At 35.3% G+C, this 62,982-nt stretch overlaps 6 protein-coding genes across 15 annotated transcripts in view; 1 reads left to right on the forward strand and 5 right to left on the reverse strand.

The window, feature by feature from the left end:
* LOC115448741 (Down syndrome cell adhesion molecule-like protein Dscam2) overlaps window positions 1-2,040 on the reverse strand; it is a 61,308-nt gene extending 59,268 nt beyond the window's left edge. The window contains exon 1 of the mRNA XM_037442338.1: window positions 1,861-2,040. The gene's annotated coding sequence lies outside the window, so the exon portion shown is untranslated. The remainder of the gene's footprint in view (window positions 1-1,860) is intronic.
* A 2,033-nt stretch (window positions 2,041-4,073) lies between these two features.
* LOC115448742 (glycogen phosphorylase) lies at window positions 4,074-15,640 on the reverse strand. Its single transcript, XM_030176289.2, has 9 exons — window positions 15,302-15,640; window positions 12,997-13,228; window positions 12,080-12,264; window positions 9,128-9,239; window positions 7,922-9,039; window positions 7,736-7,843; window positions 7,415-7,593; window positions 6,530-6,731; window positions 4,074-5,637 (listed from the first exon to the last, which is right to left on the reverse strand). Exons 1-9 carry the CDS (start codon window positions 15,539-15,541, stop codon window positions 5,491-5,493), a joined length of 2,523 nt encoding a protein of 840 aa, XP_030032149.1. The 5' UTR covers window positions 15,542-15,640; the 3' UTR covers window positions 4,074-5,490.
* A 3,583-nt stretch (window positions 15,641-19,223) lies between these two features.
* Window positions 19,224-29,985, reverse strand: LOC115448731 (galectin-8). 7 transcript variants are annotated; one of them, XM_030176276.2, is made up of 8 exons: window positions 29,565-29,985; window positions 24,152-24,261; window positions 23,577-23,723; window positions 22,915-22,975; window positions 21,880-22,099; window positions 21,315-21,433; window positions 20,555-20,759; window positions 20,078-20,349 (listed from the first exon to the last, which is right to left on the reverse strand). In XM_030176276.2, exons 3-8 carry the CDS (start codon window positions 23,695-23,697, stop codon window positions 20,164-20,166), a joined length of 912 nt encoding a protein of 303 aa, XP_030032136.1. In that variant the 5' UTR covers window positions 23,698-23,723; window positions 24,152-24,261; window positions 29,565-29,985; the 3' UTR covers window positions 20,078-20,163. The 7 variants fall into 7 exon arrangements, with proteins under 7 accessions (XP_030032131.1, XP_030032136.1, XP_037298295.1 ...); XM_037442398.1 differs by lacking the exon at window positions 29,565-29,985 and adding an exon at window positions 26,844-26,966; XM_030176272.2 differs by lacking the exon at window positions 29,565-29,985 and adding an exon at window positions 26,703-26,763 and having other exon boundaries at window positions 23,577-23,706.
* A 4,337-nt stretch (window positions 29,986-34,322) lies between these two features.
* On the reverse strand, window positions 34,323-46,567 carry LOC115448734 (PR domain zinc finger protein 10). Of its 4 annotated transcripts, none has more exons than XM_037442382.1 (16): window positions 46,194-46,567; window positions 45,997-46,072; window positions 45,474-45,581; window positions 45,085-45,213; window positions 44,661-44,786; window positions 44,197-44,397; window positions 43,082-43,176; window positions 42,409-42,482; window positions 41,512-41,562; window positions 40,903-41,203; window positions 38,991-39,076; window positions 38,106-38,211; window positions 37,342-37,401; window positions 35,833-35,992; window positions 35,345-35,511; window positions 34,323-34,431 (listed from the first exon to the last, which is right to left on the reverse strand). In XM_037442382.1, exons 1-16 carry the CDS (start codon window positions 46,257-46,259, stop codon window positions 34,333-34,335), a joined length of 1,905 nt encoding a protein of 634 aa, XP_037298279.1. In that variant the 5' UTR covers window positions 46,260-46,567; the 3' UTR covers window positions 34,323-34,332. The 4 variants fall into 4 exon arrangements, with proteins under 4 accessions (XP_037298279.1, XP_037298280.1, XP_037298281.1 ...); XM_037442383.1 differs by having other exon boundaries at window positions 35,323-35,511; window positions 46,194-46,565; XM_037442384.1 differs by having other exon boundaries at window positions 45,085-45,254; window positions 46,194-46,562.
* A 1,574-nt stretch (window positions 46,568-48,141) lies between these two features.
* Window positions 48,142-52,840, forward strand: LOC115448735 (trypsin, alkaline A-like). The gene is made up of 4 exons (XM_030176282.2): window positions 48,142-48,320; window positions 49,348-49,513; window positions 51,241-51,490; window positions 52,438-52,840. The coding sequence occupies exons 1-4, from the start codon at window positions 48,278-48,280 to the stop codon at window positions 52,756-52,758; spliced, it is 780 nt and encodes a 259-aa protein (XP_030032142.1). The 5' UTR covers window positions 48,142-48,277; the 3' UTR covers window positions 52,759-52,840.
* Window positions 52,841-55,881: 3,041 nt separating this feature from the next.
* On the reverse strand, window positions 55,882-60,246 carry LOC115448737 (trypsin, alkaline C-like). Its single transcript, XM_030176284.2, has 4 exons — window positions 60,095-60,246; window positions 59,109-59,277; window positions 57,215-57,470; window positions 55,882-56,301 (listed from the first exon to the last, which is right to left on the reverse strand). The coding sequence occupies exons 1-4, from the start codon at window positions 60,135-60,137 to the stop codon at window positions 55,978-55,980; spliced, it is 792 nt and encodes a 263-aa protein (XP_030032144.1). The 5' UTR covers window positions 60,138-60,246; the 3' UTR covers window positions 55,882-55,977.
* Between the last annotated feature and the right edge of the window lie 2,736 nt (window positions 60,247-62,982).

Consider the following 62,982-nt stretch of genomic DNA (forward strand, 5'->3'; position numbering starts at 1 on the left):
AACGCAACGATCGACTCGTTCCCAAGTCGTCTGGAGGCTGCAATACTAGCGCCGCTCCCCCTCAATACTTGCGCTTTAACGAAGTAGATGCGAAGATAGGAAATCCCGTCTTGAGGTCCCCCCATGCCGCGTCTGCGAGCCCACCCCCATCCCATAACCTACGCAAAAACTTTCTGATGCAAAGATGCACCGCTTTCATGTACTAACTTAGATTTTGTAGAGCTTTACTGAAGGAGATGGTACTTTTTATTAATACTATATCTACATTCAAAACTATAATGATTTTTTATCTCGTATGTAATTAGTATAGTATTTTTGAATTGCATTTTTTTATATTCGATAGGTATGAAATATGAATACGACGAATAACACTACCATTATTTTCATACATTCTCTTAGCATTTAAAGTTTTGCCAAATTTAGTTTTACTGGTCATTTTTGTCGCATTATCCCTTTCGTTTAAAAATAAAATGGTTAAAGAAATAAACACAGCAAGTCATTGATTAAATATGTTTATTGATAACGAAGTTAATGTTAGTAATGTATGATAAAAGTAGATTTATAAACAATATTTCTATGTACGACAATCAATAACAGTAACGAACCGTAGTCTCCAAAAATGTAACTTTGCATTATTTTTAATTGACTGCAACGTTATTCACAATAAAAAATTTACAAGTAGAGGCTCTCTACCTGATGTCTTTTGAAGCTTCTAACAAAAAATGGTTCCGCTCTTCGAAAGCCACACCTGTCGCATTACCGCCAGCTTACTGGAGATGTGAGGCAATGTATGATTTTCTGGCTTTTACGTCCAATTTTAGTAGAAAATTATATGTATATTTGAAATTCAGATGCGTTTATAAAATATAGATAGTATGAATCATTGCAATAATATTATTTATTTCCGGAAATTAATATACCTATATGTGTGGTTTTTTAATTGATAAACACACAAGAATCTGTATCTAAAATAATGGTAGTATTTAAATGATAAAAAAAATATTTATTAAGGCATTCGGATGTTCCCAAGTGGTATATGTTGAAGGACTTTGCCAAAAATGTAGAGTTATTTCAGCTTTCCGTTAATGGGACACACCACGTGCTCCGACTTACGATGAATAGATCGCAGTATTATGGACGCGATTACTCAGAACTAGACGAGGTACTTGGAAAATCTCACTTAATAACATATACAAACTTACCAAGTGATTACTTCATTCATGATTGATTAAAATTACATGTATACATGCATCTAAATTGATATCTGTTTATCTAATCATTTTTTTATATAACTACTTACCAATTGTACAGCTATAGGTATTCGAAAAAATAACTCTCAGCTGTTGTCATTGTTTATTTGAGTTGGAAACAAGTTTTTTTTAATGTTCACAATCAAAGTGGCGATTGCAAATATACAGAGACTGTTTCTCAATATCCGCTGCCCACATGAGTTTTAGAAGGTTAAAATTGATCTCAGAATAATATTACTAACTCCTTTAGTAATAAATTCAGTACTAAAGGCTGTGAACCCATATATTCGGCTTAATTAAAAAACTGCTCATGCCGCCCCGCCGTACGAAGCACGCCGCGCTAGGTACCTAAGTTCTTATATGGAGTAGCGTACTGGGCTAACATTAAATCAAAGTATACATTAAACAGCGGTTTAATTATCAAAACATATCCAAATGTAGCACCGGGAAGGGAAATATAACACGATACTATGATTGGATACCCACCCGGTCAAGACGTCGTTATCGATCGCGGTCGCACATTCGCCGGGCCGGCGATGTTTGCAAAATACTTTTTGTAACAGAAAAAAAAATCGAAGGGGTTTATAATGCATAATACGAGGCTGCTTACCTGCGGAGATGAAGAGGTGGTATGGCGCTGCACCACAACACTAGAACCACAACACACACGAGAGGACGAGCGGCGACGACCGACCCGTCCGAGAAACCAACGCGGTATGAGTAACTTTCGTAGCTATGATATAAATGGCCGATGACATCCAATGAAAGACAAGGATGGCTGTTAAATATATCCTATCTCTTTTATAGTTCAACGAATGAACAAGGACGATTTCGGCTGAATAGGAATGATTTTCGCCGAGGGTCACAGGACCCGTGTTCTGCGCACGCAGGAAATTCGTTATGATAGTGCCGTTGGTAAAAATAAGGGCGACACAAGGCAATTGATCAAACTCTCCACTGAAATGTGTAGTATTATCTGATTACTGATGTTTCTGCTTTATGCGCTTAGTGCATTTACTACTATGTTGATAAATGTTTACTTCTACACGTAAACAAAGCGATATCATGCGCCTATGTCGCGATTATAAAGTGTAACTACATACATTGTTACATAGCCCAATGCCAAAGCCGGATATAATATAAAATATTTTCTTTACTTTGCATAGTAAGACATAACAAAGTAGGAATGATTCATCGAGATACTGCCAGGTACTAATTAACAGTTCATTCCACTTTGTATGTAAGAAGCGTAAGAGACGAATGGAGTCGTTTATTTAAACATTTAAATCTACGATATAAAATAACAAAATTCGAGCAAATTAAACGTGAAAACGTTTAATTTTACAACTGTACAGTTAAGTTGCATTCTTACAACATAAATCGTATCATAGTCGAAGGCAGTAAGCATTATCCTGCATTTATTTTTTTATTAATTTTACTCTTGAGTCGTAATAGCAAAAGAGGTTTTATTGTTTAAAAGGTCTAGTCGTGTTTACATTAATTTTATCATTAAAAAAACAATTAAAGCAGCAAAACATCGCGTAATTCTCAAAAACATATATTTTATTGTATTTAAGAAAGAATATTATACTAACATGTGTGGAAATTTAAAGGACTATTTGAATAACTGAACAATTGGCCGTTGACCCAGATTCAGTAATTAATATGGATGGTATAACAATACGGCATAAATAGCTTACTCCTAGTTTCGTACACAGAAACATTTTTAATACAATGACGAGATGAGTAGGTTGTTTGCCTGTTTGTAAGCGTCCAACCGTAAACGGAAGCAACACTCCTCACAAATTTAAATTACAACGTACTACATGACACTCCTCTTAATACGTTAACCTGGGGAAAAGATGTTAAAACAATAATTGTCAGTAGGTAAGGTGGTCCTTCGAACCGGAACATTTTTAGTGGGGAGATGGACAAATGTGATTGTTTACCTTAGTTCATCCTTCAGATTTCATCTCAGATCCCTTAAATTAAGCTCTCTGTATCTCTAAAATAAATATTACCAAATATAAATTAACTTAGATATTTTTTTTTCTTAATCAGCATTAAGATACATACAAAATTTAATATTCTGTTAAGTCGAACTGGGTACGAAAAAAATGGCTATTGAAATGCTTTAATTAATTGAATAAAATTATAATACCAATAATTATTTATCCACTCTCTAAAAAAAAGCTTCCTTCAGGTATCCATTAGGGGCGTGGCAAAATTTAAGCCTTAGAAACGCTACCAGTCAATGTTCTCTTACACACGTGTTATTTTAAAAAAAATAAACGAGATTTGTTACAGTCAATAGATTTTTTTCTAAAAAAGTGATATATAAAATTATTGTAAAATTTGTAGGTCAAACGACTGGTTTAGTTTCTAAAAATACCAGAAAACGCGAATATAGGTCATCTCAAGATAGGTAATCTACCTACTGACCATGAATGACCTACAGAAAAATTATAGAATGTTTGATAACCTTTTATATTACGTTTTATTCCCATTACTTCTACCGAAGGTCACCATGCGACAGGATGAATATTTAGGAGCAAGATCCTATCTTGTCATAAGATCTTGAAATCGGCTGTAAAATTAATCAAAAAATTGTAAACACTTGAATATAATATTCATAAAAAACGTAGATTGCATGTATTCTAAACATATTTGTAACGTACGGTAAAACGAAGTAAAAATATATTTTAACTCTACGACTTTACAGTTTAAAATACAATGTAACGTCAGTTATTAATCCCATTTAGTCTATGAAAACAACATGTAATAGTGCTAGGGGCATTTATAAATGTCAATAAATAATAAATCTAAACTGATTACATAGTTTATTTAATATCTGTATTATAAAATAATAAAATATATAACAAACGAGTGGCAGTACTTAGCAGTATTATAGTAATAGGAACATATAAATTTTATATCTGTATTCCTTTAAAATAATCAGTGATGGCAACACATCGATCTTTGGCTTTTAATTTTCTATATAGAATTTAGACAGTAATACATCTCAACACGAAAAATAGTACAAAAATAATTTATGGCACATGAAAATAAATTCGAAAAATATCTTCCTGTTCTTACTACAGTAATAATAATCCACTACATACACTTCATAATAAATATCAAATCCGTTAAATTGCCTTGTTTGGCTCTAAAATAATCTCTAACATTCAACACGGCTACATGTTCCATGGACATTTAAATATTTCAATAAACTATATCTATACTATGTTAACATTTGCATTGAATTATTTAAACACTGATCAATTAATATAGACAATCAAGCTACCATTCAAAATGTTAATTATTAGCTCGTTAATATAACAATAAATATATTATTATGTTTTTATGAGGTTTGCATTATTTATATTATTAGGTATAGGAGGACATTTTCAAAGTTCGATTTCAAATATGGTCTATAGTCGGAAAAGTGTTAAAATTAGGGTAGTTAACTTAGTTTTATCATCTGGAAAAGGTATATTACTAAAATTGAACGAAGATAAATAGAGCTCGAGAAAAACTGGGCAAAGACTAATATGCGTGTGTCACCATTATAACGTAGCCAGATATGGACACACTTTTCTCTTCATATCTGGCTTATGAATCTTGGAGACAAAATACAAGGGGATTTGACGGGCTGCATATATCAGAAATTAGGGCCCAAAATGGTCACTCAGTAAGCAGCCGTGATGCCAAAAATTAACAAAGAATTTTCTTAAGATCATGTGACAATTTTGTTGTCATAAATAAAGTTTGGCCGGCAACGCTCTAAATAGAGATACATTACAGATAAGCGAAAGGATGAATTTTGGCAACATTAGTATATCAAAGGATATATTATTATAAGAAATACATTCCAAATATAAGAATAAAGTGTAGCACATAAAAATAATATGAGTCAGACTAGTGGTGAGTTTGTCATATCCAGTGCAATGCGACGCGAAAATTTTCAGAAAATGAATATTTATTTTTTATCCGCGCCCACTTACCACTATATTTATAACATTAATTATAATTGCTGTCTATTTTTTTGGGGCAATTTGCACTCACGTATATTTTTTGTTATTGTGAATATATGCAAAATCAAACATAAGAAACTACCCTATTTTCCGCAGTATTACCAGAGTTTATTGTACATTCTGACAAATGTTTGTTAAGGTGTATACATATGAATATTGGTTGTATGCAACGCGAGACGAGTACATATAACATTTTGAGACGTAGTTTAGGTCTCGTGGGGGGCGGGCAGCTTCTCCCAGGAGGGCTCGACGCCCCAGATCTCGCGCGCGTACTCCGCGATGGTGCGGTCGGATGAGAATTTGCCCGACGATGCGATATTCTCTATCACCATTTCAGCCCACTTCGCTTGGTCCTGAGACAAAAAATATTCATAAAACCCTTGCCAACTTAAACCACAAATTCTGAAAATAACACAATAACCTATACGTAAGGTAAATATTCAGGTTCAAATGATTCATTTTCAGGTTCCCATTAATAAAAAACAACGGACAAAACAATTGTTACTTTAGAATTCAAATTTTTAAACACTAAATCAAGATTAATGTTATCTGAAGGTTGAATGAAGGTGACATCGATGCCGAAATTACAGCCCGCATTAAAACTGTACAAAATTAACACACCTAGCTTTTAAAAAAAATCCACTGAAATTATTGTTATTTCTACAATTATTTCTTGCGGTCTAGTTTAATTCTCCTTATGCTATACAGCAATATGCCTGGCTATTGTATTTAAAACTTTAATTTTATCGATATTTCAAATCTAGCCATAACTATATATAATCAGTTTAACATTGTTTTTTTTAACTTCCTGTTCTCTTTTTTTACTCAGACTGTTAGTGTTTAATTTTTTTATTTAAAATTTTATGAATAGATAATAGATAGTAGATATCGTTTTTTTTTTATTTATGATTACTTTTATCTTTTAGTCTATTCAAAGTGCTGTAAGACAAATTATAATTATAATTATAGGTAATGCCGAATATACACTCAGCGAACGAGTCCGAACAAACTATAGTGAGTAGTTTTTGCAGATCAGACACGTACACTTAAATTCGATACATTGTTGTCACAGATGCGTTCGTGTTTAACCCGACATAATATCAACCGAACAGGTAGGCATAATTGTGTTGACTGGCAAGGAACAATCATCTCGAGTCGATGCTCCATGTGGACGTTTTTCTACACCACCAGATAGAATGGAGTCACTTTACCATGTCCGTACAAAAACTTATACGCGCAACTCACGTGGTAGACGTCGGAGACCTTCTGCTGCGCCTGTATGTACGCGTCGTAGTCGGCGAGGTGCAGGAAGCGGTCGTGGTTGAGCAGCACGTCGGCCACGTGCGCGAAGCGGCCCGGCTCGCCCGGCGAGAAGAACCCGCTGCGGATCTGCTCCACGCACTGCCGCAGCTCCGGGCTGCGCTCGTAGTACGAGTACGCGTTGTACCTGCGCCGCCGCCACACGGGCAATGGATACAAAAAATATTTTAATTATAACTGCAGATTACAGGTCTATTGCTCATCTGCGCATTCATAATATAGTGCTGAGTTTGTTTTTTTTTTGTTTGATCACACTAACCTCTAGATCTACTGATCCAATTTAGATAATTTATTAACTGATAAAGGGCGTGCCCATGACTACTTTTTGTAGCCATGTTGTTGCGCGTTTCCGTATCACTACAGCGCGCGTTGGTCGCGTTTGCAAAGCGCATTGAAAACTACACAAACGCGTAACTGCATTTTTACTAACGAGCGACATTTTTCTAACGAATCCATCTACCAACTGCATGTTCATGTTCATTCCTGTATCGAATTTGCGTGGAGACAGCTGCGCATTTGCATCGTGCTACTAAAACCCGACAATGGCATGGCAATGATACAGAACTGTCGAAGGACTATCAGGTTCAGCGTGGCGACTATATCGTAGCCGTTTTGCATTTGCATCACTACTGCATCGCTACAAAAAGTCGCCGCGGACCACCTCTCAAAGGAGGCCTAATTTAGTTCAAAATATAAGGTACTTTCCATATTGGAATCGCTCAAGTGCGTGATCAGAGCCGCGAGAAAAAGCTGGTGATGCATATGCATATGCAAAACATAAAAATTTATAGAAAACGTGACGAGTCCTACCCGCGCTTCTGTAACGCCTCCACATCGTCGACCCTCATGCCGAATATGAACATGTTGTTCTCGCCTGCCTCCTCCGCCATCTCCACGTTGGCGCCATCCATGGTGCCGATGGTCAGGGCACCGTTCAGCATGAACTTCATGTTGCCGGTACCGGAAGCCTCTGTACCCGCTGTTGAGATCTAATTATCATGGATGCAATTTTAACGTCCATACAAAAACGATATAAAATTGAAATTATATATCCATCAATATATATAATCTTTAATTGTCTTGTTACGTAACATAAAGTAAAGGTATATTACCACATAAAAAATCTCTCACCTGTTCGCTAAGGTCAGCGGCCGGCATAATGCGCTCGGCGAGGGTCACGCGGTAATTCTCAAGGAAGATCAATTTCAATTTATCACCGACGTCTGGGTCATTGTTTACCTACAATTGTAAACGAAATGTCATGAAAGGACATACTAAGTTAAATTCAAAGTAACTGATAGCTTCTAAGATACTTACAGTATTGCCTACAGCACAAGCCAGCGCAATAATCTGCTTAGCGATGTAATATCCGGGAGCCGCCTTGCCACCGATCATGACGGTGCGCGGAGTGATCTGCGCGGAGGGGTCGCGCTTGATGCGATTGTACAGCGTGATGACGTGCAGGATGTTCAGCAGCTGCCGCTTGTACTCGTGGATGCGCTTGACCTGCACGTCGAACATGGACGCCGGGTTGATCTTCACGCCGGTGTCGCGCTCGATCAGCGCCGCGAGCCTTAGCTTGTTCTCCTGCTTCACCTTCATCACGGCGCGCTGGAACGCAGGGTCCTTCGCCCATCGCTTCAGATCTTTCAACTTCTCCAAGTGCACGATCCAGTCTTCACCGATTTTATCGCAGATGAGGTCCGATAGACCAGGGTTGCAGAGCAGCAACCAACGGCGTGGGGTAATGCCGTTGGTCTTGTTCTGGAACTTCTCTGGCCACATTTCGTAGAAGTCACGGAATACTGTGGCTTTGAGGATCTCGGAGTGGATCGCCGCGACACCATTTACGGCGTGCGAGCCCACGACGCACAAGTTAGCCATGTTCACGCGTTTCTCTCCTTCTTCCTCGATGAGTGACATGCGTCGCATGCGGTCCATGTCGCCTGGCCAGCGCTTCTCAACCTCCTGCAGGTGCAAGAAGTTGATGTGGTAGATGAGCTGCATGTGCCTCGGCAACACGTTCTCGAGCATCGTACACGGCCAGCGTTCAAGAGCCTCGGGCAGCACCGTGTGGTTGGTGTACGCGCAGCATTTCACCACGAGATTCCAAGCCTCCTCGTATGGCACCTTCTCGATGTCGAGCAAAATCCTCAGCAATTCCGGAATAGCCAGAGCCGGGTGGGTATCGTTCAACTGTATGGCCACTTTCTCTGGAAGACTCTCAAATGTAGTTCTAACGGCCTCGCGGCTGCCGAACTTGGAAGCTTTGTACCGCCTTATGATATCTTGGAGGGTGGCGGCACACATGAAGTATTCTTGACGCAGACGAAGTTCCTTACCCTCGAAGAAGTTGTCATTCGGGTAGAGAACTCGAGAAATATTCTCGGCCACGTTACGGTCTAGCACAGCCTGGATATAGTCACCGGAATTGACTGCAATGAAATTTAATTATATATAAAATCTCTATTATTATTTTTTTATACAATCTAGTGAGTATCAGTGTAATAAATATATACTAACAGAATCGAAGGTTAAAGTCAATGGGACTCTTAGCAGACCAGAGCCTCAGTGTATTGACCACATTGTTGTTGTAGCCAGGAATCGGGTTATCGTAGGGCATGGCAAACACCACCTAGCGACAAAAAAACAAAACTGAATATCGTAATAATTGCTATTTATAATTAGTAATGAGCAAACCAATTCACATTACGCCACTAAAAATATTATGTACTTGAACTAATCATACGGATATTTATTTCTCCCCTACAAGAATATTTTGAGGATGAAAGGGTTATAATACTGTTTCGTTGAAATAGCTATTAAAAAATCTCTAAAATGTATAAAATAAAATTGTGTTTCTTCATTAAGTATAACTACATATCTAAAACTGCTAAAGAAGTATTTTCATCCCCTAGTCCAGGCTTTGGTTCCCCGATGCAACGTTTGGCTGAAAATATTACTAGGTACTGCTAAAATACTGAATGGACTAACTAACCCATTTCCCTCGGTGGTTACAATAAAAGGCATCGCACCTTACGCGCCCACGAAATAAACATGCTTTATTTTTCGCCGACAGCAGACTTTTTCGGAAATCGTCTTAACCGGAGGTGGGAGTGATATTATTTTCCTACAAAAAGTTTATTCCATTACCAAAGATACGTCATCCTTTATACATTAAATTTCGAAAATGAATGAGCGTCCTGTGTCCACGTTGGTAACAATTTAATCTTATAGAGAAACGTAAGTCTACATAAATAAAATAATTGCGTTGTTCTTCACAGGAATAGCCATCGACGATAGAAGACATAGAGCACCAGAAGTGCCCAAAAGAGCATTATAAATACATACGATCATAAATATAGATTATACGTAAACTAACGAATAACGATGTCGATGCCAACAGATCTTCAATAGTTGGACGCGCAATACTAATCAGAAATAGTTATTACGAACGCTGCAATCTGAAAATCTACAGTTGGCTCGCCATTACAACAGCCTTTTATGATATTTTGTTCCTGCATATGTGTTTGAACTCGCTAAACTCTGCGCTTGTGAAAGTCACGGAGAAATTACACGATTATTTAAAAAAAAAAAACATACAAAATTTTACTGTACATACTAAGTGAATGTGCGTACAATTCTAAGATGTCATTTTTAAAAACCAAGATATATACCGCTACGTAACATCACCCGACATTTATGTTAACAAGCTCTTTTGTTTCAGAATTTTTAATCAGTACTTTATTAAGTACGAATTACAAAATGAGATGAATTTCTTAAACTAAATGTACTTATGATCCTAAATTGAATTCTATACCTATCGAGTAGGTATATAACGGTAATTATACTTTATTTTTCTTAGTAATGGACAGAGGACGTATTTCGCGACCTGACTTACTAGGAGATAAGGCATATGAAAGTTCAAATACCAAATGAATAACAACTTATTATAGGGAATGTTTTGTGTGAAATAATTATTATCATCCGGCCATTTAGCGCCAGATAATATTAAACATAATAATAATTATCAGATACATAATAATTATCCCTTTTATATTATTATTTAATTATGTTGTTGCCTAGCATTAAACTAAATATTTACAGATATTACTACTAGGAAGTCGATAATTATTACATAAACTACTTCGAATATCAAACTGGTCTAATAAAATTATTGTTGATGCATATAATACATACGTCATAATTTAAGTGCAATCTATTTGCTATAAATAAACTTCTTCACAAGCTCGCAGGCTTGTTGGAGCATGAGCGTAGCCTGCGGCTGGACAGGGCGTAATGTCGGCATTTCATTTTCGGCATGAGTTGGGTACTGGTGCGCGATACCGGTTTCTGCGTGAAAAGCAGAGGTCATGGCCATCCGAGTAATGCGTGTCGTAACCTAATTCCCGTACACTTTTTATATGGTGAAAAAGTTGAAAGGAAAAGTTTTAGTAACTTGACAAGTATCCGTTTACACAGAGACAGTGATGGAAAACAATAAAGATTACTCAGATTGCGCAACTCGGAAATTTCGAGTGACATTATACGGAGGTTGATTCACGGACGACACTTTCGTATCGCAAAATCAAACTGAATGAGAAGCAATTATGTAAATTAAAGATGAAATGCAAAAATATAACTGAAGGTAAAGTCAGGAAATCAAATTTAACGTCGCAGAACGTCCACATACGTGGGCGATTTCAATAAAAGGAACAACTCTAATTCTAAAATTGTTCAATGCTTAATAGACTAGTCACTTGTAGATAAAAATACGATGTCATGATCTACTAGAACTTTCGATACTATATCTCGGGTTTTATATATCTTAACCAGTGGCTTCCTTAACCGACGCGAGGCTTTAGGCGACAGGGTAAAAAAGTCTCCCAAGACTCTCAAGACTTAAAAAAAAAAAAAAATTGGGTGATATTTATTAAGAATATTATTTATGCTGATTTTATTCGTTTAAAACTACATAATTGATATTTTTTCTACAAAACATAATATTACATTACAATACAATAACAATTAAGTATTTGTCTTAGTATCGCCGATGACACTCAATTATATTTTTCATAGAATATAACTGGCAACACGAGGGTAGTTGTAAGTTGATGTTACGAACGTTGGGTGAGGAACATCGTCAGTTATGAAGAAATTTTTGTTAAAGTATAAACTCTGATACAGTAAAATAAAATTGTATTTATAACATTTTAGTGGTTCATTTTCTAAGTCTGAACATATTGTAATAAAAAGGTCAGGCAAAGCACCGCGCGAGGCCCCGAGCGGTTATCTCGTACGTTAGGTGTTCCTCTTCTCATCAAAACTTATAAGCAGATTTACCCTTTTCGTGGATAGGCAGAGGTGTCGCCACACTCATATTCCGCCAACTGGCTACATTCCATGTTCTAGGGCGCGAATCGAAGCAGGTAGAGGTGGGGGTAAAGTTAGCGAATACACTAAATAATTTATTACCTGTGTGTCAATCCATTTTTTCCCTTGCGGTGTGTCGACGACGCGTCCGTAGAAGTTAACGGGCAGCATAAACTCAGGCCGTGCCTTCTCCCACGGGTTGCCGAAACGAAGCCAATCGTCAGGTTCCTCCTGTTGCTCGCCATTTTCAATTTTTTGCGCGAATATACCGTACTCATACCTTATACCTGTTAATTTATTTTACCATATTATATGAACGCCATAGTTAGTAAATTAAGTAGCTGATTTATATAATATTACGCAACGTTTGATTGTTGATTTTAACAGAAAAATATGAGTTCTAAGCTCCAAGAAAAGCTTAGCTAATTCTATATGTAAGTAAAATACAATATGTACAGATGTTTTGAATATTCCATTTAGTCGGTATGAATATAATTGGCGATGCGCCAGCATTGGCGTTGTCAACCGCTTTAAATTACTTTACACCGAGGTGAGCTGATATAAAATGTTCAATGTTTCTTATGACCCTCTGTGACCTCAATTGCTGTCTACAAATTTTATTTCAAACAATAAACACAAATGACTAAACAACTGTTTAATTAACTATCTAGTTACAATGATGTATTTATAATTGACATAATATACAATACATGATCAATAACTGAAAAACCCCACTGTCTATTTTTGACTGTAGCCATGAAACCAAGACCTCACGTTTTAACTGACATTGTGTTCAAACATCAATTATGTTTTTAACACATTTTAAATAACGGTAAATGTAAATGAAATATCCAGGAAAGGAATAATAAATGTTGACAAATATTCTTACAAAAAAATGTTGGTTGAGTTGGGTTGATCCTGACAATGTTACAATAGAGATATATATTAATATTTGAAAACAGTGTAAATCATAATTAAGATTATTTAGTTAACATAGGTTAAAATTTAAATATACGTACCATAGCCATATGCAGCTAACCCAAGAGTAGCCATGGAATCAAGGAAGCAGGCAGCCAGACGTCCAAGACCGCCATTACCAAGACCAGCATCTTCTTCCAATTCTTCTAGTTCTTCAATGTCCAAGCCAAGCTGGTATAAAGCCTCATCAACAGTACCTTGAATACCCAGGTTAATCATGGTATTCTGAAGGGAGCGGCCCATGTAGTACTCCAGAGAGAGATAGTAAACACGCTGTTTAACATAAAACATAGATTCATTAATAAACAGTCTCAAATTTCAAAAATAATATCCTCATTATTCTAAAGTGATTTTGGAAACAAGAACTTTAAATTATTTCTTTTAGAGTATTATAGAATGCAAGTAAATGCTGGTAGAACATTTGTATCCTCCGAATAGCGAACCCCACAGAACATCTAAAAACCTGTCACAGTGACCCACAGTGTCACAGTGTGTTGCGTTCTGGGTTCAGCATTTTTATATCAGGTTCCAAACAGGCTGGCATAATTGTACTGACTGATGAGGATTAATTTTTCGTCAGTCAATACTCTATGTCAACACTACACATATCTTTGTGTGCTGTAGGATAATTTTACCATATAAAACCGTCACTTCACCTTAAGATGATAGACTTTTTATATGGGTATCAACAAACATAATATTATACCAAAAACCAGTTTAATAGGAAATTGGGAGTGAATGGGATTTTTGTCTACTAGAAGTCTTGTTTTGCTGTTATTTGAAACAGTGGTGTTCCCCGGTCAAGTGAGTCCATTAATGTATGTATAGTATATATATATATATATGTATTAGAATGCAATGAATATTATATTCTGCTACACACCAAATGTCAAATTCTGCATTCTGTTTTGGCTGAATAACTAAATATTTATCTAAAATATTCAGGTAGATGGTGTCGGAAGAAAGTGATGATCAGAAGATCAACTCTTTCTTGTTTCTTTATGCAAATCAAGTAAACTTCTGCCTAAAAATAAAAAAAATGTCTTTCTGCATCATAATCTCCCACATAAAATTATGTTAATTCAAGCACATAGACTTTTGATTGGTAATTTCTATAATAGAGGAATTGAATAACAAAAGAACATAAGCTTTTTGCCAAGTAGTACCAGGATATTCTGTATTCAACCAAATAGGATAAAAGTACCCGAAAAGGCTGAATACATACTGAATTGTAGCTAAATATGTGTTGCAAGTCGAATATGCATATTTATATTGTCACTTTATCACATTTTTTTTTATTGTTGCTATAGACACTGAGCTGTGATAATTTTAGTGATTTTATATTTTTTCCATGATGGTATCTTTTGTTTAAACTCAATCATAACTAGCCACATTCATTTTTCTTAAAGGGTTACAATTAAGAACAATGTTTTAATAACATTTTGATGTTTCATTTATTCCCATTTTTATCTGGAGGAAGATTTAATAAAATATTCTAAAATAATATTTCTTAAGGCGATACCTCAAGGTCCATTTTCATACATTTTGTTTCGGCTTTAATCTGGGTAACTAAACAAGTATTGGCAAGTAAAGAATTTAAATTCACGTCTAGTTAGTGATTAGTTCTCGCAGTTGAAAGAAAAACGTAAAAATAATTAATAATCATGGATATTTCGGCCTTTAAAATTTAATATGACGAAATTTTAAAGGCCGAAATATCCATGATTATTAATTATTTTTACGTTTTTCTTTCAACTGCGAAAACTAATCACTAACTAGACGTGAATTTAAATTCTTTACTTGCCAATACTTGTTTAGTTACCCAGATTAAAGCCGAAACAAAATGTATGAAAATGGACCTTGAGGTATCGCCTTAATATGTATTTTATTAGAGTGAAACTAACTATAGCCATATGTAAGTACAAATCTTAATACTATATGGCCCTTTAAGCTAAAAATAGACAGTGAAACCATCAAGATTCTTTGTTTTGCAACAATACAAAAAAAAACCTAAACACCATTTTAAAATTTCAAAAAATTTTTACATACCAGTATTTTTTGTTTGCAGATAATATTAAATAGCATGGTAATCTTCAAAAGTAATTTTTGTTGTCAAGTTCGAGTACTAAAAACTCATTGTTTTGATTTATCAACAAAAGAATATTACTTAATTTAATTGTGCGAACTTGACTTAAAATTAAATTAAGAACGAAATAAGTAAGATTGAACTAATATAGTTTCTATTGCTGAGAAGGGAAACTTATCAAAAATATTGTCGGAAAGTGAGGGTCGAACTTTGCGTGTAAACTAAATGTAGGTAAACTTTAAAATTAAATCAATCTTTACCTTCGGATCCTTTTCATAATAATACTGTTGGGTACGAATCCACCTTGACACGAGATGATCCCTGACGGTATGCGCCAGAGCAAAGTAATAGTCCCTGGGTGTCGCAACATTCCTGTCCTTCACCAGGGTATAGTGGACATGACGATTAAAGGCTTTTTTCACTTCAGCTACATTTTCCACTGCAACTATTCCTCTGACAGAAATCTGCTTTCTTTTATCGGCGTCTGATTGTACGCTCATTTTGAATTATCTACTTTAGATTAGGAAAGGCAAGACCAGTGCGCACAACAGACCCTGTCAGCCCTGACTGATCTACCGCTGTTCGCAATATCGGTCACCTTGAGAAGGTCAAACTTATAAAGGTGCCACAGACTATATTGTGCGGCAGCCGGCAAAGCTACTCATATATAATAGATCTACGTTACGTGTTGGGAGTTGATCAATAATAGTAAATGAAACGTAAATGAGGGAGCAGAAATACTTTTATAGATTTAATGATGAAGCAATATTAGCATACGAAATAAAAGTTTACGAATTAAACTATGTCGTATTTGATCAAAAATTCATAATAATAGAACGTGAACGGTCAGTGACCTTTCTATCTGTCAATGGAGCATTTGTGGATTTTTAAGCTGTGGTATAATTGTTATTATTTTGTTTGTGACTGTCATTTCAAAAGTATGGTTAACAAAAAAAACATTTTTCATTATTTAATAATTTTTATATGCATATTATATATAATTATTGTATGCATATTATACAAAACCATTTTCTAAAAATCTCTATCGAAGTTTCGTTAAACTACATATTATGTACGTATTTATAATAATAATGTAGCTTGAAAGTGATATACTATGTGAGCACTTAGCTTTTGGCCGGACTAGTGACCAAATCTAAACATTTGTGAATATGTTGCGGGAAGGGGGATTGAATTTCTTATACCTAGCAGCAGTTGCCCTCGCTTGACTCCAAGTGCTCCCCTGGCGCGCGAGATACGCTAATGTCTTTTGTCTCAGTACTTGTTATGCGGAAATGAATGAAATTGAAGTTCTATAGACTCACATCACAACTTTTGTTTATTTTAGGCCTTCAATGTATTTGTTTTGCTTACACTACTTATAATTTCATTCTCTGTGACACAATGCTTCTTACTGTTGGCGGGAGATTTGAAATGTTATTGAATATTTGGTGTGTTTAACGAGATATTTTTTGTGAATATTTTGGTGATTAATCATATTGCGTTATTATAATTTTATTGTCGATTGATCTGCAAAGACATTAGACTGAAAGGGGTTAAATTCCCCGATCCCTGAGATAAGGTAAGTATACGTATAGAAAAATATTAAGTATTTTTAACACGCTTTTATTAGCTTGGGTTGTATCTATGTACGTATGTATGTATGTATGTATGTAAGTATGTAACGGAATCTTTGAGCTCAATTTTCACCAATTTCCAGAAATCTGATTAATTTGAAACTTTACACACGTATCAAGGACCGATGACAATGCAATAATTTGATAAGAGTTTCCCATTATCCTTATTAGGACCGCCAGGATTAATATATTATTTTACAGATCCGCTGTGAAAGAGTAAAAGAGATAGAGCTAGCGCGCGATCTCACTTTCTTCATTCCTTATACAAGCGTAGGTAGTGATGAGCCTAATACTCTCAAATTTATGTATCTAATATTCATATAATATATAATATGATAACCTCGACTTACCAAAGGGTTCTTAATCATAACAAAATAATCAGAACATAAATTTTAATTTATTTATTTTACGGAACAAAATTTGGTAAGCAGTAAAGCTTTGAAATTACCGTCGGTAAAGAAGTAATTTAATACGATCAAAAAATGTGTAATTAGCCTGGGGTGCTTGATATAGTATGTATTATAATCATTCTATTGGCTACTATCTATAAGAGGAGAATTATGAAAACGAAGTAAAATGCACCCCACGCTTTTTACTCTGAATTAAATTATTCTGTTAATAACTTCAAGTTTATTATAATTTTATTTTCAGGTACTTAACTATGATTGATTCTTCAACCTTCTACTACTGTAATATAAATTCTTCGTACTTAGAAATTATTTTCTCCTTTTTAGTTCGATTAGCAATAAAAGCTTGTTTTTTTAGTTTTTTTTAATTAAGGTCAGTCGGGGGAAGTGCGCCATAAAATTTTCATAGCTGGATTCAATGCAAAATAATTTCTATTTGTGTCGACTTAAGAATGTAATTTTATTAATTTAAGAATATTTGGTATTTTGTGATAACAACCTATAGCCATTCAAGGAAATCGGAACATAAATTAATAATATTTTGCTCGAAGTAAAAAAAAATGGTAGTAAGCGCACTTGCCTCCGGAAATGGGGTAAGTGCGCCTGTGTAAAAAAAAACGCCAAAAAGGATCATTATAAAGAAAACACTCATTTTAGTCCATAGAGAAATAGGTTTTACTTGCATTGCTCTTGGATAATTTTTAATCACTCAATATTATAACAAACTATGGCTGTCAAATCAAATTCGGGGTAAGTGCGCCATATATTTGTAAATCAGGGCTTTAAAACATTTTACAATTTCGTTTGCTATATTTAAGTATTATTATTAGAGTTTTATGTGCGGATATGTTGGAATAAAAAACTGGTAGCCCTAATACGAAATCCATTATATTTCTAAAAACTAAAAAAGACATACAAAAATGTAGGAATTAACGATTTTGAATGCGTTATAACTCAATTACTTAGAATTTGACCTTATGACATTTGGTATGGTTTAGCTTTATTATACCCAGATAACGTGCCTAGTCGAACAATTGCAACCTCTTCACGTAAATTTGCATTACATAAAGGTATTTCAGTTTTTCTTTTGTAAAAACGAACCATCTAAAACAACAAATATACGACAAATTAACTAATACGCCCTTTTATTTAAGTCGGCTCAAAACAAAATACCTTGAGTACAAAAAAATATGCTGTTAAGTATAACATTTTAATAATTCATATTAGTAAAACAGATTCTCAAAAAAGGTTGACTATATATGGATCAGGGGCAAGTGCGCCATACGACTATTATCTGTGGCGCACTTGCCCTACTCGACAAATTTAAGGTTCATTTTTTCGCATTGCTAAAAAGTCCTTTATTTTAGTATATATAAATAAAATTCAGGCAGGAAGTTAAAATAAAAGGTTTAAACTATGTATTCACCTTACTGGTTTACAGAAATATATTAAATATCGTGAAATTTTTGATGTTATCTTTCACGGGGTCATCTCTGTTTACAGGTCTAAATGACACTTAAAATAAAATGGCGAATAAATTGTATTAAAATGAACAGAGCCATTTATGTTTTTTAGTGGAACTGTATTGCAGTTAGTAGCATAGATATAAGATTGCGGTAAATGTATAACATCAATAGTTTTCGATTTTTTTAGGGCAGGTGCACTTACCCCGTCGGCGCACTTGCCCCACCTGACCTTATATTGGAAGATTAATAACCCCACTTTCCGAATAAGTACCGTGTTGTTGAAACTAATAGGCGCGAGGGAGCTAAGAAAAACTTTGTCGGTTACTTTATAAAGATGGTAGCCCTATTTAACGTTCGTAACGCATACCTAAACGGTTGTTCATTCATCGACCTTTAAAAGATGATAACCTTACTAGTTAGTGGTCGAAATTCAACTGAATAATTTAATATATTATTTGTAACACATAAGTACTTACATTTTTCTTTCTACAGTCCCCTATATGAATTTTGCCAAATTTCACGCTTCTCCGTGCGAGCAATGTCGTTAAAAAGGGATACAACATTTTTTGATCCCGTTTTAATATACATAATTGTATAAATTATATAAGGAAAGCCATTTTTGTTTTATATCTGGAAAAACTAAACGTCGGTGTAAATTAAAGAATGAAACAAATATTCATTTGTTATTCGTTTAATTACACATAGACCATATAAACTATATGCAAACTGCTATAAATATTTAGTATTCGATTTATATATAACACAGACAACGGATTGCAGTAAGTAACATTAGAATACTATATTTTGTACCTACATAAAGCTATCTTTTCAAGTGAAAATATTTTTAGTTAAATGCTCATAATTTATGTACATTTTGCCATAATACAAGAATAAAAGCTACTTTGTTAAAGGCACATAACTACTTACTTTTAAAACTTAACACTTATTGCAAACAACACTTATTATTGCAAATAACATTGCTATTGCATTGAATGCGTTTCAGCAAATTATTAGGTATCTACAGGGTTTAAAATAATATAAAGTCCTAAAAAAGGTCTCACACAGTCTTATTCAAAACAATATTATAATATTCGATATCATAGTCTTTAGTTACAAGTAACTCAATTCATTAAAAATGGCGTCAAATCAAATATATTAGGTGCTCACAAACATGAAGACATAAAACTAGAACGTAACAATAATTATGTCTTTTCGTGTCTATAAATTGACCGACGTAATATCAACTATTTATTTTTAAGAAATTTACATGCAGCAGACAAATTTGAGATTTCATTATATTGTTTGCATGTAAAACCTAAAGAGATCAAAGATATTTTTCACACGCTGCACGTATGTATATACGTTGTATAATAAATAAGAATATCATATTTTTAGAAATATCATAGTACCTCTATAAAACTATGTTAATAATAACATATACTAGTCAGACAAATAATAGGTCGCCAGCGCCATTCAACAACATTGAGGAGATATACCACATAATAATTAATAATTTAAGCAATAACACATTTTTCGAAACTCCATATCATAGATATTGTAAGTATTTGGCAGCAATTTAAGAATTCAGTTGGTAGTCATGAAAATTATTTGGTATTTAACTGTTTTCCCCAATAGGCGAGCTTGTTGACGGACAGATGAATATATCTTCGGGGAAAAGGTCACCCCTAAGTCGCACGGCTTTTACTCCATCGCCAGACGCTCGCGATTCCAACTCTCCTATAAGTACGTCATCAGCGAACACCAACCAGTCTGTTGGACCGCGTACTATTCGAAAAGTTGTCTGGAATTTAAAAAGAAATCATGTTAAGTTGTGGTAAATAAGGTACTAGTTTCTACCTTACTATGCGACGCAGTAGTTTAAGGGAAGCTCCACCAGTTGGGATAGAGATAGATAGTAAAAAACGCAAATGAGACTATGAAAGTACGTAGAGAAAAATCGAGCCAAGATTTTCTGTCTGAGCTCTATTCTCGCCAGTTAAACATACATAAGTCCCAGGTATGAGTCTCGCGGTCCGCTGCCGTCTTTCCAATCCCCACCCTCCGAACCAAGTGTTGAGCACGACTAGTTGTCGTTCCCTCTGCGACTCGACGTGCGCGCGCACGTTCGCGTGCACGTGGATGTTGGGTCGCGGCCACTCGCGGGGCTCGTCCATCAAGTCGATAGCAAATGAATGCAGCATTGGCCGGAGTCTGGAAGAAAAGGGATACTTGACTAATAAATATAGTAAGTTTAGCTAAGATTGGTAGCAATCGGATGGGATAAGTTTTATGAGCAATAGCTAGGCCTGTTTATTGCTCCAGTATTAGATGAAATTGTTGAAATAGTGGAGTGGTTCAATGACTCTTGAGAAGATACGAGGAAATACTTGTTTAAATGTACATTATAAAATAAATTATCATTATCATCATCATCAACCACATAAAGTCCATTGCTGAACATAGGCCTTCCCTAAAGATTTCCAGACGGACCTGTCGAAAGCAGCCTGCATCCAGCGTGTTCCTGCGACATTTTTTTAAGTCATTATTTTTTTAAGTCTACCTTGCACTAAATATTATACCTGAAACATAATTTACGAAGCGAAAACTACCCACTACCTGATTGACTATTCACAAAACATGAAAATATATGGTTTTGGTTTGACATTTCATTTCCCACGAGCACTATTAACGAAAATTGGCGAATTTGGTAATTGGCAAAATGTAAAATATTCTGTTCTTGTATAGTCATAATAATGCAGTACTTACTTTCCATAAATAACTACTTGGTACCCTTCAGGCAGTCCATTGGTCAACCTAGCTATTACGTTAGGCCGCCAATGGACCTTTTCACCCTCGGGGTTGTATATGCTTGCTCGTAAGGGTACCTGTAAATTATATTTAACTTTTAAAAATGGAATGTTGAATAAGATGTTAGGCTTGTAAACTTTCTTTTCGATTATGGCTTATGGTCATTTTAAATTTATTGCAACCGTTAAGTTCCTTTCTTGAATTACCATAAACAGTGCTAATTTGTAAAAATTATAATCTAAAATTCCTTGTTTATTTCATAACTAATAATTATGAATGCCGTAACTGTTGAATACATTTTAACCTATTAAGTGTGACGGACACACTTTAACGGCCATTAAGGTCGTACAATGATGGAGGGAAAAGCATACTGTGTACTGTTATAGATTTATTACCTGCTGATATTAAATAACTTATTTTTGTACGTAAGAACAGGAAAACACAGACTTTCGTTTTACAAATACATACATACGTGGCTACATTGGTAATGTTTTAAACTAAATAAATGATAAAAAATACTCACTTCCTGTATTGGCGGTGACAAAACTGGGTATATGGATGTCTTCTGAATGTTTAATGTTGCATTTTTAATGCCTGCAACTTGCACCCAAGCGGCTGATGTGGGACTGGGATTCCTATGAGTATAGTTGCAATAGTGTTCGCCATCTACTGCGAATAACGTCTCTTTTTCATCCACGAGCACTTCTATTGTAAAAGGACGGTCCAATTTGAATGGAAACAATCTGCAAATGTATATTATGAATAAGTATATTGGACGAATCATGTTCATCATCACATAAGTTGGTATTGTTGTTGGGTCGATTGGTTTACGTTTGTAAATGCCAAAAAACAATTGAAAATTGTTACAAAATAAATTAGGCAGTCTGTTTCGCAGATCCTTAGATAAATTGATGTCACGTATTTTTAATATACTTAGGTAAAAAAAATTAGCTGACAAATATGTGCCATTTTTATTACATCATGAAGCAAGGAATAACGAGGAAGATCTGTACTAATTTCTAAGCAATGGTTGATTGGAATGTGTAGGTACATAATAGTTTTTGTTATATTCAGGAAAGGAAAGAATGAAATCTAAGCTAAGAAATTCTTCTTTTAAATTTGTTTTGGGTCTGTCAATTTCGACAAATACTTGCAATAGGAAAAAAATACACGTCGAATTGATAACCTTTTTTTTTCAAATCGGGTAGTAAGTAATTGAAAAGTGGATAAATTATAATATTTTTATTTCCTCGTTCCTTGAATACGTTATACTTAGTATTAGTCGAATGGTTTCATCACCCGTATCGTGTTAATGAAAATTCGCTTCTCGTGGAACTTATGCTTTAAATTGAAAATAAACACTTTTTTTATCTAGTAAACATTTTATCGCTAAAATTAATATCATTAGATTAGTTTCCACAAAATGATCAATTTTACTTTGTATTTTAATATCTCGTAAAGTCAGAGGTTCTAGGAATGAGATCTAACGCGACATCCGTCTCTTCTGTGGGAGATAACCGATTCGTTTTTTAAAAAATCATAGACGGTTCTGCCTCACCCCTTAATTGTATTCCTCAGTACGCCCCTTTTATTCCACTGCCTGACACACCTCGTGGGACCTGGCGAGATATAACGGACAATTGATAATATTTCTATAATAATATATTAACATTTTGCAATTCGCCGTTCGATTTTTGAAATTATGCATCACCAAACGAGTCTGCCGAGGTCCCCCTTGACCCGTGTACTAGAAATTCGTTCCTCTTTATTCTTTGCTCCATGTTCGTATACAATCCAAGTTTCGCACTCAGCGAAGTAACAATATCAAGGCATAAGCAATTTTGTTTTAACCATGGCTTAAAAACCTCGGTGGTTTCAAAACTTTTTAAATTTATAACGAAAAGTGGTTTAAAACTGTTAAATACTTACTTAAAACAAGAGAAATATTTTACCTACTATAATTTTAATTATTTTGAAAATATAAAGAACTTAATTATAACCCAAATTACGATTTACTCGGATCAAATGCTTGATATTATTATTAGGTTGTTATTATTGATTTTATTTATGTTCGTATTGACTTTTGACTGAATTACCTACGAAAATATAAGAATCTGAACACAAACATTTGTATTTTCTTTGACATTTAATATTATATGTATTACGAAAAGCCTAAAAATTATATTTGAATATTGTTGAAATTATTTTTTGATATTTTACCTATAAGCCGTAGTTTCTTCAGATCCCCATTTTCCATGGCGTCGCGTGTTCCGCACAACGTAGCATTGAGGCATGCGCACGTTGAAATGCACAGCGATGTCGGCCCGGCCGGAATCCACATCGCCACTTCCTATATTTAAAGCAAACCTGAAATCAATGTGGACGGTAGATGTACTGGATATATAAGTATGACATTTTTGTTAAAAGATAAACATCCAAAAAGCACTATAGTTTATTTTGTTTATCATACAACGGAGATCTGTAACTCATACGAGTACATGCATTCTTTTATGCATAAATACGTCTAAATAAATTAAGTACCTATGTACCATGGGTACATTTGTAGAGACCACAGATTTATATGATCGACCAGTAATTTTCCTCATGAGTCGCGTGTGCTATGTTTTAATTAACATTTATCAATAACGTAACTGATCTTAATCGGTATTCAGTAGGAGTAAAGTGTGGCTCGCTCTTATTTAATTTATATTGTGATCCCATTTTGTCATAAAAAACTGAGCAAAATATTTTATAACTAACACGATTATGAAAAAACTTAATACAAGTACATTTACCATGGTAAATCTTCGCTCGGCGTTCCAGTGCAAATGATGTGCGCTCCTATGTTCAAGGGCTCGGACAAGGTCTGTGTAAACTTCACGTCCCGCGCCTCCGCCAGTTGGCACTGGAAACAGACCGATAGGCGATACATGTTTTGTGTACACAATGCCGGTTTCCTGTTGTAATTTGTTTCCTCACATTGTGTTTGATCTTTACCAATGTTTTTCTTTTCATATTCATACTGTGCCTATAGGTATTTTATACAAGCACGTAGTAACAACTTACAATTAAATTATGTTAGCTCACTATAAAGTGTCTATTGAATTAATATAGGAATAAATAATATCAGCTTTGTATTATATAAGTATATTATCCCATTGCTGAGCACGGGCCTCCTCTATCACTGAGAGGGATTAGGCTTTAGTCCACCACTCTGGCCTAGCGTGGAATGTGGATTAGTAGAAATCACGCATCCTCAAAATTCCTATAGAGAACTTCTCAATTATTCAGGTTTCCTTGCGATGTTTTCCTTCACCGTTAAATAAAGCGATAATTCACAAAGAATACACACAATTGTAGAAAGTCGGAGGTGTGTGCCCTTTGGATTTGAACCTGCGGAAATTCGTGTCGGCAGTCCGTTTTACTTCCAACTAGGCTATTGCCGCTTCCTATTGAATTACACTTATTGAATTGAATTTAAATCTATACTTAATATGTATACCTAATAATCGTAGTATTGTATCGTATTTAATTTAGCATAATTTCTAAGTAATAACTATTATCAACTGTTAGGTAGGTATACAGAAACACTACACCACAATAAAGTTAATAGTGTAGGTAGTGTATACAGTTAACAAGTTGTCGGCGTCTGCCTGTTGCCGTACAGATACATGTATGTAGGACAGAGTGATAAATATTTGATTAATTTTATATAAAAAAGAAACAAAACATTTGGTTTGGTCAAATGAGCCTGAAATGTCAAAACTCGAATGATACGGAAGCTACTCTATTCACGTTATTTCAAATGGCAGTGTTGAAAAATGCATGACTAATGTTTTCTTTAATAAGTTAATTAAAAATGGTCACATAGGCAGAATATCCTACAGCAGGTAAGTACCGACATTATTAACTAGCATCTCCTAATAAGAGCTAATAAAATTAATTAACAAAGGTATCACGAATTCTTTCACCATTTACGTTCCTTAAGTGAATCACTGTGTACAGCATGAGGTCATCAAGACACGCCGTGCTTTAATGAGTGTCAGGGTTGGGTTATAGCATTGACTTGTATTAAGTTCATCTTTATAAATTCTAGTTACTAAAATGGGTAGGATTTTTTTAGTGAGTGACCTCATGCGATTTCATAAAAACGTGGCGTGTGTAAAAGCTGTAACCTATATTCCAATGGCGTGGCAGCAATAGGGCCTACCTACAGTAGTTAATCAATAGAATCAAAGGTACTACCGCAGGCTTGCTGGGTTCTTCATGTTGTAAACAAATATCTTTACTGCATTGCTCTATCACTTACGGCAGTTTCGATTACCCATCTAACAAATAATCCTCGATCCGATGCCGATAGTAAATCAAAACACGTCATTAAATGACTATGTTAAAAAAAAAAATTCTGATCGGTCGATGTCGCGATAGATATGTGTATAGCGAGATTTAGATTAGCAAGACAACTTGCAGAAGTCGACTTCCGCAAGTATTTTTTGTCGTTTTAAACAATCACTACAAGCTGACTTCTGCCAATTTTGTAGTTTGCAGAACTTGTGACTAAATATTTACATAGCTAGGATATTCTTTAAAGGGACCGACTGGCACGAGGAAATAAAAAGCTTCTTAAATTGAACGAAAGGCCTGCATTATGCGGGGTCCATGCAATTGCAAGGTTTTTTCTAAGATGGGCAGACATTTCTTGGGTGGGCACTGCACACCTTTGTCCCCTTTAGCCACGTTAATGTCGTTAATATAAACGCAGATGTGGAAATACTTGAACAATAATAGATTGTCGCTAGAACGTGGTAGTTCAAACTTCAAACTTAGCATTATAGTTACTTAATAATATTCTTTAAACAGCCAGTTGGGTAGTTTATTGGCTTTATCTTGTCGAATGTAGTACGATATCCGGTTTATACCGAATACATGTTTATGAAATTCGATTAGAGTAAAAAAATGTGTAAGTACTAACTTTTGCCGGCAGCTTAGCCGGCGTGAGTTTTTCCGGAATAAATATTTTCCCGGGCAAAAAATGCAACGCTGGTTGTAACTTGCGTTTATCAAACTTTTTTCTGATAAGTAAATATCTAAGGTGTTTTTTATCGCCATACTAATCTTATACTGTGACTATAATTATGTTCTATAAATGTCTCTTACGTTAACCATTGTATACAAATTTATTGCAAAGTATGCGTCATTTTTACTTATGAATCATAGTCGCTTAAAAATATACGTATTAAATAAAGAAAATAAGTATTATAATATGGATGCAGTCAGCTTTAAAGAATATTTGAAACATTTTTATAATTCACGCGCGGTGTTCCATCTTTACCCACACCTACTTACCCGCCTTTTTTGGAACTACACTTAAGTTTAATGTAAGTACATACATACACAACTAACATACGTTACAAAATATACTATATTCCACAACACTGCACATACAGCAACCGTTTGCCTTATCTTTATACTTTACTCATAATTTACCATTGTAACTGGCACATTTTCGTTATCACTATCATCGGCTTCTGGCTTGGCCCGACAAAATATACGCTGGCAGAATGCACCGCAACCACATCTCCGTTGACAGACCATCACAAAACAATCTCACTGCACTAACAACGCGACACCAGCGAGGCCGTCGGTCGTGGGACCGCATTCACTCGAACTAAAATATCCGCTCGTCGCTGCCGTACACTTCGTCCTTCTACGATTAGCGTCTGGGTCACGCGTCTACCAACCACGAAAGCTAACTATTGTACACCTACATTTAAATTTGTTTAGCTGAAATGTGCATAGGTATTATGCATAATCATACCGCGTTAATCATTGCTACTGCTGCTCAGAAGTCAGAATACAGAAATCTGTAGGTAGGTATTTTGAAGCTTGTTTGTTTAACGTTTGTTATACCTATGACAATAATTTTCTAGTCTTATACCTACCTTATTTAGGTAATCTTATCTAGCAATGAAAGGGAATGGAGTATGAGTAGAAGGGTAGATATAGGTAACATTGATGTTATTGTAGATTGTAGCCACAAGGTCGCCGCATTTCATTTATGCTGCGGAAATAAGTTCGCCGAGCCGAAGTGCACTTGTTGTGTTTCACCCTATGTCTTAGGGAATATATGAGTAAGCTTAATAAAACCTATAGGTAGGTATTACTACATATTTAAAAGTACCATCTAAGTAATAGGTACCTACTTAGGTTATGGGTTATTGACTCACAAGTTACAACTTATGAGCAATAAACATATTATCTAGGTTTTTTTTATTGCTTTGAATGACTAGGTAAACGATACGACCACCCATAAACAGTAGAAACATCATCCAACACCTTGGATTACAAAGTACTGTTTGGTATTGAACTGCGCTTGCCATCCTGAGACACGAGATGATAAGTCTTATTATGTCTCGTAGTTACATTTGCTACAATATTCTTCAAAACGGAACAGAGCAGTGACTACACACTGCTGCTTGTCGGCCGAAATAGACATTGCGGTGGTAGGCAGGCGAACTCTCACATATGAGAGACCTACCACCAGTAGGTACATTTATATACAGTATCTACCTGTACATTTGATCTGTTTTTTCTAATGATGTAGGTAACTTGAAGGAGAGTCCCATTTCGCCATTGACCCCGTTATGCTGGGCGTGGTAACACATTTAAAAAAGTATGACGTGTCTACGTACTCCATACTAATATTATAAATACTATTGGAACTCTGTTTGTTCCGCCTTTATGACCAAATCATCAAACCGATTTCGACAAAAAAATTAAACCGCCTTCAAAAACTACTAAAAACCTTAAAATAATTTAGCTAGATAAGTTGTTGATCGAAACTAGGGTTGCCAGTTTTTTTAGCCTATAAGGTATAAATGCTTAAATGGGCAAAATGTACGGGGTTTCAGGTTTTTACCCGGGACGGATTATTGTGTGTGACATTTTTTATTTTTTTTAATATTTTTCCGAGGATCAAGTCAGTTTTAATATATTTGTAACAATCAATACAATTATAATCGTAATTAAAAAAACAGGTACTTATGGACTCTCTTTTTATTAAATTTATTAAAAACGGAGTCGTATTGATATTTGTGCAAAAATGCGAACGTTGTGTGCGTGAGTACTCGTCAACTGTAGATCGATCGATTTACGGGACAGTCTGTCCCGCCCGGACAATTTAAAATGTGCCTAAAATAGGGGAAGTTCCGGTAAATACGGGACGTCTGGCAGCGCTAGTCGCAATAGACTCAAACTCTCGAGCATCAAAGGACACCCTCAGCGTCAACGGCAGCCTGATGCCAACCTTCCACGCTGCCGTCTATCTCAGGGATACAGTTGTAAAACGTCATTGGTTGTCACTACATAATTATAATGCCCCATTTGTAAAGGACAGTACAAGCTTAAAATTTTTCACTTCGGTTCCTTACTTATGTAAGCACTAATTCAATTCAATTCAATTTTTAAATTGTGGCTCCATCGTTGGCAGACGATGATTTTGCCAATGTCAAAGTTGAAAGTAGGAAAAGTTACGGTATATGTAAGCACTAAGATCTTACTACCTAAGCTACCTAATGACTTTTTAAAATTCAACCTTAGCAGGCTAAGTTGGCAACGAAAGTTTATATGAAAGCTTGGCATTTTAAGTTACGAAATTAGACGGCTATGTAAAAACGCAGTTGAGTAGGCCTTTTACGAATGAATTAGGGATAATTTGTATGATGAACAGTATGTAGAAAGTGTACCTAAGTACTTATTCGATTTTTAGGGCGTGAATGAATTACGTGAACTTTTTAAATAAAAATTGTAAAAAAGAACATTTGTATTGGCTTTCATTTGAAAATTCATCCATAAGAGCGTAAATGTAAGGTAAGGCAACCAAAACAGCTGTTTGCATCGGGCCTGATAAGATTACAGGGCATCTACAAACTAGTTAATTTTACACATACAGAGGAGTGTAATTTTATTTTTATTAAAGTTTTGCTCATAAGTACTTACGTGATAAAATTGTATAATAAAATCCATACAGGTACCAATACATATATTTAGACGTTTCCAAAAACAAGAATTCCTATCAATATATTACAATATATAATTATTATACAATTAATATAGTTTTATAGCCCTTGTCAAAATATTTTTATATCATTGTATTCTACCTAAGTACATAAACTAGGTAAACAGCCTTGTTATATTTGGTTCACTAACCTCAAAATCCAGGGCATCTTCAGCGAAGTCATATTCAATAAATTCACTCGGTACTTGCCCTTCTTCCACTCCATATTCCATTTTACCAATACAATTAACACATTTCATAACTTATAATTTCAACGTAGCAGTTGTCTCATGAAAACACTAGATCACTTATTTTAATTCAATTAACATTTTACGCCAAAAATCAATACGTGTGCCACTTATGTTTCGTTTCTTACAGGCGTTAATTTCTGTACATAAAAGCACTATTTTGTACTCAGCTGACCACAGTTTACCGCAGTGTTATATTTAAAAGTTAAAATGAAAACATTGGTTTGGCGTTTGACATATTTAGATACGTACATTACACAGATGTAGAACACGTTTTACTTGTCTCTTTTTCTCATACAGGTTCCGTCATGCACTCGATCGAGAAAGATTATGAAAGGATGACATTGAATAAACGTTTTATCATCGCCTATCAGAAAACATGTTATTATAAATAAATTTACCTACTGGCGAAGTTTATTTAAAGTAAACAACTCAGGGTGCCTTATACCCTTTTTATATATGTATGCAATTAAACTTCTTTATATATTACATGTAACGGATTGCATAATAGGTAAGTACAGAAGTGGCAAAATATTGTATTAATGCACCAAAAAAATAAAATGACGATTTTGGACTTATCCCTTTATGACGTGGGGTTTGGTTTTCCACGCTATAAGATCAGATATCACACTAGGTAATAATCGTGATATACACAAACTCGATAAATTTAGTTGCAATAATGAAAAGGTAGTTAGGCTTCGGTCTATCTTTTCGAAAATACTCATGTACGTTCCGTGGGTATTATGTGTATCATAAATATAATTAGACAAATCATACAGTAATTTTAAGGCCTTCCCCCTGGCAAATGACCTTGAGCGTGCATGTCATACATTTATGCCGCCCGATTTACAATGAGAATAAGCAACGAATTGCTAATAATTCCATCAAAAAAAATATTAGGCACAATGACGTTTTACAAATAGACGCGTCATACACTAACAAAATTGCACATAAAAACGGCGCAATATTTACTATAGTCACAGCCCTAGCGGCTCGCATTGATACGGCCCGAATATGCCCGAATGGGCCCGAGCGTCGACCGCCCCGTCGCCATGACAGTCGAATAAAATGCATTTATTAGTTAAAAAATAACTTAAATAGTGTATACTTACTTATTACTAACGTATGAAATGAAACGTTTTTTTCATTCACAGTTGGAGTATAATTTGTACATCGTCTAAAAACACAGGAAGGCATTTTATTTGTAAAAATTCAAAAGTTAGTAAGCCGACTAGCGGCGGAAGTGGTTGGAGGTTGACAAGTGAATGTCGGGCAATTACCTTACTTTCGTCTTGCCAGTATTGATCTCGGACGACGTATCTATGCAATAAAAACATCTTAGATTAGGCATTTTTAAAAAAATGGAACAAACAATATATTCAATAAATTGTTTATTTTATAGTGTTGCGAATTAAAATGATATTATACGTTAGAAAATGCACGGAGTCAACAATTTTAGTGGAATTTCCATTATAAAATGAAAATAAGGTGCGTTGGGGTTAAATCGGACGCTTTTTCAACGTGTTAAACAGTGTCCTCGAAATATTTTTTTACAAGAATTCTATAGAAATTATCATATTGAATTATTAACTAAGCTATATGTTATTAAATATACTAAATGGTATATATTTTTTAATGTCTTAAATATAACAGTTAATGTTTTATAAGGCTTTGAAAAAATACCATACTTTTAGAAATGTGAGAGAAAGTTCGGACCTTCACAGGTATAGTTCGGACTACTCTCTAAAATCTTCTATGTTAAAGGGATTCTAAAATCCATAAAAAAAGTATATTCTGATCTAGATAGTTATTCATAAACATTCAAAAAATGTTATAAATTTCGTAAGATATTTTTAGAAGCGATCTTTATTTTTTTTTATAGTACTAGGCATACGATCTTACCCCTCATGATTGACACGGTAGATATTTTTAAAAATATTCGAATAAATAGTACATACACGTGTAAATAAACAACAAATAAAACAATATTGATCATTCACCTGTGCTAAAAAAAATTACATAATTACTGAGTTCAGACGTTTTCGTGTGTAAATTTTTACACCAACTTGCAATATTTTACAAGTGCTAGATTCAACGATTTTTATCCGTTCTTTAACGACAAGTAATTGTATGCGTAAAGATCGGATCTCAGGGAATATAGGTGTTTCGACAAATTTGAATAAACAAGTCACAAGATTTATTTCCTTTATGATAATATATAACTACAAAATTAATTGAAAACAGTAAATACTAAATTAAAATTAGGCAAATTCTTGCATGGGATTAATCCGGATCTGCCAGGGAACGACGAAATACCGATATTCTGTTTGTTAGCACCGCAAAAATTATAACACAATTGCAAGTTATTTGATTTATACGATGTTACACCTCCTACGATCTTACCCCAACGCGCCTTAATGAGAAACAAATCTGCACTATAATAAATTTGAAACAACCAAAGTAAAGATAACTTATTGTTTTAATTTTCTTGACAGAGTGGTTAAACAACGTAAATATTACATTGTTACAATAGGTAGGTACCTCAATCTAGTGTATATATATGCGAATAAGTATATTTATAATACGCTTATAATCTTGCATTGAGTGAACGATAAGAAAAGTATAATGGAATATTATTGTTATATGTGCCGTGCTATGCTGCGACGTCAGTCAGCGCCGGCCCTTATTTGACATTACATCAATGACTAAATATAAAGAGGACAGGCCTCAAAAGTTAGCTATATGAATAAGTTATATTTATGTTAGGGAAATCGACGCAGAATTGTCAATATATATGTCTATCTCTTTTACTCAAAGCTTATTTGGAACGCAACGAAAAAAGACAAAAATAATTGCTTTCTTCGAATATGGCACTATTTCGTTTACTTCAACACACTGGGACCGCCTTGCGGCAGAAACGCCATTTATTGCAGCCCAGTCAGCAAGTATATGTAGTGTCAGACGATGTAAACAAATCTTCATAAATATTGAATTTAAAGTAATATAATCATATTCTCAATTGTTCAGTGTGTTTATTAGTGTATTTGTTAAGTTTCGGAAATGACTCAGTGTTGTGAGAAAGGATGCAAATCGAATTCACGCAAGAAAGACCCCGAAATATCTTTTCATAGGTTAGTAACTGTTTTACCGAAAATTAGTAAATATCTTTGTATATTTACTTTTTGGATGTGTTTTTATCAATTAAAATTATATGTGGATCTTGTTTGATAAGCTTTGAACCCTTTTAGGCGTGATTTATATCCATTAAAATCATTATGTTTGTTTACACACGAGCTTAGGGATGGGCGGATTTGTTTAGAAATTATTGATATCGATATTTTAACAGACGCCCGTTTATCAGTTACGGTTTTTGTCTTTGAAAGAATGTTAAAGCACACATCAATACTGTATTATCCAGAACGACAAGCTAAGTGAAATTAGAATATTTTTTTAGATTACCAACAATTTTTAAAAACCAAGGCAAAATGAATTGAGAATATTGAGCGACGTGATTGGAATCCTACACCAAATACATATATTCGTTCTTTACATTTTGAGAAGAAATGCATAAACCACACGTTTAATTAACGCGAGTAAAAGATAACTGTTTTGCAACAATATTCCCAATAAGTAAAATAGTAATGATTATTATACTTCACCTAATAGTAATATTACTTTAATATATTGCTATGAATAAAATTAGAATTGTTACATAAAAGAAGAGATAAACATAAAAGAAACAACATAAAGATGAAATGTAAGATATATTTTTACAATTGGCGGTCTTGTTTCGAGCAACCTTTGCATGCACGGAAATAGATACATAATCATATTGTTGTTATTGCAAATAATTATTATAATTGATTATCTTAACCACCATTTTTACGGTCATTGATTTTAGTTTGCTGAAACATAGTTATGTTTCTCGATCAAAGAGCATAATAATAAAATAAAATAAAACCAACCAAATAATTGCTGGCTAAGCGTAGCCAGCAATTATTTGGTTATTAAAATATTTACTTAATACATGATAAATGGAATAAGATAGCGATCTTATTCCATTTATCATGTATTAAGTAAATATTTTAATCTGTAACTTAAATTTTTAGCAAGGAATAGTGCAACATACAAATATAGATCAAACACAAGTGAATGTTTGTCACAATAGGTACTGCTTTCTTTAACAATTGTTACTTATAAATCAGTTTCAATTTGTTTGTTTATATTATGGTTTGTTATATTTATATTATGGTAGAACCTAACCCCTGTCGTATTTGATCTTTTTTGGGCTTATTTGTCTCTCTTAATTCTTCGATGTCGATACAAAATTTTCGGTACTAGCATATCACTATTGTAAGGGGCGGAGTCGGCACCATTTTATGCATTAAATGTGCCGCATGTCACGTGACCATACCACTCATCCTCTATACTCTTTTATCATTGCATTACATATTATTTTGATTGGCATTTTCTTGACATTCCTTAGAAGAGAGCGGTTGTCTCAATATTCAACCCAATGGTTGAATTATAAAACATTGTTTTCTCACTACTGTGTGAGCAGATATTTTTGGTTTTTACACATAAGCTAGGGTTTAGAATTGTGGAAGGCGGAATTTAGTGAAATAATTATATAAAATAATTATAACAATAATAAAACAAATATTTAGATTTCTCAGACATTACATTTTTTTTTATAAATAAAATTATGAAAAGATGTCCAATATCGATCAACTTCTATATTACAGAGGGGATTGCAGCTTGCATTTCGTTTCTGAAAAAAAAAGGGTATATTAAAAACCTCGGCTCAGAATGGTCACTGAGAGAGGATGAGACATCAACGATTATGGACGCACGTAGTCGTAGCGGACTAACAATCTAACCATTATTACCGTATTCGTCACACGCCGGCCGGAACTATTAGAAGGGTCGGGGGGATGGGAACGCTGCAAGGACCTTGACGGCGAGGACGGAACTGCGCTTTTGTGGAGTGTAAGAGTTTCACGGACACGTTTTTACGACGAATAGCCAGAGTGATATCGTCTTCTGGATCTGTCAGAACTGAACGCGACCGTCTCCAATTAGCGCGGTCGAATGGAGCACTTATAGATAGAATTTTGCCTAACTAACGTATCGTCAATCATCCGATGACCGCTCGATCGAAATAGTTTCTGCTGGCCATATGCATAAAGTGCCTGATGGTGGGCGTATTGGTGTTCACGCGGAGGTTGCGATTGCGAACGTACCACGGGGCTAGTGCCCAAGTGCGTGTCTCAGAAATTTGTTTTGCAAGACTTGCAGACACTGAAGTCGAGCAGGCGGTATATGGGGGAAATCGAACTCAAATACCGGTTTCAGTGTATTATTTTTTCCAAATTCGTTAGTCGTCGAGAGTGGTTCAGTTGTATTGCGTGCGCTGTAAACTGCTTTAAAGTCTCCGGTTGAGCACCGGCACCTGAGTCTATCGCATATTTGTATCTAGTTTTCTGCTCACTATCAGCTTGGAGTTTGGAGTTTGTACTTGATATGGCGATAGATGGATTGGCTTTATATCACAACATGGGACAAACCGCACATGGCGAAAAGTGAGTGCCATGGCTGTAACTTTGCCTACCCCTTCTGGGATAAAAGCGTGATGTATGTCTGTATAGTTAGTTGTATGTACTAGTAACGGTGTTGGTGTGCACCGGGTGTAAGAGCTTGTGGTACCAGAGCTGCAGCTGCGGGTGTGCGGCGCGCACGTGCTGCAGCAGCTTGGCGCGCGTGCCGTACTGCCGCGGGCACGCGCCGCACGCCGCCGGCGCCGACCGCTCCACGCCGCCCTCGATCCACGACGCGCGGTTCGCTTGCGCTTCTGACATATTATAATATATTATTAGCGTAGAATAAGGAAGAAAGGGGCGTGGCCAGCGCATCAAGCGTGCACTCGTCATCTTATTTCAGCCGTGCAGTAGCGGCCTTAATTAATGTGAATCTCGGTCTGTAAAGTTTTGCGAGTCCTTTTTACCAGATTATAAGGCTACTAAGGCCGGCTGTCCATGCGATTTTATTTACCAATTGCATGAAAAAAAAATGTGCTTGCCAAAAGAGGCAAGTAATTTCTTCAAAATATACGCACACACATAGACTGTGAGATTAATAATTCTTTCTTGGCGTATTCGGGTAAAACGAATACCTGGGTGATGATTAGTGACATGCTGATTGCGTTTAGCCGCCGAGCTGTATATCTTAGGGCAGGCGACGCACGGGTAATGCCGGATTCGTTTCTCTAACGGCACGGCGGCAGACGTAGAGTTGTGCACGCGCCACAGATGATTCACTAGCATGCCGCGACGCTGAAAATTAAACACGTCATTTTATAATTTCTTATTTTTACGCGAATGTTAAACATTGAAATAAAACTATTTTACGGATTTTATCGCTGTTTTTTATATCATAATTTTCTTCCGACGTTACGAAGACTTTTCAGCCTTTGTGGTCACGGGCCGGACTGAGGTGATGGTTATCCGAAAAGTCAATTATAATGTCTAAAATTTATAAAGTCGCGATAAAATCCGTAAAATGGTTTCACGTCGTTGTAGTAAATGTATTTTTAAAAAAACATAACACATCTCGCCTATATGCCCGAAGGTGTAGGCAGAGATGCAGTCAAAATTAGCCTTGTGTGTCCAGTCCAGTCTCATAATGTGATAGAGGGCGAGCCTGTAGCCATATGGTACACCAACTCCAGGCTCCGGACTGATATTAAGGAGAAAAACCCAATACCACTGTGCACGGTCCTGGGCTCGCACCCAAGATCTCTGCACTGCAGTCGTACCGCAATAAAACTACGCTCCTGAGGCAGTCGATTGCATGGAGTAAACTGTAATAAATGTAAAGGAGAGAGTGCGATAAACATGCACTGAAGCTAATGGCCGACACGCAAGTTGACTATGCTAGATACGGATATAAGATATTTCGAATATACTAAATACGAATCTCGTTTGGAAGTAGTGTCGGACAGTGAAAGTTGGGAATGCGCTGCCTAAACAAGATAAGAAAATAATAAAAATTTTCTATGATCTCATTTTAATTTTGTGGAAAATTGTGTTTCGACATTGCAATATTGATATAACGAAACTGAAGGGGCTTATAAAATAATTCGTTATATCAAGTAATTTGTTACAATGACGGTCGTTATACAAAGGTTAGGTTGGTCTACGATTCTTTATACTCTGTATATACATAGATTATTTTTTGTGAAATAATTATATTTATTCGTTATTAACCACCTGCAATGTGCTCTTTCGCTGCTGCTTGGGGGCAGGAATAATCAACAGACCCGGATCTATGGGGGGCAAGCCGGGGCCCATGCCTCGGGCGGCGAATTCAGAGGGCGGCAAATCCAAACTTGGCAGACGAATACCCAACTTTGACTACTAAGACATCCAGAACATTACACACATAAATAATTATTTCCCGCGGGGCGCGAAATGATGATGATGATGACAAAGTTAAAAATATAGGTGGTCGGGGGCGGCATTATCCAGATTTTGCCTCGCCTCCAAAAAATTCAAGATCCGGGACTGATAATCAACGTGGTAGTACCTACTCTGGTGGACTCTTGCATCTAAGAGACGTTTATATTCACTATTTTCGGACTATAAATCTGAAGTTATTGAGCGCCATTATATTAGAAACTTACTTTAAAATTGATATCACATGTTTCACATTTGTATTTTGTATCATTTGGTGCGCTTGAAACCTGCAAACAAAATAAAAATATGTATAGTTAACACACCAAATAAGGTTTTTTATTGTTTCGTTGAAAATTTTACTATGTTTAGTTTAGATCTTCAAAAATGTATCTTTCTATAAATATAGATTTTCCGTGTCTGCAGTTTAAACATACATTTTTTGGACCTAAAATATCCGTTAATCGCGAGGAATAATAGGTATCCGAACATAATTTTTTTTACCAATTTTAACCGCTTTGGAAGGAATTTACTCAATATGTCGTATATCTTTAAAAGTTTTGTTCAGCGATAGTGATTTATCCTGTGGAGCGATTTCAGTAACAGACAAATATACGAAAACAATGTGAACTATTTAAATTAGGTACAGACTCCAAAAAATTGAATGAGCATATGAACATAATAACACAATTTGGAAAGATTACATTGTTTGTGTTTGAATAAATCTATAATTTTTTGAGTCTGTTGTGTTTTTTTATTTTTCCCTTGCCTCAAAAACTCATTGGCAAATCAAGCAAAAATTAACCAATTTACTCAATGTCTAATAGCTGAAAAATATTAAGCTTCATTATGCGTAATGTAGGTGGGGTAAGTAGGAGATAGATGGCCACTCTGGGGAGACGGGTCCCACGCGTCACGCGTGTTCTGCTACAGGGAGTTGTATCTAGAGGACGTTGTGGGCAAAACTAGTAAATAAATAAAGGAAGTTGCTCACAGGTTTTGCGCTGTGGTCAGCTGAGCAGACCGTATGGACGTGTTTGGCCAGTTTCTCCTTGTTGGTGTACACGCGTCCGCAGTGACATGAGAAACGACGTTCTGAACTGCGAGCAAAATATTAAATACAACATTTTCAACACATACATAATGCTTCATAATTGTTTTAATACCATATTCAATAATTAATAATAGTACGGAATGTTATATTGTGAGGTTTAAGTCGTAATCGAGGGCCCAGATAAAGGTCCGGTACATTGACACACAGAAGACTGCCGAAATTATATTTCCTTTCTTCAAAAGACAATCAAAAGGGGCACTGGCACCAGACAGTGCCCCTTTTGATTGTCTTTTGAGTAATTAATTGTCCAGAAGAACCTGTGGCCCGGAGATTATAAAAAAGGTCCTCCATGTTTTAATAATTGCAAATACGGTGGTCCATTTGATTTGTGGTAGTTTACACAACCTGGAAACTGGAAGTCCTATGCCCATAGCAGAGACGCGTGTCTACAATCATTAAAGCTAATGTTTTGTATGGGAATGATATAGCGATAGATCTATCGTTAGGTTATGTCGTTCTCATACATTTTATTTAACGTTAACGATTGTAGAAAGGCATCTTGGCTACCGCAGGTATGATTGACCACCTGCTTATATAGATCTTTGTAAAGATAATTTTTGTACGGCCTAAGGGTTACTTCGGTATGTTAGTTCTGTAAGTGTGCTACGTTCGTCGTCATAGATGCCCTTGGGATTTGATGATGGTTCAAATTTTTTTCCAAATCGAATAATTGGTTTTGCTCGGAACTATATCGTTTATGAATTACCTATCGCCATATTGTTGTAATTTGTTATGTAGAAATAAATAAACCTTTATTGTACTTACATTGCAATCGGTTTCTTTTTCTTTTTGGTCACAGTTTGGTTGCAGGGTTTTCGCGATGGCGAGGGCTCTGTAGCTTTTTGTTGTTGCTGAAATTAATACAAAGTGTAAGTTGGAAAATAATACAATCTTCTACTCACCTGTCCGCCTGAGTCTATGGTCCTGCGCCTGATCTCTTACCGGTCATGTCACATTAATATCTCATCGAATTTTGCGAGTGAAGCAATAGAAAATGCAACTGTGTATGGTGCACTATAATATCTCCTGCGTACCTGGCTGATATCCATTGAGATAGGCCGCCTTGACCGAAATTCGGTTAGGAGGGATTCAATATGTAGTAGTAAGATATCTCTTATCCCTAGAACGGACATTGAACGCGTGCGATAACTCGTATCGAAACAAAAGGAAGTTGTCAATAAAACTTAAGTAAGTAAATTCGCCGGTTTATTAAGCAAGGGATATTTAATAATCCATCAGATATAATCTTAATTTTAAATTTATTGGTTTATATTTGTCTGATAATATTTGTGTCGCCATCTTATGACGCAAATAGATATGGCAATAACAGCTGTTATCTCCACGCGTTGCAATCTACCGGCATGACTAGGAATAATCATCTCTCGTCAATGTATATTCTCTGAAGAGAGTCACTTCACTTGTTTTGTTTCTTTTTATTTATTCCTCGGAGTAACTACAAACCCATGTTGTTAGTAATAAGTACATTTATTTGTTTATGTATTTATTTATTTAAAATTTTATTATACACCGTAAGTGTTAAAAAACAAACAAATATGTATACATATAATGGAAATAATTTAAACATCGGTGGTACCAATGGCAGTGTTACCGCTCGAGACGATCTCTAGCAGACAATCATTGGATGGAGATGGTAAAAATAGTTTAAAGGGCAGTTATTTATTACATTATGTTAGTGAGAAATAAGAGAATCACCAAATATAATAAATGGCGCCCCGCTGGATCTTGCCATCAGTCGCAGTGAAGTAATTTTGCCGGTTATCTATATCTATATCTTCTATCTATACTTATAATAAATCTGTAGAGAGGTTAATTCTGTACATGAAATATATTTCCAAAATAACTATCAGTGGGTGATTAGGGATCGATACTGATGCCAAAAATGCAATTAGTAAAATTTTTGTCTGTCTGTCTGTCTGTCTGTATAACCGTTATAGAAACAAAAACTACTCTACGGATTTTAACGAAACTTGGTACAATTATTTGTCATACTCCTGTGGTGGTTATAGTATACTTTTCATCACGCTACAATTAATAGGAGCAGAGCAGTGAAGGGAAATGTTGGGAAAACGGGAGAAGTTATTCCATTTTTAAGCTTCCGTCGCGTGTGCAACCTTAATGGTTAAAGCTACACAGAAATCATGTATGACGGAAATGTTCTCCTTAAAATTATGTAAAAAATATCCCACGACAGCATATGTCTATCTTTTATGGTTGACTCACAATAACACGTGTAACTCCCGATAGCTTAGCAGCTCGAAGCTTTCTCATTATATTTGTCTACTCTTACGTTTATAACACTCTCAGTCATCCCTAATTAAAAAGTTAACATTATTAAATATTCCATAAAAAGAATCATAGAAATCGGTATAGAAACACCAAAGTTATACATGAAATACGCTAATAATAATCCATCATGCGTGAATACTGAATCATGCTATAAGGATTATTTTTGTATATATATAAGGTCGCGAACGCACAGGCAGGCGGCTTGCTTGGCACCTAGAGGCTAGCGAATCACCTAGCGAGTAGCTTCGTAAAACGAACATTCTCGAACGTTCGCGACCGGCTCCATTTTTGAAGTCCGAAATCCACGCGGGCGAAGCTGTGGGCGGAAGCTAGTATTATAATATAAAAACAAAAACAAATTGATGCTTACCGTATTATTTTCTGGCGTACCGGTTTCAAGTGGAGAACTTTGGGTACAATCCAGTCCACTGATGAATCCCAGATTTGCTACAAGATTCTCTTCTTTGTCTATTGTGTATGGGATGAAATCGTTTACACCTCTAGAATTAACTGATATGTCTAAGCCGGACATTCGATCGTCAAACAAATTTGTTGAAAAATCTAGGCCATTGGAATAATTTTGGAAGCTTTCATCTGACGAAATCCTGTGGTCCTCAGTACTTATGTTCAGACCGGCGTCAGGTGTTTCTTCGGAATGTTTTTTATCTTCTCTGAAAACGAAAACAATAAACTGCTTTCAAAATCTACTATAAATGAAAAGATATTTAACAGGTATGACTTACTTAATGACTGAGTTTTGATGTAACAAAGATCAAAACTCAGTCATTAAGAACAAAAAAGTGATTGATAACTTCCTCCTTTTTTGAAGTCGGTTAAAATTTCGTAGTATTTGAGTGTATAAAAGAAACATAATTACTTAGTTTATTGTATTTTTTCATTTTTTTTCATAATTTGTGAAATGATCGTATTAGTTAGGTATTTATTTTGAGACAATAATATTACTTGATGATTTACTTACGGTTGTGTGACGTTCTTCAAACAAAACCGGGACATCAAATGTCTTTTTAACCTGAAATTTGGAAATGTTTAATTATTATTTTTGTATTAATTGCAATTAAATGAAGAGACGAGAATGCCTGATGTTTACGAACGTCCATAAACAGTAGAAACACCATAAAGAACTTTGAATTACAAAATGCTGCGTGGCTTTTCACTGCTTTTGTCACCCTTAAACATAAGATGTTAAGTCTCAAAATGCCCAGTAATAACACTGGCTACAATTTACTTGAAACCGGAACACAACAGTGCATAGCCACTATTATTTTGCTGTAGAAATAGACATTGCGGTGACAACTACCCAGCCGACCCCTCGCATACTCAGTAATTAGATTAGATCAGTGGTAAAGGGTCTTGTGTATTCTGTCTTATATTATAATTCCTGTCGGCTTCCCTTTATGTAGAATCTAATTATCATTTATTGTGGAAATAGTTTGCCCGTTTTTACAACTTTTATCATGAATCTTCCACTCCTATTGGTCATATCGTGTTGATATATAGCCTATATCCTCACTAGATAAATGAGCTATCCAACACTAAGTATTCGTCAATTCGAACCAGTAGTTCCTGAAATTAGGGCGTTCAAACGAAAAAACAAACTCTTCAGCTTTATGTATAACTAGCTTTTGCTCGCGGCTTCGCCTGCGTGTAGGAGTTTTCCGGGATAAAAAGCCCGCTATATATTTTCTCGGGATAGAAAGTAGCCTATAACCTTCCCAGAGTGTTAAACTATCGCCATAACAAAATTCATAAAAATCCGTTCAGTACATTTTGAGAAAATCGATAACATACAGACAAAAAATGGACTTTGTTTTATTATATTTACAGATAGTATAGAGTATAGGTAGATTAGACTTACGTGTAAAGTCTACAAAACTTCCGCTTACAATGACGACAATGATAGTACCGTCTCCGTGACGACATTATGTCTTCCTGTAAGTTGGACGGAAAACCAGTAAAGGACTAATATAATTTATTGTTTACTAGCACTAGCGTTACTGGTAAGACATCAAGATCGACTTTACAATCATGACTTTTAATTATTTTGCCATACCAAGATTTTTTTGCATCTGCCATAGTGTCTTTCGCCCTAGCCTAATGGCAGACCTAGATTTGAAAATAGGCCGTGGCCTATGGGCGGTAGCCTATTAGGTGCGGTAGATTTCAGAGGACGCTCACTCGATTTAATTATTTATTCGTTTATTTAATTTTAGTGCCTTCCATATTACAAACAAATGGCGAATTATTAAATATTTTAGAAACCTACATACATACATAAACCTACATGGAGCGGCGGAAATAAAGTGGCCTACACACTTTAAATTTAATTTCAGCACTGCCTAATGGTAGTGATAATTACCTATTGTCGAGTATAATATTCGATAAATATGTACGTTTTGTGAAAAATAATTACTTAAAGTGCGGACGAAATCAGCAGGGTCGTCGGCTGTTACTGAACTGCCAGTAGCTGTCCCCTGGGCATAGATAAGCGACTATCTACCGTAAAAGGATAACTAGTAAAGATTACTTACTTTGTGGTAAGTGTTTTTATGTTGTTGCAGAAGTATACTTGTTGCCATTGGTCTCCCACAATCCAAACACCACCAGTCTTTTTGAATTGTAGATGCTGAAGATAAACCAAAAATATATATTTTTAAAAACAACAGATATTTAGCAAAAATGAAATATCTTACAGGAAGTAGTTTTTTAATCCTGATTAATTTTATAGCACTGTTCCTAATTAATTATTTTTATTAAGTTTAACGATAACTTTTTATCTTTAAGCCATGATAAGTAATTTGTTTTTGTTAAATATAGGAGTTCGTTTTTTAGAAATAATAAAAAACTTTCTTAAAAAATATTAATACCCTAGCAATGCTAGCAAAATTGCTCACTAATCTAGATAAAAATATTAATTTCTTCTTCGTTTTTTGTGGTTTTGGAGGTGGTTATAATTTTTGTTAAATATTGTTATATTTTGCTATTTTGTTAGTAAGAAATGGACTACTTCGTTGGCATAGTGGTGATGCGCACGCGGTACGACTTTCCCGCTGAAGTGCAACACTTCTGTCCAACTTCTTTATGTATGTAAGGAGCAGACTCAACCAAATCTAAAGTAAAAACACAACTAAAAAAGACACAGGAAAGCAAAATTTGTTTACTTCGACAACATACTTATTTCAGTTTTTCCAGTTTAAAAAATCACTCGACTGAACCGATTGAATAAATCTACAAGACGAAGCTGAATTTTCAAAAACGTTTAATAAATGACTGAGTTCTAGATAACAAACATGAAGAAAAAAAAACAGGTCGAATTGAGAACCATCTCCTTTTTTGAATTCCGTGAAAATCACGATATCACAACTGACTAGTCCCAATCCTTAACTTTCAATTCAATGATTACTGTGCTATGCAAATTAGGATGCGTACCGAGTGTTTGCGAGAAGTTACGCGCAAACAAATATGAAGCCGCGTTGCTTGCGAGCTGTACAAAGCTCATGCGCCCACACGGTGAACACAGCCAGCTTAAAATAGATGTTCGTGGATAAATAATAAATTTACGAATCTAAAAATACGAATAATGAACGTCTTCCTGTCAAGATATTATTTGGACTGACCATAATTTAAATCAAAATTGGCTTCCCACCTTCATTTAGGTCTAGTACTGGCTGCCCACCTGGCAGTCCGTAATCTTGTGCGTAAGACTTGCTGTAGCCAAGCATTAATGGTTTCCGAGGAGGTATCGATTTCGTCGTCATTCCGTACAGTTCATTTTTCTCTTCAAATATCCATATATTTGCCGTACATTCATTGCCAAGTGGCAGTAAACACATCCAGTTTGATTTATCTGTATAATAATTATTAATTATAATTATATAATAATTACACAAGCCCTGTTTGATACTGTCCCATTGATGAGCATGAGCTGGCTTAGGCCTTAATACTACATACTGACATAGTGCGGGTTAGTGACCTCACATATTTATTAAGATACTTAGGTGAAGGACAAGGTCTAAGGACTATTTTATGAAGAATTCTTAATAATGGAGGTTACTTTACAATGATTTCAACGTGAGAGTATAATTGCATTTCAATTAAGATTTTGCATACCTCTATCTGACATGTCAATATGCATTAAACAATCATCGCCTTTTAAAAAAAATATAGGCATTTGATTTACTGCTGCATTCAATATCAATTCATTCATTTTCATTGAAGATACAGGTTGCTTTATTCCTAAAACCAATAAAAATAGTTTAGATATCCCACAACTGACGTTATAAAACTAATCTGCATTAAAATTACTTAATTGTTATAATTGACATTTAATCACCCCTATAATCTAAAAATTAATATACACTGATGATGAGTATACAATCTTTGGATTATCTAATTATACCAGACCGGTAGTATAAGTATAGTATTTTCACCATGAAATATTACAAGAACATTTAAACAACAGACATGGTATGTTATAAAGTAAATCATATTTTGTCTCAATCCGTTGCACAAATTTCCCTAAACTATAACTCACCTTGTATAGGCCCAAATCGTACATGCGGAGGTAATAATCTTCGCGGAGTGACGACGCCACGTCTAATTCGCAGCGCTGTTGGTAACACAGCTATGGCGCGTTGAGGAACAACTCGATCAGATATATGAACTGGTAAAAAAGAAATACAAACCTGAATGGTCTTGCAAAGCCTGAAAAGTGGCAGGACAGCATATAACAACAAAAACAGTGCTTGTACATACTAAGTATGCAATACATAATTTAGTAGGTATCTATTCTATTGCTACTAAAAATATAATCAGTGAGCAAGTTTAAATAAGGTCTAATGTCGACACCACACACTTGCCAGGCCTCAGAAATCTATCAGATACAAATTTCTTCAAAAAATGATTGTAAAACAAATTACTTACCATAATAACTATTATGTTTTTTGTGATCTTTACCATTGGGATCAGGGTTGTCATTACTGTTTTTTGTTGAAATTGTTCGAGTCGGTAGAGATCTTTGAATGGGATTTTCTGAAATAAATTGAATTTGATTCACATAATATAATATCAACCATGCATTTGTTTTAATTTATTAAGCAAATAAATTAATCGTATCGCTGTCATGTAGGCATAAAATTTGTTATCGGGCCTTGGTTACCTGAATTAATAAAAAAATCTCTGAAACTCCCTATCCCTAAAAGAACACATTATTTAAGCCAATTTGCAAATTTTTTATCATCTCATTTTGAGCTTGTGTAGGACAATAAAAATATCAAACTTGCCACAACTAAGTTAATTTTTCATTGAACGTAATTGTGCAAAGTATTCAATATACCACATATATTTTAAACACATTTTCCACTCAAATAGTTCAAGGACAAGACAAGTAGAAAAGCTCGAAGACAAAATAACTTTACTTTCATTTAAAAACTGAAAAGAAACTCACTTAATGCATGGGTTAGCTCTGTGCTCTGTGTTAGAAGTGGTGTGAAATGATGCAACTGGTCATAATCCAGATATGTCTGCAACAGGACAATAATAGTGTTTCATAAATTCTATAGAAAAATAAACAATAACAAAGATAGGACACAAATACTCTGAATTTACTGTTGCAAAATATTTAACAACAATTTTAGTACTTACATTTTCCATTACTTCGAAGGGTATTATTATAGATTCCGCTTCTAATATGTCATTACTCGGATTCATTTGAATAAAACAATAATGTCCAGAATAATGTCTATTTGATTTTTCCCGGATATAACTATTGTTAATCAGTGTTCCGGTAGCTATTGATAGTGTTCTGGCAAAAATCGAATGAACGAGCAAACAATCCTTGCCTTCTTGTATTCTGCTATTTAATAAAGAAATAAGAATATGTAATGTTCAAGACCATACTATTAAGTACGCTTTTTTAGTTTTTATAATAAAACTAAAATATTTCGTCACAAAACAAACACATCCAATCTTGTTTTGCGTTTGACACTGACAGTTCTCGTAAGTCATTGTCAGTGTCGAACGCTGGATCAATTATTGCTAGCAATAATCATACGCAATTATTGCTCGATAAGGTAGCTCCATCCTGAGATTTCATCTGAACTTGCACAATCGCGAGGCAATACTCGTCCGTGTTGAATTATAGGGAGTTTCCACCGAAATTATTGGTGACTTCTGTGTTTCCAACGGTTTGCAACTTTCCAGTAATTGCAAACACAAAGATTTTTGTTGCTATTTCAATCGGGTGGTCAATCATTCGAATATGTTAGTTAGGCAAAATTCTATCTATACTGTATTCGACCGCGCTACTTAAAGAGAAACGGCCGCGTTCAGTTCTGCAGACCATAGGATGATATCACTATTCGTCGGTGTCTGGCTATTCGTCGTAAACTCTAAGGCTTCACAAATCACAAGATTGTAGTTCCGTTCTAGACGCCGAGGATCTAGGTGCATTCCCCATCTCCCCGCCCCTTCCAATAGTTCCGGCCGGTATGCCGACGAATACGGTAATAATGGTTGGGTTATTAGTTCGCTGCGACTACTCGGATCCATTATCGTTAATATCTCATCTTATCCCAATGACCGCCCTGAGCCAAGATTCGTAATTTGTTAATGGGTTGTCCAGCATAGTCGCTTAAATTTCAAGGGTTGCTAGCGCTTACAGCGCTCAACCAAAGGTTTTAAAGTTTGTATAAGGCCCTTGGAAGGCAAACAATTAATGTAAGGCCATGTTAGAAAACAAAGTCATTTTTGAAACAAATCACCAATAATTTCAGAATTCCTAATGGCTGAATCCTGGAGAACCCACCAAATCTTGCCCCAAGCAAAAATTTACTCAAAAGTAATTACTTGCGAGTATTTGGTGCACAAGCGGCGATAGCCTAGTTGGTTGTGGAACGGTCTGCCGAGACGAATGTCCGCAGGTTCAAATCCCAAGGGCCACACACCTCTGATTTTTCTAAAAAATTATGTGTGTATTCTTTGTGAATTATCGCTTGCTTTAACGGTGAAGGAAAACATCGTGAGGAAACCTGCATACCTGAGAAGTTCTCTATAGGATTTTCGAGGGTGTGTGAAGTCTACCAATCCGCACTAGGCCAGCGTGGTGGACTAAGGTCTAATCCCTCTCAGTAGTAGAGGAGGCCCGTGCTCAGCAGTGGGCAAGTATATAATACAGGGCTGATATTATTATTATTTGGTGCACTAGTGCATGTGTCGTTCACTACAGTTTTCTAAGGTCAGCCTAAGGCCCAAACGATTGCGACAGATATCCATTGTCAGCATGATTTTTTTAGTATAACGATCAATTAAACTACCTATGAGATGGCAAAAGTGCATAGATAACGATTGTGCATAATTAATTATAATAGTTTACAAAAACGCCAATTTTATATGTACCTAAGGACCTAATAAAGTTTGAGGTAAACATAAAAAAAAAAAAAGATCAAATTGAGAACCTCGTCCTTTTTTAAGTCGTCTAAAAATAGCAACAGCTATCTGCGATATAAATAAATAAAAAAAAACACACTCGTGCAAAGTGCGTTCCCAAATTTCGTTAGTACTAAATACCTACTATTATAAATGGATTGGGGATATTCTTAGGTATTATGCATGATACGGACTATTGATAATTAATTCAGAGATTATGATTACAAGAATGTATAAATAGGTACTTGTGCTTTATTAGATAATAATTGATATTGACTAACAGTGTCTTTATTGAAGAAATAATGTTATTTATAGTATTAATAGGTTTATTTAGTTGCGCTCTGGGTAAGTGTTCTTTATACATATATTTATTTATAACTAGTTACTACTATGAATTTGCATCGCGCAATCTGTCAATCGCTGACAGTTATTTTAAACAATTGACAGTTATATAAAATTTATATTTTCGTTAAGTTTTCTTAAATATTCTAATTTTCCGCGCAAATTTTTGATTTCTTTCTTTTATAACAACCTTCTCCTGACAATAACAAACACAACAAAAAAAAAATAGTGAAATCGGTCCAGCCGTTCCCGTGTTTTGGTGTGGTCAAGGGAAATAGGGATTCATTTTTATATATACAGATGTCCGACAACCAATGACGTTTTACAAATAGACGCGTCATACACTAAGAAAATGGCACATAAAAACGGCGCACTATTTGCTATATTCACGTACATATAATTACGAATTGGCTCGAAGAAAGAATAAAAAGATTCAGAATACATTCGTTAGAAAAGGATATATATACATCGACGGTTACGTAGCAACGTTAGTGCCGCACGCTCGTTGGCTGTTAAGTCGGGCAATTACCTTACTTTCGTCTTGCCACAATTGAGCTCGCACAACGTATCTATGTACTTAATAAAAACATCTTAGCCGACAACAGTTTCATTTTCGGTTTCGGTAAGTTTCGACGCTAAACTGGCAGTTTTAAACTAAAACTGCTAAACGCAGTTACCAATCTTAACTGAAAAAATATTTGTAAGCCTCAATTGCATGAATAGTTTGATGAAAATTAAAACTTAACAAAAAATAAAACCGCCTTCAAGAACCACTAAAAACCAAAAAATATTTTAACATTACCTATAAACTGGTTACTAGGTTTTAAGTCGGTACCTACCTACATTAGTCGGTACCACATGCACTTGTTATTCTTTTAAAATTGTTGCTGCAGAGTTTAAATATTTTTTGTCTGGAGAGGTGAGTTAAGTATTTACAAATTTACCAAAGAAGTTGCCGAGCAACCCACTAGATTTAGAGAATTAAAGGTAATCCACTCTATAATCTATATGTATATTTTTTTTATTGTAGCGGAGCCAACGGAAACCAGAGTGGTGGGCGGCTCCAGCGTCGCGATTGAGGAATATCCTTTCATTGCAGTCGTACAGCGAGTGTTCGATGAAGTGTGGTGGGAACAAACTTGCGCCGGTACTCTTATTACTCAAGTTGTTGTCCTGTCAGCTGCACATTGTTTCGAGTAGGTATTAATCATGTACTTACTTATTACATTTACCAGGGCCGGATCTACCTAAGGGCTGCTTGGGCTGTAGCCCAGGGCCCCGAGGTTACAAGGGGCCCCCAGACCCCTCTAAAAACAATAGGCATTAATTTGAATTTAAAAAATGGTTGCCCGTAAAGTCGGTTTACGGACGATATTTTTACGTAATAATGTCATAAAAAAACATTAATGAAAAATTGCATACTTTTATGAATTGAGTTAAATACGTCTAAAAGGTTGTTTTCATGCTGATTTTCAATATTTTTTTTAAGGTATTAAAAATGAATATTATTTATTGAAACTATTAGGTTATTTTATACATAATATATATTCATGAGTTTTTTTCATATTTTACAAAAATATAACTTAGAAAGTAACGGATATATCAGCTGATACACATCGTAGGTTGTCATCCGACTTAGCAGTTGGTGTACACGATGGAAGCCACAATTTTTATCCGAAATCAATGGCACAGAAAAATTACTTTCGTTTATATGTGTGTCTTCTATATAAACCTCAATTTGAAAAAAATAATAATAAAAATTTGCATTTTTCAGAGGACTATTAAAATAAGTCATGTTTTTTTTACAATTTTTTCATATATTGTTTACTATAAAAAAAGTAGTTAAAATAAAAATATCGCTTATGATAGAGGGTCAAAATATGAACCGAAATAGTGATTCTTATATGAAATATATATAAGAATTTCTTATATATATATCACTATTTCGGTTTCTCTCTCACCCAAAGGTTGCCTGGAAGAGATTGCTACCACAGCAAAAAGGTCGCCTTTTGTACAACTAATACTTGCGTAGATTTAAGTAATATTTATGTTTTTTGTGCAATAAAGAATATATAAAAATAATATATTTTTCTTGAAACAGTTTTTTGACATGGCTATTAGTTGAGTACTTAGATAGGCCCCTAAGTAGTTTCAGCCCCGGGGCCCCACAAATTCTAGATCCGCCCCTGACATTTACAGATGTATATATTGGTATACCTTCATTGTGTTTTGGGGTCATTTGGAGAATGCATCAACGTTATCCTCTATTTGTCTATAAGAGGCAACTGAAAAACCGCTATAAATGGAGGTCGTGGGTGCTCTAAGGGTGCTGTCCTACAGTCGAGGTCACCCCTCAGAGCTCCCATTCCCCCGAAAAAAATTAATACGTGATAACGAATAAGTCTTTTAGATGCGAGTACCTAACTAGGTATGTACACACTGACCGCCGCCCCCGAGGTAATTCTTGTGAGCTCGCTCCTCACCGAATACACACCCATACACGGGGAAATTTGTCGCAGCCTTAGCACATTGTCAAGTGTGTATACCTCACGCTTCCCCCAACTTACTTCCTCCCCTCTTAATAGACCCCTTCACTGGCTAAGCTGGAGGACTCTAGGGTCCCGTTCGCAGGTTTTCCCCTGGTGTAGATAGTAGGAACGCCTATTCTAAAAAAAACAATATACTACCGCAATATATTATACTTCTGTCTCGCAGCAGCATCGAGCAAAACAGCGTGATTGCTTCGCCAGTAGGAGACATAACATCTAATGTCTCAGTACGAATAGTGAGGGCATGCGCAGTTCAATGTGATTCGAGGAGTACTAAATTATTTTAATATATGGGCAATTGTGTAATTTACAACCAGGCGAACGGTTTGGTCATGTCGTTTGTGTTTGCAATAAAAAAATGTATATTATTTTAGATCTGAACCTCCACATCTATGGCGTATTCGTCTTGGATCGCGTATGGCTTCAAGTGGCGGGAGCTTACACACAGTGCAGCGGATAGTTTTGCACCCTGACTTTCACTACTTATACAATGATGTGGCGCTTGTTCGACTTTCGGTTCCTGCTGTGATCTCAAGCACTGTAAACCGCGCACGTATTGCAGGTGTCAACTACAACCTCGCTGATGGAACTGTGGTGCGTGTAGCTGGATGGGGAGCTAATATGGCAAGTATAAAATAAACTCAAATATATCAATGCTTTTTTAAAATATTTCCGATAGGTACGCTAATTTGATGGGAAAAAGAGAAAAATAGGGTACAAATAATAGTGTGATTGCAGTTCTTAGTATGAACCTACTAAAGGTGCACTAATCACGCCTTTTTACATGCATCGTAATACCTAGATTATGTAAACTTCGGGAAGATGTTTAGATAGGTATTTGTCAGATTCTAATCTAACTTAAATGTTTAATAGATTTGGACGTAATTTTGCAAGTACTTAGGTTACAAATATGTATAGACAATGATCAAAATTAACCTTACTTAGTCTCTTTATTAATTGATGATGAGCTGTCTATTTAAAAGACCAATACAAAAAAGGTTTGTATCTGCAACAAAGTTGCGGGTTTTAATTACGAGCACGGTAATGTGACTGCAACTGATGGTAAGTGGACTGGGATCCAATAGAATGTTGACTGATGAGATGTTTACCCCCAGTCTTTTTTTTTTGAGTACAGACAGTACAGGGTCTGACTGCAGGGTCAACACCGAGGTAAACGTACGAACGGTATACTGGTTCCCCCCGGTTCAGCGACTGCAGGACCCTGCCGAAAAGTGGGAAGGGATAGATGGAAAGGAAGTCTGGGGGAAGGATAAGGAACCATCTTAGGATGGGCGGAGGGGCGGGGACAAGGGAATGTTCGCGGTCCCTTATATTCCTCAGTGTGACTTTAGCAACCAAGATGTATACACATTCCGCTATGTGCCTAGGGCCGTATTCGGTGTGGAGACCGACAGCATAAGAATTGCCTCCGAGGATCGCTCGGCAGTCGATACAACTATGCCGGCCTGTTCAACTCTTGGAACCAAATATACACAGGCTGGCACAGGCTGGGGTTCTAATTAAAAAGGGTGATGATAAGGTTGATGTATTTAAAGCATTTTTTTTTTCAGTTTCGTGTATCCTCCGAGATATTGTTAAGCGCGGAGATAAGAATATTTAATCAACAGCTCTGCGCTGAGCGTTGGGCTCACTTGAAGACCCAACCGGGCCAGGAAAGGTGGCCAGACATAACCGATGGCATGATCTGCGCTGGTATAGATGGTGTTGGTCATTGTAGCGGTGATTCTGGCGGCCCAGTAGTGCATCAAAACGACATCGTTATCGGCATTGTGTCATTCACGTATATTTGCGGCCACCATAAATATCCAGGAGTACATGCTCGAGTATCTTATTACTCTGACTGGATTGCAAACACTGCAAACTCACTATAATATTTTTATTAAAAAAAGAACATATGAAGAAACGTGACATGATCATAGCACGGCATCAAAAAATAAATGTAGAACAAAAATAGTTTTTCTTTTATTAAATCTTCTACTTATAGTACGAGATCCCACTGCAGAATTAGTGCATTCATCGAGTACATGTTAAAAACTACATTCTTACACATATTTATGCTTAGAAGAATATATATCTACTAGGCTGCCTATTAAAACTTGGCCGCAAATATTTTTAATTAAATTATTGTTAATTGATTTTTCGGAAAACATTTCTTGCTAGTTAAGTTAAGCTATACTTGATGTATAGCTAATAAATATACATTATGAACGAGTAAATGTATCATAGTCATACCTGTTTACACCTGGCTGCGAAGAGGTGCGGCCAAGTGCGCAACGGCAACCGTGGTTTTTCAGAGTCTTTATGTGTATTGTCATGAAGTGGACGATATTTTATTTGAAAAACAAATGAATGAAGTATGTAGTTTTTAACATATACTCGATGAGCGCACTAATTCTGCAGCGGGATCTTAGACTATTAGTTAAAAGAGCAATTATAATAATATAATATGTACTATATAATATATATCGCACTCTTAATAAAATAATGACCCATTCCAAAATTGCCAATTTGTGGGGATCGTCAAACAACCAATTTCTGTTTGTGACCTTTTAATTTTTTCCCTTTTTTTTCATGCTATCGGTTTAATTTTTTACCTATATTTAATAAGCTCAATTTTATAGCACCTTCAAAAAAAAGGTAACAAACAAAAATTAGTTTTCCGATGACTGCCACAAATTGACAATTTTGAAATGGGTCATTGTTTTATTAAAAGTGCGATATACTAGTCTATTTGCTGATACTACAATTGCTCGAACAGTAATCAGAAGTAATAGTGGCGAGGCGTCCATATAACCCAATTCCTATCGGTTTCCCTTTTATGTTTTGGATAATCCTAAATACTATATTTTATAAGTAAATATTATGAACAATAATAAGAGTTAGACTTATTAATTAGGTACATTTTGATAATAGACGTGTGTTTTACCTGGAAATAAAACGTATCCTTATCAAATCCTTATATAATGAGATAGGCACTTCCGACTTCCATTGTATTTTTTTAATTCCATCTCTTTTCTTCCTTGTATTGGTTTCTCTTTCGCACCCCAGCTACCACCAGGCGTGGTGGGCAGCGTTGCGAACCTTATGGTTCGTCAGCCCTGTTCATCATTGCGTCGAATTATACCAGACAGCGATAAAAAGTATGGTTCTCATGTCATGTACCTAAGGAGCCATAACAATAATAGTTATTACCATGGAGCCCTCTCGTAGAGCAATGGCATCCGTAACCACCCTGCCAGGGTTGGTTTTGGGCAATAAGATGGCTTACAGCAGTGACCGGAAGTACCACGCAATGGAACATATTAAGACGCTTGCTCCTGTGCTCCCGTGAAGGGCGCTGTGTAGAATATGCACATTTAAATCTAGTATAATTGCCGCTTTCTATTAGAGTGCTTTACTCACTTTCCAATAGCAGTATATTCTTTAGAGTTGACAATATAAGGATTAGAAAGGGTTATTTTATACTAAAGGGTCCTTTACCAAGGGATCTTGAACACACTTAAGTTTACCATCCTTTCCCATTTCTATAGTTTTATTTCTGACCACAAGTTAACAGTAGCAAATCTAAAGTGAACTTATGCAAGTCGTCCTTTAGAAACTCATTAAGATGGACAAGTGATGTATCAGATGTCTTCGACAATTCTAATAAATTATTTAAACCGTCAAGAATAGCCTTTATATACTTAGGTTATAGCTGCATGGAATTTATCTGTGTAAGCTAGTGGCGTGCATTGTCATACGCCAAAACCAAATCGTTTGCTACTAACTCAACAAACCCAGACATATAATTTTTTATACAACTCTTGGGTGTCGGCATATTTTTATCAGACCTCGCAATATTTTTAAATTGTTCAGCTCATCTAACGTCTTTGAACATTCTTGTTGTGTTCGCGGATTCGTTAAACTTTAAGTTTTCTAAGTATGAAATGTTAGACCCAATATTGCCACAATATTTGTTTTATAAGAAGATATAGTCGCTATTAATCACAGTTATTCTTACTATTATGGCTGACCTAAGAATATGATTTCCTATGTTCACACAAAGTTAGACATCGAAATAAAACTAGATTTCGGATTTTCTTTTGCTACAACTTGTTCAAGGACAAGATATTTATCATCAGAAGTACTACCCATCTCTGCCTTATATCTATGCCGTTATATTATATCGAGAAAATGTTATAGTCTGTTTAGAAAGAGAACCGTCGTGGGATTTGAGGTCGCTACTGTGCTTAATTACCTTTTTTGTTTAGTTTCAGCATGTTTCTAGACAAAAAGCACTCAAAACATCACGTAAGATAATTGAATAACAAAGCAATATGACATGAGTTTAACATTTACCAATTTATTGTAAAATTTGTTAACTTTTCGGCCACGACGCGACGGTTCTCTTTCTGAACAGACTATATAATCATTACCAACGGTATAAAACAAAAAAAAAATGATTGTTTCTGATTTAAGTATACCGATCTGATTGGTATTATTAATCAATAATACCAATTAAAATTAAACTGGCCTTACGTGTGCCACATGTGTACCTATAGAGGTACATATGTGGCATACCGAGGTACTCAAACTCAAACGTATTCATGGTTAAATTCCCTCTGGACCAACACAAGTAACAGAACAGTTTATGAGTGTACAACAGAGTTAATGCAGTTAATTTTTCAATAAGGATCTTATTATACAAGGTTTCTTAGTGCCCTTACTGCCTCGCCTTGAAAATCAAACCTGTATCATGAAGGTCTGGTCACCTTTATGAGATCATAGTCTGCCATTATACTATTTATTTCTCATAATTTTGAAAACCAGAAAATAGATAATGTCTGATGGCCTATTAGGTATTACTTACTTTGTTGTTGCTTAGACGACTGGTTCTATATTTATCTATAAATTTGGCACATTTTATATAGATACTTAAAAAATTTAAGGGAATTCTGCAGTTCTTGTTTGTTGTGGGGATGTTTATATAGGCAGTTAAGTATCTACATAATGAATTACAATGAAGAATGTTTTTCGCTTTATTTTCTTTTAAAAATATAATCCACTAGTCTCAATCGCACAATTAAGCACAATCAGTATAATACATTAATTTAGGCGTTGGATACAATCCAATCGGAGTAGTAAGAAACTCGAGCATTAACACCCGGATAGAAGGGATCAGCGCAGCGGTATCCCCAGGATGTTATTCCGACGACAATATCTCCGCTGTACGCGAGGGGACCGCCAGAGTCTCCTTGGCAAGCGTCCTTGCCTCCAACGTCCAGAATGCCGGCGCAAAGCATGCCGTCAGTGATGTCAGGCCAGTGCTCAAAGTTGGGCTGCGTCTTAAGGTAAGCGTAGCGTTGTGCGCATAACTCCTGATTGATTATGTTCACTTGTACATGATGAAGCTGACTGGGAGATGCGCCGCCGGACTACGGACAAAGGAAATTAATAATTTCAGTCAGTACTACATCGTGTGCTAGTGTAATCGCAATATGAGAAATGGATTTGGTCATGAAGATATAACTAAAACTCCTCCTCAGACTGAAGTCCGCTCGTCAATGTAATATAAGGTTGCTGGTACAGTAGAAACATAAACATGTAAGTAAGTAAGTAAGTACATTAATTTAAGTATACAACACAGGCTCTACTCGTGGCTACATCGGCGTAAATTACAAAAATTGGCAAAAAAGTCATGTATAAGGTGCATTCGGCTTAGTTTAGGCTGTTTTTCGATAAATTGTAAAAAGGTCGAAAATATATTTTCATAAAATATGTAAGTGAAACCGACTTTTTATACCTCTTTTTAATAAAACTATTGTATTTAATAATTTTATGATCTTGGTATTAAGTTTAAAAATTAGTATTTAATGCTATCTGTATAGAAATTTGAAACTCTTAGAAAATATGAGACATTCGCAGGATAAGTTTGGACTACGTTCTAATAACGCTGCAAAAGCTAAGGACATAATAATATGTAAGGTAACAATAACAAGGTAAAAAAACCAAGAAGTCCACATAAATGTCAAAAGATTCAAGTCCTTCTTTTTTATTTCACAACATGTAGCACGCATGTTCTTGGTCGTAGCATCAGGTGCGGTAAATAGGTAGGGCAAAAACAAACGGTGTCGCCGCTGCCTAAGTGTCTAAAATTAAAATATACAATACTTTCGCGGTATTTTCGCGATATGTGATCTTCTTACCTTTTATCCGAACATAGCCGAATGCACCCTTTTCAAATAATATTACTTTGAGTATTATGCATCAAATAAAGCACAAAGAGGCACTTATTATAGAAACGGAAAAAATAAGATATATTATTTTGACCACTAGTCGTCAACTTACAGACAAAGCTCCCCACCCAGCAGCATTAACAGGGGTACCATCCGGAAGATTGTAGTTGGGTCCAGCAATTCGAGCGGATCTGACGCCATCAGAGAAGACGGCGGGCCGGGAGAGGCGGACGATTGCGACGTCTGCGTCTAGTGTGGCTCCGGAGTACTTCGGATGAATGAGGAGTTCGCTGACACCGATTAAGCTGCCACCAGTGTTCACAAACGTACTGCCCAGACGGACTCGCCACTGGGATGGGTGGTCTCCACTGGCAATTAATAGAAGTTACAGCTTAACGTATGTCCACATCTATAGAAATATTATATAGAGAAGAGCATAGTTTTGTGTATGACTATAGAAGTTTGTGAGTTTATAGGTAGGTACTAATCTCAGGAATGACAACCGATTTCGAAAATTATTTTACTAATAGGAAGCTATATTACTCCTGACTGCTATATTTTTATGCCGGAAAATATTTATCCATCAAAAACTTTTTCACGCAGGCAAAAGCTAGTCTTAATAATAAGTACTTACTTAATTTTCAAAACTTTGACCAAGTCAATTATTGCTTACTTACGTATGATTAACAAATTTCCCTCAGCGAGTAAATTTGCAGAAAACCCAGTGTTATGTACGGTTTGCTAACTCACGTATTTGAGTATAAAATAAAATTTAAAACAAGTTCATTCCTTCAGAGGCCAATATTTCTATAAGATCCTATAAGATCTTTCAGGAAATTTGATGTCTGTAAATGCATACGCGAATGCGGATTTTATGTGTTTAAATCCGCGGATGATGATGTTAGGTCTTTTTTTAAAAATACTAATTTTAATATGAATAAGTGCCCGCTTTGTGGGTGCCTGATTAAGAGTTTCTACTTTAAACTTACATATAGCACAAATGAAACGCCCTAGCGGCTCCAAAAGATTATTTAAACCCCTCCCTCGAGCGAACGCATTCGTTTCATACAGTTATGGCGGGAATATACAAAGATTTACAAATAGTTTCCTAAAAAATAAATTTTAGGGTTTTTGAAAATTTCAAGCTACCAGAATGTTCCTTATATAACTATAAAAAGCCACAGTCGCCGTCGACCGAGTTGCCGACGACTAGTCAAGGGGATTTTTTCCCGATGCAGATGCCGTTATTTATTTGGAATTTATACAGTAGGCGCCTTTGCAAAAAGAGGTTAGACCCAGAAAAACAGCCATATTGCCAATCTATACTTATAATAAATCTGTAGAGAGGTCAATTCTGTACATGAAATATATATTCTGTACATTCTGAACCATTGAACAAGAAACACTATGTTCGCCTTGGTCTGGCCCTAGTTGCCTACGTTTTGGTTGCCGAATTATAGAGTCACTTGCGACCAGTGTGTATTAGGCACAGTCGACGTTCTGATGCAGGTGTGAATTTTTTTTGCCCCCCAATAAAAATCCATGTTATGAATGCAATTCTTCAACCTGGGGAGCGGAAGAATGGTTATGTCGGATTCACCGGGCTTGCCAATGGGTCGGGTCCATACCGATTATGCAGTCATACCGACTAAAACCTTGCGGTGGCCTGCTTCTGCGCCCATGAAACGGATCCGGGTTGTTCGAGAGTGCTTACGAATTCGTCGGACTTGTCTCAGCACAATGCTGCTATGTGGTTCATCTCTTTTGGGCTCAGAGGTCCCCTTCTTTCAGCACCATTTGTCGGAATGAAGCTGGTATTCCCGCTACGCGGCCACGACTCCCGATAGTCCTCTTTTTACTACTGCATACTTTTCACCATATGTATATATGTATATGTATTTAGGTACTTATATACAGCACTAAGGTGCTAAAATAGGTAGTCTTCGTTGCATAAGAAATTAGACTTTATGATATTATATCTTAAAGATTATGTGTATTATACTCACGCGTAACAATGAGCAGCTGAAAGCACTACCGATGACGTGATCAGGGAACCACCGCAAAATTGAAACCAAATGATTCCCAACAAGTGAAATTCCATATTAGACAGGTATGGGTACTCGTAGATTGTGGTGGGTGAACCGCCTACAATGCGGCTTACGCTCTTTGGCGCCGCTGTAAAAAACATAGGAGACTTGAACAATATATATATGAATTCATGCTCGTACCGGTATAGACTACTTACTTATACGACGCAGATATTTAGTAGGATTGGTTTTCGAAGCTGTGTCGAATTTACTTATACAATATACAGGTTCATTTTGACATTGTGTTTTTTACTAAATAACACCACATCTTATGAAAAATAATGCTTTACAATAAGTTACTCTAAGTGTAAATGTAAAATAAAAAAACTTAATATTCCACAAAAATAAATTTCACGTGCCCTAATGGCACTACTACTACTCAAAGCGAAGATCACACTTTCTGTTAGAAAAAAGTACACTCACGCATACGCCAAATTCGCCATAAACTACTAAATGATAAATAAATCAGTTGAGCGAAAATGGGATTTATGGTCAAAATAAAATTTGTTATTCATGCATGATTTTTGGCACAATGTTCGCAAAGGTAAAGACGAGGCTGTGGTTTCATTTATTAATGCAATGTCAAAATTATGCTATGTAAAATCTATGAGAGGCGTCAAGTGCAAGTAGGTATGTAACTAGCCACTGTTCAAATAATTAGGTAATTATAGTGCCACCGGAGGGAGATTAATTTGTTTTAACTATTTTTATATGCATTGATGTTTTTTAGATGTAGTTAAGTATATAAAAATGTAAAATAATAAGTTCAAACTAATGATGGAAACTATGGTAACTTTTTATATTCAGTATAACAGGCCGATATAATTATTTGTCTAGGATAAAAATTACAAACACACTTTCCTTTTTCATTAAATAGCTATAAAAAACAGGATAGCCGCACTTACCCAAGGCGGTGCCAAGTAAGGCCAACAGAAATACTACTTTCATTGTTAATTGAATTCTTTTAGCTGTTTCGCTTCGCTAACGGGCTTGGCTTTTATATATTGATACCCAGAGTTTATCTTAATCTATGTCTACTTAAATTTTGATAGCGATAGTTTATTCATAATCCAAATTTGTAATCGCAAAGAATTGTTTTAATAACCGTACTAATTTTTATCTAAGAGGTCAAGATATCGAAAAAATAATTTTGTTATGCAAGTACCTATCTAATAATTTTATAAATAGGAATAGAAGTATATCTAATTCAGAATTTACAGTAAGTCGCCCAAATCACGGCCGGTTCGTAGTTTGTCTCCAATGACGACAACGCCATTGTAACTAGGGACTAGCGGGTGGCGAGAAGAACAATACAAGAAACGAGTGTTGTGACTAATTTCAAATCAGCCAAGTCTTAGCGATTGTTCTGTAACTTACGCTCTCATTTTCACGCTCCATCCAATATAGCAAAAAATTTATGATTCACTAGAATTCCTATATAAACAGTATTCTAATTATTTTCTACCTTTAGGTATTCCATTTTGTAATAATGCGGAATTCGGTAAATTAACGTCGTGTGTATATTTAGGCAAGTCAGGCCCGGACGTATAAAATTAGGAAAATATTTTTTTATGTGAAAGATATTTAAAAGAATAATAATAATTAAATAATTTACAGATAAGAATTTATCTGAAGAGGGGCGGATGGACATGCGTTTGTTAGTTGCAAGAGGTATAGCAGGCCGAAATAGATCCAAGTCCTTACACTGAGACAGCAACCTGTGGGCATAGCTAGTACAAGAATAATATAAAATTCGATACTTACATACAAAATTAGAATTTATGGGGTGTATATTAGGTAAGTATTTATACGATTTATAAGTATCAACATCAAAGCATTTATATTACCTATAATTTCAGATCAGTTTCCACGACACTTACTATGTTGAGTGTGGTGCAAATCTGATCAGCCCAGCGCATTGGTTCCAGCCTCTCGGTCTCTTACCATCTATTTCCCCGATTATTATTAGTTTCTGGTGATTCTCATTGGATTTGTGGGCGATGTCACCAAAGAATTTAATAAATTTGCAGTCATATATTGGAGAGCCTTGATTTCATCGACGATCGACAGGTTGGTCATAAACGTCGTCCACGGTAGTCGTAAGATCTTTATTTATCACCACATTTTAAAGGCGGCTATGTGTTGGTGGTGTCTAGCTTTTAATGTCCATGTCTCTACTCCGTATAGACAAGACTATTCGATCCTTCTATCTTTTTTCGAGGAGAGACATTGCAAAGCTAGCCATACGACTTTTTCTTCTGCGAAGCTCGTTTATTAGTTTGAAGTGTATTTATTAAAAACAAAATCTTTAAAGTCAAAACTTATGCGTCTATGAATGCTAGTGGCGTACAAATATGGTCAGTGGCAGACATGTGTGGCGTCACTACATGTAATTCATTTTCTGCGAAAATTTAAATTGTCCATTTGATACTTTGGAAATACTTGGCAATAAATTATAGTATTTTTTTATATACTCGTGAAATTACTACATAAAATTAATTAAATTGAAAACTAAACTGAAAATATTGCATCTTCCTATAATTGGTGTAAATTTATACAAGTTCATATACGGCAACATTATAAGTGGAATAAAAATAATTTTGTGATTTCTTTCGGAAAATAAACCAAATTTATTGCGAATAATAAGTTTAAGTTTTATTACAATTATATCTATTGTACATTGCGTACAACCGTCCTATTATCTTTAGATATTCATTAAACAAATAAAATCGATTACACGATTACACATAGGTACAAAGGATTAGAAATACTCAATATTAGGTAGATATATTAAAATGCTCCATCAAAATTTGGATTAGCCATATGATTGTGGGATAATATTCTGAATATGATATCCTGATACGCGTGGAAAGTAAGTTTCGTGATAAACATAGACCATAATATTATAATTCATATAATTACTAGCTTATGCTCGCGGTTTCATCCGCGTAAAGGTTTTATCGAGATAAAAGTCCTGTTATACTTTCCCGGGATGAAAGTAGCCTTGTCCTTCCCAGGGTCTTAACTATCTTTATAGTCCATATCAAATTTTATCAAAATTGCTTCATAAAATAAATCGATTGTTGATTTTGATTGGGTACATATTAAATTTCATCAGTAGAGTTTAATCAGATCTGATGTTTGATTTTTTGGCAACAACCCCGTTGTTTTGTATTACTATACTCACCATAAAATCTTCTGGGCAAGTCAACAGGTCCATATCGGGTATGGACGAAACAATACTAATTCGTTTCCTTTTTTTTTAATAAACACAATATCGATATGGAAATTACATATTTACCGACTAGTTATTCACCAGTAAAAGCAAGTAACGCTCTTGTTTTTGTAGTACAATTAAGAGTATTTACATAATAAATAAACAACAATAATAAGTATTTGGTATATGGGTAATTTTATTGGAATGTTCATTATAAACATTTACAAAATACAAATAAAAGTTAAGTTTACAAACATTGACAATGCGTCAAGAAAACCCAAATTCATAATATGGAGGTTAACAGTAATTGCTTTGGTTACACAAAAAATATTCACATACATCAAAGAATATTCAAAGATACCAGACAACAGGAATTTTTTTTTCTGTTATATTATATTAATATAGCCTAAAAAATGCTCAGTATTGTGCTTTAGCTGCCGAAGATGTTTAGACTATTCTGTTCTTACCGGGTTAGAAAACGTTGGCGAATAATTTAACAACCATATATGTAATTTGCATGCTGTCATAATATATTTTTAAAGAATTTTATATTGCTTAGATATAGAAAGTACACTT

This window comes from Manduca sexta, chromosome 24, assembly GCF_014839805.1.
Source record: "Manduca sexta isolate Smith_Timp_Sample1 chromosome 24, JHU_Msex_v1.0, whole genome shotgun sequence".
NCBI lineage: Eukaryota > Metazoa > Arthropoda > Insecta > Lepidoptera > Sphingidae > Manduca > Manduca sexta.

Excerpts from the sequence above, each read along its gene's own strand:
- LOC115448742 (XM_030176289.2), bottom strand. The coding sequence starts at position 15,541 with ATGAGCGTACAATCAGACGCCGATAAAAGAAAGCAGATTTCTGTCAGA. Across the intron at positions 13,229-15,301 it reads ATTATGAAAAGGATCCGAAG|CGTGTTTACTATCTCTCTCT; the intron begins GTAAAGATTGAT and ends TATGTTAAACAG. Across the intron at positions 7,844-7,921 it reads CTTGTGCTGTAGGCAATACT|GTAAACAATGACCCAGACGT; the intron begins GTAAGTATCTTA and ends TTACAATTGTAG.
- LOC115448731 (XM_030176271.2), bottom strand. The coding sequence starts at position 29,672 with ATGAAATGTGTTAATTGTATTGGTAAAATGGAATATGGAGTGGAAGAA. Across the intron at positions 24,262-29,564 it reads AAGATGCCCTGGATTTTGAG|TGCCAACTGGCGGAGGCGCG; the intron begins GTTAGTGAACCA and ends GTCTGTTTCCAG. Across the intron at positions 22,100-23,576 it reads GAAGAAACTACGGCTTATAG|ATTGTTTCCATTCAAATTGG; the intron begins GTAAAATATCAA and ends ATACATTTGCAG.
- LOC115448734 (XM_037442382.1), bottom strand. The coding sequence starts at position 46,259 with ATGAATCCGAGTAATGACATATTAGAAGCGGAATCTATAATAATACCC. Across the intron at positions 45,582-45,996 it reads AGAGCTAACCCATGCATTAA|AAAATCCCATTCAAAGATCT; the intron begins GTGAGTTTCTTT and ends AATTTATTTCAG. Across the intron at positions 42,483-43,081 it reads ATAAAAACACTTACCACAAA|GAAGACATAATGTCGTCACG; the intron begins GTAAGTAATCTT and ends TCCAACTTACAG.
- LOC115448735 (XM_030176282.2), top strand. The coding sequence starts at position 48,278 with ATGTTATTTATAGTATTAATAGGTTTATTTAGTTGCGCTCTGG. Across the intron at positions 48,321-49,347 it reads TTTATTTAGTTGCGCTCTGG|CGGAGCCAACGGAAACCAGA; the intron begins GTAAGTGTTCTT and ends TTTTTATTGTAG. Across the intron at positions 51,491-52,437 it reads CTGGATGGGGAGCTAATATG|TTTCGTGTATCCTCCGAGAT; the intron begins GCAAGTATAAAA and ends TTTTTTTTTCAG.
- LOC115448737 (XM_030176284.2), bottom strand. The coding sequence starts at position 60,137 with ATGAAAGTAGTATTTCTGTTGGCCTTACTTGGCACCGCCTTGG. Across the intron at positions 59,278-60,094 it reads CTTACTTGGCACCGCCTTGG|CGGCGCCAAAGAGCGTAAGC; the intron begins GTAAGTGCGGCT and ends TGTTTTTTACAG. Across the intron at positions 57,471-59,108 it reads TCAGCTGCTCATTGTTACGC|TGGAGACCACCCATCCCAGT; the intron begins GTGAGTATAATA and ends ATTAATTGCCAG.